The 60,274-nt window shown below is 48.3% G+C and overlaps 3 protein-coding genes across 3 annotated transcripts; all 3 read right to left on the bottom strand.

Moving 5' to 3' along the window:
- Positions 1-5,041: 5,041 nt before the first annotated feature.
- LOC133358554 (interferon-induced transmembrane protein 3-like) lies at positions 5,042-6,658 on the bottom strand. The gene is made up of 2 exons (XM_061576923.1): positions 5,999-6,658; positions 5,042-5,414 (listed from the first exon to the last, which is right to left on the bottom strand). Exons 1-2 carry the CDS (start codon positions 6,266-6,268, stop codon positions 5,139-5,141), a joined length of 546 nt encoding a protein of 181 aa, XP_061432907.1. The 5' UTR covers positions 6,269-6,658; the 3' UTR covers positions 5,042-5,138.
- Positions 6,659-30,219: 23,561 nt separating this feature from the next.
- On the bottom strand, positions 30,220-55,353 carry LRRC63 (leucine rich repeat containing 63). Its single transcript, XM_061572884.1, has 10 exons — positions 55,320-55,353; positions 53,625-53,780; positions 52,825-53,028; positions 52,545-52,694; positions 50,928-51,073; positions 49,815-49,913; positions 47,604-47,740; positions 36,581-36,664; positions 35,790-36,032; positions 30,220-31,724 (listed from the first exon to the last, which is right to left on the bottom strand). The coding sequence occupies exons 3-10, from the start codon at positions 52,955-52,957 to the stop codon at positions 31,520-31,522; spliced, it is 1,197 nt and encodes a 398-aa protein (XP_061428868.1). The 5' UTR covers positions 52,958-53,028; positions 53,625-53,780; positions 55,320-55,353; the 3' UTR covers positions 30,220-31,519.
- A 74-nt stretch (positions 55,354-55,427) lies between these two features.
- LOC133358746 (histidine-rich glycoprotein-like) lies at positions 55,428-59,800 on the bottom strand. The gene is made up of 4 exons (XM_061577194.1): positions 59,759-59,800; positions 58,300-59,181; positions 57,309-57,423; positions 55,428-55,551 (listed from the first exon to the last, which is right to left on the bottom strand). Exons 1-3 carry the CDS (start codon positions 59,798-59,800, stop codon positions 57,316-57,318), a joined length of 1,032 nt encoding a protein of 343 aa, XP_061433178.1. The 3' UTR covers positions 55,428-55,551; positions 57,309-57,315.
- Between the last annotated feature and the right edge of the window lie 474 nt (positions 59,801-60,274).

Genomic DNA, 60,274 nt, shown 5'->3' on the forward strand with positions numbered 1-60,274 from the left:
TTGGTTAAAAAGGATGGCAGGATGAGGTTTTCTGTTGACTTTCACTGATTGAATAAAATATCCGTGGCAGATGCATACTCCCTGCCACGGATGGACGATTCGTTGGACGCCTTGTCGGGGGCAAATTTTTTTTCTACTCTCGACCTGTCATCAGGTTTTTGGCAGCTCCCCCTCGATGACGGGTCCAGACTGAAAACGGCGTTCCGCACGCTGCAAGGCTTGTTTGAATTGAACCACCTACCCATGGGCTTGAATGCCGCACCGGCGACGTTCCAACGTCTGATGGAACTGATACTAGCAGGGCTGCAGTGGGAAACGTGCCTCATATATTTGGACGATATCATTGTAATCAGTCGCACCTTCGAAGAACACCTTCAACGGCTGGAGGTTGTCTTTCAGAGGATGCGATCGGCTGACCTCAAATTTAAACCAAAAAAATGCCATCTATTGCAAAGTTCTGTCCGTTACCTCGGATACATCGTCAGCTCTGACAGTGTGTCGACTGACCCTCACAAAACGTCATGTGTTCGTGAGTGGCCGACGCCCACTTCAGTGGGCGACGTGCGGCGGTTCACAGGCTTCGCATCCTACTATCGCCGGTTTGTTAAGAATTTCGCGACACTGGCAAAGCCTCTGCATGTCCTGACGGGAAAGAATCAAAGATTTAAATGGGGCCCGGAAGAAGAACGTGATTTTCAGTCTCTCCGGAATCGCTTGGCCACCGCTCCAACACTCGACTACCCAGATTTTTCCCAGCCATTCATCCTGGACACGGATGCTAGCGACATCAGCATCGGGGCCGTTTTGTCGCAACGGAAAGACGGGGTTGAGCGAGTGGTGGCGTACGGCAGCAGGGTTTTCTCTCCTGCCGTAACGCGCTATTGCGTGACTCGCCGGGAATAGCTGGCGTTCGTCCATTTTGTTCGCCAGTACCGGCCGTTCCTGTATGGGAGTAAATTCCTTGTGCGCACTGACCATGCTGCCTTGCAATACTCATTAAAATTGGAACAACCGTCCAGTCAATTGACTCGATGGTTGGAATTGTTGCAGGAATTTTCCTTCGATATCACATACCGCAAAGGTACTCACCACGGCAATGCAGACGCTCTTTCCAGATTGCCCTTGACCCCTCCCTGTGCCTGTCTGACGGGTACGCACTGCTGTGCAGCGCTGCCTACCCCGCCCTGTCCAGTTATGGGTGCGATGTCGAAGGATGACGTCCGGTATACACCCGTTGGGGCCGACGGCACGCTGCATTTGCCACACTCGGTGTGGCTGCGCGAACAAAGGGCTGATGCCTCTTTGGCTCCACTGCGGGATCTGGTTGGGAAACCGAGATCTCACTTGTCGGGGTGGAAATGGCAGTTGTTTACTGACCAGGCAGGGTTGCTGATGTGTACGGATGGGTTGTTCAGACCGTTCATGCCTGGTTGTGCCGTCATGCCTTCGCCATGATCTGATCCACACGCTGCACGCCGACAAGCTGATGCATCTCGGCGTGCAGAAGACATTGCTCGCGATGCAGCAAGATTTCTTTTGGCTGGGCATGACGGCAGATATCACCAGCTTTATCCTGTCATGCCAAGATTGTGCGAGGCAGAAACCACCACGCCAAAATGACGTTCTGCCCTTGCGATCGATCGAGGTATCTCGTATTAATGAGCTAGTTGCTCTAGATATCCTCGGCCCGTTCCCTCCGTCGGCTAGGGGCAATAAGTACCTCTTGGTCGGGGTCGAATATTTTTCTCGTTGGCCTATGGCCTGGCCTCTATCCGACCAATCGGTCTCATCCATCACCGAGGCTTTCCTAAATGGATATGTGATGGATAAGGGAGCACCTGAGAAGTTGCTCACAGATCAAGGATGTAACTTCTCCTCTAAAAAGCTCCGAGACGTGTGCGCTGCTTTGGGTATGAAGAAAAGCCGCACTTACCCTTACCACCCACAGACGGATGGCATGGTGGAATGATTTAACCGCACCCTTTTGGCCATGCTTTGTCACACGATGAGCGAAAAGCAGACCGATTGGGACTTGCACATACCTGGCGTCTTATGGTCCCGCACGCGTCCATTTTTTCTTATGTATGGCCGGGAAAACGTGCCCCCGATTGATGTGCAACTTGGTGCGACGGGAAAAGAACCGTCCCCTTCCTTGCCCGACCACGTGTGGGACTCGCTTCGACGGGTTACGGAGGCGCGGGAGGCCGCCAGGAGTGCAACGGCCCGTACGCAGGCACGGAACGAGAGGTACACGCGTCGATCGCGACGTGACATGCCTTGGTTGGTGGGCGATGTAGCGTGGCTCCATTGCCCTCAGGTGCCTGTGGGTACGTCCCCTAAACTGCACAGGCCTTGGCGGGGGGGCCTGTGAGGTTAATGGAAGTTCGGAATCCCCAGAGTGTTCGCATCCAGTACGGACGTCTTTGGTATGTTCACTCGTCGCGTCTCAAACCTTATTTTGATCCACACACTGGCCCTTCATCCCCACTTGTTGACCTGCCGGGGTCTGACATGCCGGATGTGCCGGATGTGCCACTTGCCTCGCCAATTGATCCCCAGCGGGGTCGTGTTCTACCCCCCGCAGACACACAGGTCCTAAAGAACATCGAGGCCCCGGACGACCAACCTCCAGCGGGGCCTGTTCCATCTACGGAGGACACTAAAAACCACTCCTTCTCCGCTGCAACAGTCGGCGAGGCAACCACGCTCAATGGAGGGAAAGGGACCGGCGTCGCGTACGCGATCAAAGTCCCTCCCGTTTCGCTAACACTGTTGCCATTGCTGTCTGTCGCCCTGTTGTTACCGCACTACAGGGGCACCTTAATGTTATGTCGTTCTTTCATCACACATCGTTTCGTGCCCTAAGATGTTTTAATTCAACTGCGCATTGTTTAGCGCCCTACTCCCCTTACCTTGTTACGCGTCATGGACGCCCTAAACATTATGCACAGGAAGTTGCCCATCACCCTTTTTCCCAGCCGAGACGTCTGGCTTTTTACACGGGGGGGGGGGGGGGGGTGATGTAATGTGAGGGTACACCTGGGTGATTAAGTGGTCACACCTCATTGAACAGGACCCTGCGGGGTGGGCTGGTAGGAACAAATAACCAAAGAATATAAGCATAATGTATTATTACACTTGTTTAGCCAGGAAAGCCCCACTGAGTCTAAAGGTTTTTGTAGGGTCCTGCCAAGTGTTTGCAGTAGGGGGCGATGTTGCTACACCGAATCCGACGATACGAAAGGAGAGTGTGAGGTCTAGGCTTTAGGCCTAGCAGTAGGCGTTATGCCGCTGTGAGTTAATTGTTAATTTAAATGTTTTAATTAAAAGCTATCTCAGGGAATTATAAGGGAATGTTGCACTTGTTTCGCCAGGAAAGCCTCATTAATTTAAATGAATTAAAAGCTATCTGAGGGAATTATAAGGGAATGTTACACTTGTTTAGCCAGGAAAGCGTCACTGAGTCTAAAGGTTTTTGTAGGGTCATGCCAAGTGTTTGCAGTAGGGGGCGATGTTGCTACATGGACGGACGGACATCGGACGGACGGACGGACGATATAATCTATTGTAGGCTGGTCCACTTCGTTCCTACCAGTATAATGATTGACTCTACCGGTCCAGGCCCATAACCAATGGGGAGAGGAGTAGGGGTGTGGCCCTGACGTAATGTGAAGGTTACACCTGAAAGGAGATGATTGGCTCTGCTGGCTTCAGCCACAGCCAATGGGGGGACGAGTTAGAGGCATGGTCCTGGGACCGTAGGATGGGATCTGTAAGATTCCAGGGAGGTTACCCAGGACTGGCTGAGAGGCACCACGTGACCCAGAGATTAAAAGGGGTGGAGACGGGCAACACGTGGTGAGAGCTGGAACGAATGAAGGGGGAAGCCACGCGGGAGCTCGGGGTCCAGAGCCTGCCACGTGGCCGTGACAGTCATCTCTCTCACTCTCTATCCCTCCCTCTCACGCTGTCTGCCAACAGCGTGAAGGAGCCAGATAGCAGAGGAGCCCGTACGATGAGAGCTGTGGAAGAAAACTAATAAACAACACTGATTCCAGAAGTTGCCTCCGTGACCATTATTACACTAGTACAGTACACTACACTACTATTCACTACACTACTATACACTACACTACTATACACTACACTACTATACACTACACGATTATACACTACTATACTATACATTACACTACTCTCGGCTACACCGCATCGTCATCATCATCGTGCGGCGCATTCAGATGCGCTGCTTCGGTGGCCATCTGAAACGCTCTTCCCTTCCGAAGCCACTGGAATCTGTGCCAGAGTATGGCTGCAACTTGACGAGAACCCATGGGTAGCAGGGAGTGAGATGGAACAGATGGAGATTACTCCAGACGGGTATGAGGGAGTGAGATGGAACAGATGGAGATTAGTCCACTCACGGGTAACAGGGAGTGAGATGGAACAGATGGAGATTAGTCCACACATGGGCAACAGGGAGTGAGATGGAACAGATGGAAATTAGTCCACACACATTTGTAGCAGGGAGTGAGATGGAACAGATGGAGTTTAGTCCACACATGGGAAGGAGGGAGTGAGATGGAACAGATGGAGATTAGTCCACCCACTCTGCTGTACCGCCATATGCTGGCAGAGCCAGCTGGGATGTTGCAATTTCCCCATGATCTCACTTCTGAATCCGCCACTTCCCAAAACCAACCACTTCCTCTGTCACTCGACCTGGCCCTCCAGTCCAGCGAAGGGCATTCGGCATGACTCATGAGAAGATTGCCTCTGTGAATTTCCACTCGGTTGAGCTATTGTTTTGCAATGGCCAGGTCGCTTGTCTGGGTCTCTGTGTCGTGTTGAGTCTATGGATCTCTGTATGGTGAGTCTGTGGGTCTTTGTGTGATGAGTATGTGGGTCTCTGTGTGATGAGTTTTTCGGTCTTTGTGTGGTAATGAGACATCACTCATGAGCGCTGCACAGATGGGTCGGACAAACCACTGACACCTCTCAATGCAATTCACAACATTCGTTTCAGTCACCAGCAGTTTAATCAGGAGGTTCACATTCGTAACAATTTAATCTTTAAAGAGCGGATTAGAGGTTTTGTGCGTGTGTCTCTCTCTCTGCGGCTGCCTCCTCCACGTAACTCACTGCTTGCCTGGATATATCAGCTGCTCATCACGGTCCCACAGACCTGGAGGCAGGGAACTAGTCCCGACACTCCCGCTGCCATTGCTTCCACTACGTGAGGCCCAGGCCGTGTCACGTGACCGCGCGATGACCACGACGATGAAGGCCACGTAGAAGCCCACAATGCACAGCACCACGGCGCCTGCGAGCCACGCGGTGGCGTTGAAAATGGCGGCGGCGCGTGCCACCCGGTGCGCACCGCGGGTGTCGCCCACGTGACGTCGATCCCTCGCCTGGGGGAGGGGCGGAGGGGTTGGGGTCATGACGTGGTTAGATCCCGTGACTTTATTCTCTGCACCCCGAGAGTGCACACACCACGCACACACACCCACACCACACACACATCCAAACCACACACACCCCTCACACACCCCTAACACACCACACCCCTCACGCACACTCCACACACACACTCCCACACACTACACACACCGCACACACACCGCACACACACAACACACACTCCACACACCTTACACACACACACCCCACACGCACACCACATACCCCCCTCACACACACCTCACACACTCCACACAAACCTCACACGCACCCCACACACGCACACCCCACACGCACACCCCACAACCACACACCCCACACAGACACCCCTCACACACACCCCACATACCTCTCACACAGACCCCACACACCCCTCACACACCACAGACACACACCCCACACACCGCCACACTACACACACTCCACACACGCACACCACACACACCACACACACCCCACACACACCATACACCCCACACACACCCCCCACACAACCCCCCCACACCTCACACACCCCACAACACGTGCCCGTCACCTTGATTGAAAGCACCGTGGCTACGACTCCCAGGCAGAGGCAGTTGCAGTAGACGAGGCTGAAGAGAGACACCGCCAGCAGGTCCCTGACTCGCTCCGTCCCCAACGTCGCCGCTTCGACGTCCGTGTCACCCCCACCCCCCCCTTTGTCGGCGGCGACTCGCGAGTTAAGGGGCCCCTCGGAGGGGGGGGCGGAGGGGGTGGAGGGGGAGCCCCCCACCACTCTCGACTTGGGCGGTCGCGATGTGGGGCGAGAGACGTCGAGACCCATGGCGGCGTCTTCTCCAGCAGTAGTGTACTAGTGTATTGTAGAGTAGTCGTGTTCGTGTATAGTGTGGTAGTATAGTGTATAGTGTAAAGTAGGCGTGTGCAGTGTAGTGTCTAGTGTAATTTTTAGTGTATTGTATAATGTAGTGTAGAGTAGCGGTGTATTGTAGAGTAGTGGCGTAGTGTAGAGTTGTGATGTATAGTGTGGTGTATATTGTGAGGTGTATAATGTGTAGCAGTGTGGTGTGTAGTGTGGTGTATGTTGCGCAGTGTATGGTAGTGTAGTGTATCGTGTATTGTATGAACTTCTAATGGCACCGGACGTATCCAACCGTGCTGATCAGAGGTGCGGGCGTAGGACGACGGCACTGACGTGGATGGTGAGCCAGGTACTGACACGGGACGATGCGAGAGAGATGTGGTGAGCGTGGGTGGTAGTTAGCGTGCTGAAATGGGGAACTCTGTTTCTTAACGGACATGCGTGCGCACGTTTAGGTCGACTCGGCCTGAAATCGCGAGCCGGTGCGCCGGTGGGTGGAAGAAACGACAAAAAGTCGCCACTCGGGGAGAGAAAAAGGCGGCCGGGCGGGCGTGGTGGTGCCGGGCGGGCGTGGTGGTGCTGGGCACCCACCTGCCTGTGTGTGTGCCACAGTGGCGGCCGTCATCGGCGGTGCTGCTGCTGCTATTCGCAGCTTACAGCACTTACCCCGACATCCCTTTTACAGGCTACACGGGGGACCTTTGATGTTGTGGGTGAGTGGGTGAGTGAGTGGGTGGGTGATTGAGTAAGTGGGTGGGTGATTGAGCAAGTGGGTGGGTTGGTGGGTGATTGAGTGAGTGGTTGATTAAGTGAGTGCGTGACTGGATGAGTAATTGGGTGAGTGAGTGGATGAGTTGTTGATTAAGTGGGTGAGTGACTGGGTGAGTGAGTGGGTGAGTGAGTGGGTGATTGAGTGGGTGAGCGGGTGGATGAGTGGTTGATTAGGAGGGTGAGTGAGTGACTGGGTGAGTGGGTGATTGAGTGAGTGAATGGGTGGTTGCATCAGTGAGTAGTTGATTAAGTTAGTGAGTGACTGGATGAGTGAGTTAGTGGGTGAGTGAGTTAGTGGGTGAGTGAGTGACTGGATGAAGGAGTGGCAGGGTGAGTGGGTGAGTGACTGGGTTAGTGAGTGGGTGGATGAGCGAGTGAGTTAGTAGGTGAGTGGGTGAGTGAGTGAGTAATTGAGTGGTTGGGTGGATGAGTGGTTGATTAAGTGGGTGAGTGAATGGGTGAGTGAGTGGGTGAGTGAGTGAGGGGATGAGTGGTTGATTAAGTGGGTGGGTGAGTGAGTGACTGGTTGAGTGAGTGGGTAATTGAGTGTTTAAGTGGGTGAGTGAGTGGTTGGGTGGATGAGTGGATGATTAAGCGAGTGAGTGAATGGGTCGTTGGATCAGTGAGTCGTTGATTAAGTTTGTGAGTGAGTAACTGGATGAGTGAGTGAGTGGGTGAGTGGGTGGATGAGTGAGTGAGTGGGTGAGTGGGTGAGTGGGTGAGTGAGGGAGTGAGTGAGTGGTTGAGTAAGTAAGAGGGTGGGTGAGTGAGTGAGTGCATGATTGAGTGGGTAGGTGCGTGGGTGAGTGAGTGAGTGGGACAGTGAGGGAGTGAGAAAGTGAGTGGGTGGATCGATGAGTTAATACATGTGTAAGTGAGCGGGTGAGTGGCGGAGTGAGTGATTTATTAAGTGGGTGGGTGAGTGAGTGACTGGTTGAGTGAGTGCGTGATTGAGTTTTTAAGTGGGTGAGTGAGTGAGTGGTTGGGTGGATGATTAAGTGGGTGAGTGAGTGACTGGATGAGTAATTGGGTGATTGAGTGAGTGAGTGAGTGGAGGAGTTGTTTATTAAGTGGGTGAGTGACTGGGTTAGTGAGGTGGGTGAGCGGGTGGATGAGTGGTTGATTAGGAGGGTGAATGAGTGACTGGGTGAGTGATTGAGTGAATCGGTGGTTGCATCAGTGAGTAGTTGATTAAGTTAGTGAGTGACTGGATGAGTGAGTTAGTGGGTGAATGAGTTAGTGGGTGAGTGAGTGGTTGGGTGGATGATTAAGTGGGTGAGTGAGTGAGTGCCTGGGTGAGTAAGTGACTGGGTTAGTGAGTGGGTGATGAGTGGTGAGTGGGTGGTTGGATCAGTGAGAAGTTGATCAAGTTTGTGAGTGAGTGACTGGATGAGTGAGTGAGTGGGTGATGAGTGAGGGAGTGAGTGGTTGAGTAAGTCAGAGGGTGGGTGAGTGAGTGGGTAAGCGGGGGAGTGAGTGATTTATTAAGTGAGTGGATGAGTGAGTGACTGGTTGAGTGAGTACGTGATTGAGTTTTTTAAGTGGGTGAGTGAGTGAGTGGTTGGGTGGATGATTAAGTGGGTGAGTGAGTGACTGGGTGAGTGAGTGAGTGAATGGGTGGTTGGATCAGTGAGAAGTTGATTACGTTTGTGAGTGAGTGACTGGATGAGTGAGTGAGTGGGTGATGAGTGAGTGAGTGGGTGAGTGGGAGAGTGAGGGAGTGAGAAAGTGAGTGGGTGGGTAGATGAGTGAGTAAGTGGATGAGTGAGTGAGTGGGTGAGTGAATTAGTGGCTGAGTGAGTGACTGCCTGAGTCAGTGGCTGAGTGGCTACGTCACGTGCCGCTGGCACTCGGAGATACGAGTCTGTGGCACACACGCAAAAGAAGAGACATGGGGATGCATTAGGGCGACCTCGGTATATAGCAGGTTGTAGGTTCGATCCTGATCCTGATGCCCGTTGTATATTTGGAGTTTGTATGTTTATCTCACTCTCTCCTTCGTCATGTAGATTTTTTCCGGCCCCTCCTGTTTATACTCCACACTTGGAAATAGGCATTTAGAGTTATTGGCTGCTATAGATTTGCACGTAATAATACACTTAATTGGGCTATCATTTGTGGCCAGGTCATTTCTGAAAAAGAGCTATATATCTCAGTGGGCATTATCTGGTAAAGTAAATGTGATGCCACCGCCACGAAGCCGCTCGGCGGGCGCCCCATCCCCGACCTCGCCACCACCAAGTGACGGAGCCGACCCCGGCGTCTCCCCACCTCACCTCACATGAACACACCCGCACGCATTTCCCCCCCCCCCCCCCCCCCCCATAGAGCTCCGAGGGGAAGTCACCTGGCCGACCGGTTTTAATCCGAGAAGCCCTTATCGGGATAACTTTCACGGTTTCCGGTGACCAGGGAATTGGACGACCTCCCCCGATGCTACTTCGCGGCGCTGCGACCAGCATTAAGATTGCAAGGTCGCAGCGAGGGGCCACTCGGCCACTGCGGTTGAAACGCACCCCCCACACCCACACACGCATCGACGAGGCAGGCAGGGAAGGGACGGGACGGCATAATTAGCATGACAACAGGGGCTCTTGCACGTAGTCGCTGATGGTTAGGATAATTACGCTCGAGCGCGTAGGCGCCATTATTAAGGAAATTAGGAAAATTAAAGGGTAAAGCTGGAATTGCAAATAATCAAAGAGGCGACTCGGGCGCATAGTGCGCAATTGATGGGGCAAGTGGTGGAGACATGCGGAGGCTCCGCGCTTAACTTCCACAGCAGGCCTTGGTGATGGACGCCGCCGCATAATTTGCATAACCAAGGCACCATGCATGAGAAAGGGATTAATTAGAATAAACGCCGCAACACGCAGCGCATCTGATTAACATAGCAAAGGCGCCCGGAACCGTCGCACGCGCCCTAATGGGCGCGCACCCATTGTTAAAAAAAAACTGGGAGGGGACCACCACAGGCGGAGCAGCATCCCTTTGATGTAGGGACGATATAAAGGGGGTGAAAACGGGAGATCCCTGTCTTGCTCCAGCATGAGGCCACGAGACGCTCTCTAGCCCAGCGACCCGGACGTCCGTGCGACGCATCGAGGTACGCTGCGAGCACGGTATCAACGGACCGCCGTGGGCACCTAACCGTGAGTAAGAAGGTGAATTAGGATCATAAGCAGATAAATCGGGAATAGGCATAAAGGTATCAGCGTAGGCCAGCCTCGTCGATTCATACTGACTCAACAACAAGTCCCAGGTAGCAGACAATAAATCATTAATAGCTGATCGTGGCCTCGTGTGATCTCGCTGAGAAGTGTGAATGCGTGTCGTGCTGTGTATACAGCGGCTCGCCACGTGGGAGCGCTGCGCAGAGCGGCGCAAGAGTGGGTGTCGCGTGTGGAGCTGCGTGTGTGCGCGTACGTTCACTACGTAAAGGATACAGGTGCGCGATTGGTAACGTGGTTATTCGGCGTGGAGGCGAGTACTGCTCAGGGCTGTAGACGGGCATACGTATACTCGTAGCGAGTGAGTGCTGCGCGAAGCTGCGTGAGGAGGAGTATAGGGTTTGATTGATGATGCTGTGCGTACGTATGCTCGCAGCGTGGGAGCGTTGCGCAAGGCTGTAACAGTAGGGGCGTCGCGTTCGAATGCCGGCGAAACCCTAGCGGGTATTAGGGCGGTGCGGTAACGCAACCGGAATAGGGGATGCAGGCGGGGGCGACCCCGGGGGCCAACGGCCCCCACATAAACAAATAGCCGAGTGGCTAGGTGAGTTATTGAGTGAGAGAGTAGCTGAAGTATTGAGTGATTGAGTTCGTGGTTCAGTGAGTGACCGAGTGGTTGAGAAAATGAGCGAGCAAGCAAGTGGGTGAGTGGCTGAGTGAGCGGCTGAGTGCGTGGCTGAGTGAGTGGCTGAGTGAGTGAGTGATTTGCTAAGTGAGTGAGTGGTTATATTCTTAGGTTTTTTCCGGTAAAGTCACGTAGGTAAAACATTAAAATTGATAAAAGTTAAATAAAATTAAAATCACGACGTTTCGGAGGCAACACAAGCCTCCATCTTCAGGTGGAACCGTCACAGCCACGACAGCTGCATCAAGTAAATGAGAGATTACAAGAGCTACCACTCCGTATATATAATGGTTGGAGAGGGGGGAAGGGCCAAGTACGGACACAGCAGCGGATGTGAGTGTGAAAGCGATGGGTATTACCTTGTTATCTCGGCATCTCTTGAGGAAGGCCAGCGTCTCGAGAAGCTGTGACAAATATAGAATGAGTGAGTGGTTGAGTGAGCGGTTGAGTTGCTGAGTGAGTGAGTGGCCAAGTGGTTGAATGGTTGGGTAGTTGAGTGGCTGAGTAAGTGGCAGAGTGAGTAGTTGAGTGAGTGGTTGAGTGAGTGAGAGGTTGCGCGAGTGAGTGAGTGAGTGGCTGAGTGAGTGGCTGAGTGAATGAGTGACTTGAGTGATTGAGTGGCTGAATGAGTGACTGCCCGAGTGACTGCCCGAGTGAGTGCCTGAGTGGCTAAGTGAGTGAGTGATTGAGTGGCTGAGTGAGTGGCTTAGTGAGTGAGTGAGTGGTTGAGTGAGTGAGTGCCTGAGTGAGTTAGTGGATAAGGGAGTAAGTGGCTGAGTGAGTGGGTGGATGAGTGAGTGAGTGGGTGAGTGAGGGAGTGAGTGGTTGAGTAAGTGAGAGGGTGGGTGAGTGAGTGGGTAGGTGTGTGGGTGAGTGAGTGGGTGGATGAGTGAGTGAGTGGGTGATTGAGTGCATGATTGAATTTTTAAGTCGGTGAGTGAGTGGTTGGGTGGATGAGTGGATGATTAAGTGGGTGAGTGAGTGACTGGGTGAAGTGAGTGGGTGGTTGGATCAGTGACCAGGTCTGTCGGGGAGACGCCGTCTCCCCGACAGACCTGGTCTTCACCTGAGGACGGCTGCTTGCGTTGTGGCCGAAACGTCGTGAGAATTATTTTATGTTTTATTTTTATTATTTTATTATTTCCTTTCTACGTGACTTTACCGAAAGAACCAAGAAGATGAATCCCTGCAGTCACGAAAGCTTTAAATCGAAATTTTGTAGCATTCTTCGTGGAGTTCGCCAATCATGTCTTGTTATTACTTTTCACTGCTCGTGAAAATGACCATGTCATCAGCAAATCTGAGCTGGCTAATGCTTTCACCATTCACGTTTAACTTTTTTTTATTCCTTCATTTCTCTATTATGACATTTTGCCACACGCACTTGTGTTATCTCAATAACGTTTGTCTATTAAAACACAACACAGCTCCATGCGTCTTCACGAACCACCGATCACAGCAATCGGCTCCTGAAAATATGTAACTTTTTATTTGTCGTGTAAGCTTTCATTGAACTGGTGGAGCAATATGCGTCAGCTCAGCGGGTGGGCGCCGTGCCCTGCATAGAGAGCGCCCTTGTGCAGGTGGTGACCCTGGCGAACCAGCAGGCCAAAGAGGCGGTGCTAGCGCTCTACCGGGAGGCGATGAGCCCGGTCGTGCGTCCCCCTCTCTCCACGCTGGAGCTCAACGCGTGGCACCAGGAGGGCGTGGAGGCGGCCGTCGCGCTGTTCCACAGCCGCTCCGTGCTCGACAAGGACCACGCTCACGAGAAGGAGCTCATGGTCAGTTTGAGTTTCAGCGCAAGTTATTCTTTCTCTCTGTTCGTCATCTTTTGTTCTGTTTCATAAAAGTATAATAATGATCATAAAGAATTGTTTAAAATGTGTAATGTCACACGGTTTTCGTTCGCCCTGAGAGAAAGAGAATACATTTGTAATAATACTCTTGGAGACGACTTGTGGAATCGGTCCTTTTATTTATTCCAGTTCACAAGTACTCCCCGCTGCTGGCAGGCAACGGGAAGTGGGCAGACAGACCACAAGAGATGCACCGCCACGTGGCACTCGGAGCCCCACTAGCGCGTGGCCCCTCTGTTCCTTCGTTCTTCGTCTGACCACTCGTCGTTCATCTCTCCCCTTATTTAATGCCTGGGTCACGTGGTACGCTCCAGCCAATCCTTGGTAGCCTGCGCCGAATCTTCTAAATTTCCCATCAACTCCCGGGACCACGCCCCTGACTTGTCTTTCCATTGGCTGAGGCCAAGACCAGCAGAACCAATCACCATAGCTGGCACCCCTCGATCACGCCAGGGCCATGCTCCCAGGCTCTCCCCCCATTGGCTGTAAAGCAGGACCGGCAGAGCCGATCACCACGTGAGCCGGACATGGGCTCTTATTACACATTGGAAACCACAGGCAAGCAGTAGGGCAACCTCGAGCTGGTGCCAACAATTTCCTGAGCTCTGTCGTTCAATATTGGGATGTTTGGCCAAATTAATCACCCCTAATCTTAAGCTCAATATAGCTGCTGAGCATATAGTATTATTGTAGAGCTGAAATGAACAGCTGACGCATTCATATAATTAAAAAATATGTTGAATACTTGATTACTCAAAATGCAATTAACAATGCCTGACATTGCACCTCTGCTCCTGATGACATTGATTTAGCTGTTCCTTCTGTAAAAGAGCTTTTTTTAAAATTTGCTTTCGAAGAATAACGACAGCATAGTCCGTACACAACATACGATAAATTTTGATATGGATACCACGTTACACAACTTGTTTTCAATATCTGAATATATATGCTCTGATTTAATTTTAAAAAGCAATCACTGAACTTTACAAGGGGCTGATTATGAAAAATGCAGAAGAGTCACAATGCAAGTGGAAGGAACGCCTTCTGCAGCTGTACCAGCCCATGAAAGTGAAGGTGCAGCAGCGTGAGTGCTATCGACCAGGATGATTCCAGGAGTACCAGCCCTTGATGGAGAATCTCCAGGAATAGTATAACAGCACCCTGGGACTGGGCATTGTGGTAAATTCCTCTTAAAGCCTCACCTGTTACATTTCCACCCCAATTGTCAATCAAGTCATTTTAAATACATGTTTTGAGAAGAAGACCTGCCATGGTGTAATGGTGAGAACAGTGGACTTACAATCGAGAGGTGCATTCAGTGGGCAGAGCGCTTTGGCATGGAGCTATACGGCGGTGGACGTTGGCTCTTATTGAGTGGTGGGTTTAGATGCTAAGTGCAGTGTGGTTGCCTGATGTCACACCACCATTGTGGTGTGACATCAGGCAACCGCTCAACCATTGAGCCCGCGTGTTTCATCTGTGAACCCGAGAGTTCGCAGCAAGGTACGACTCCTTCCATTGGCTGGATTTTGGGATGCCCACCTCACGCTCAGCGAGGGAGCACCTCAGACTGTTTTTGACTGTTATGATGCACCCTGGGCTCACAGGTCGTTGAATAGGAAAGCACTCTAGAGTGCTCTGGAGTGCTCTGCCCATTGAACATACCCCATAAGTCACTGGTTCGATTCCAGAATCAGAATATGTATTTATACTGAAGGAATCTGATGAGCTACTGGTGCAGCATTTAACGAGCAAGATATGTTCCACAAAAAATGCTCGTTAAGCATATGCTCGTTAAACGAGCGTCGTTTTCCCATTGACTTCCATGTTAAAAGCTGAGTTACGTTTCAGCCTCAAAGTTTTCCACTCTTGAACACATTTTTTAGCGTGAGACATACAAATTGCTGGATAGTTGTTTAATTAAGTAATAAAACATCAAATGTAACATTTAGCACACATGAAGAACCACAGTACAAGATCCCCCATATAGTTTGTAATATGACCTCCTCTCTCTCCACTCAATCATATAGCCCTCTCGTGCTCTCGCTCTCTGCATATCTCATACAGGTGTACTGAGAGTGTGCCACCTACAGGACGACCGGGTGGTTAATGCAGATACGTGTTATGTTGTCTCACATCCAATCAGTGAGAGGGATTCCATCTGGTTGAAAGGTAAATGGGCGGAGCTAGCAGGAAGCCTGGAGAGCCCTCTGGAAGGTTCCAAGAGCGGCGTGGCTAGAGGCGGGACTTAGTCCGCCGAGAGGGATATAAGCCGAAGCAACAGATGACTCTGGGTCGTCAGTGCGAAGAGCATGGGTCTGAACGCCGTCACCGCCTGCGCTCCCACCATCAGCCACATGGCGGGCTCCACCAGCAGAGCCTCTCCTCTCTCCGACACGCGGTCAGCCACTAGCGGGGAGGAGAGAGCAGCAGGCCGCGAGAGAGAGAGACGTGTGCTGTACTGCAACTTAAGAATAAATACAACTAAAGTGAACCCTTGTCGGAGATGCTTATTACACAGGTGTTGAGGAGTAGAGTGATGACGGGATGTCACACTCGCCTCGGGAGGAGTGACGTCATGTCTCCTCAGGATATTTGAGGGGGGACCGGTGACATAGACGAGGTCTTCGCCGGGAACCGGGAACGTGAGCGATGGGGAAGTGGGGACCCAGGGTAAGGGAGAAATAGCACTAGGCTAGGGGGGCTACTTTACCCGGCTGGCCGAGTTGGATGAACCGTCGGTCAGCGCTGTGGGAAGAGCCTGTTAGCCTGGAAGGCGTAGGGATTTTCCAGTACCCTTTCCCCTGGCGAAATTTAGCTTAGCCAGTGACTTGTGTTAGCCCTTCCCAGAAAGCTAGGCGGAAGCCCTAATAAACCCCTTAATAAACCGTTTGGCGTCAGCCCCGATAAGATCTGCCTTCGTGTCGTGTTTCACACCGCAACGCATGTGTAGTGAGTCCAACTGAGTCGCAGACGTTTTTTAGAGGCAACACTTTTATTGTAACATCAACCCGTTAACACAAAGGGGTAACTGCCCCTTCACCAAATACAGCCTAGGGTGGTGACCACCCAGCTAACTACTCTATATGTCAGAGTTACAGCCTTGAAGGGACAGACCCTCACTCGGGTCCTCGACCACGTGTTGATGCCTCGTAGAGCGTTCTAGTTCCCTCTCGATCCTTCTTGAGAACTCTCCCCGAATACGTGATCACCCCCTAGCCCCCCTACCTGGGGCCCTCTGTTGGGGCCCTCTGTGGACACTCTGGATCACGTGTCTACGGGGTCAACCAGAGTGCCATGGCCTGGGGAAACCCTGCCTCTGGGCTGACACTCTCCCACTCCCCCTTGTGGGAGCCTGCACTACACCCAGCGCTCACCAAGCCCCGCTATGGCTGGTACTACACCCGCCTACGGGGTGTACACGATGACAGTGCATCGCACGCCACGGCCCTCTCGGGCCGGCACCATACAGTGACATCCCCGATGTCACTACACATGCAGACATACCTCACAAGATGGCGACAGAGCCGCAGCTGGCTGCAGTCCCGGGTCGCTCTCACAGTTTATCAACTGTAACCACACCTCCCACACCTCGTACCTTACCCACGTCCTTCTTCACTCACCACCGCTCTTGTTACTTTCATCTTCCACTACATTTTTCTTATAATTAATTTAGTTTTATTATTTTCATTATTACTTTGGCGTCACCCAAGTTTTGGGTGGTGGCAGATCCCTGCACCCAACCCCGCTTGCCTCCGCATTCACTGCAAACGCCCCATGGCACTACAACAGCTGAACAATGCCAGCTACTGCAGTGTCACACAACCCGGCTTAACTGCTGCATCGCACAGCTGAGGGGCAGTGCTCCGACTCACGAGGCTGGAGGACGCTGGCTGCATTGTTCATGCAGCGCGGCTTAACAGCTGCCCTGGGTACGGTTCCTGCCAGCAACGTCCTCACAAGGCACCTCTTCCGGCACTATCAGTGAGTGGGAGCTTGGTGTGCCCCAGCATCGCCAGAAAGTAGGAGCTCGACGTGCTCCATCCACTGTTCAACACCATCAGCGAGTGGAACGTGAAGCAGACTGTCATCTCCTAAACACGAGAGAGTTGGCTTGCCTGCTGCCCAGCACCACCAGTGAACGGGAGCTCTGCGAGGTTCGTCCACCCTGCTGCTTCACCTGCGAGCTGGAGCACAGAGCGTGGTTAGCTAATCCACTGGACCTCGTGTTCTTCTGGCTGCTCCATTGTACGCCCCGCCTGCGTGGTTTTGTACGCCCGTGTACGCACTCAACGAGTGTTTACACGGGTGTGTACGCATCCGCTACGTACGGGGAAGTGCTTACTGATGGCGTGGAGCTTGGACAACGCTACCTCGACTTGCTGCTCCGGGCACCAGAGCCGCTGATTGGAGTCCACCCGAATCCTGGACCCCTCATCACCACCATCGGTACAGCATGGGCTGATATAATAGGGCTTCGACATGCACCATCTCTTCATCACCTGCAATAGACCCCACTGGGACAGTCATGGGTTAGCTTCCCATTTCTGTAGTTTCCCATGCTTCGCAGTATGTTGGAAACACCCGCTTTAGCTACAGAAAGTCAACATACGAGAATACCCCTAGAGTCTGCGAGAGCGGGGGTGGAAGATGACTCATCGGCTGACAACATGGTAACGACTGGACCGGAAACGACTATGAGTAATGAGAGCACAGTACAAGAGAACACCACAGCAACTGTCACAAGTTCCGCTGCAACAGCGGGCCACAAACAGATGCAGGCATGTGTCTGTGGTTGGAGGAAAGTTACATCACACCATGGGTTGAGGATCCACGAGGGGAAGAAGGGGTGTTTGGGTAAAGAGAGACAGAGGCCTCGCATTGATTCCTTTCTGCGAAAGCGATCAAATCAGTCGAATTAAGCACAGCAACTGGACGCAAACCATAGTTTGCAGTGCATCAGTACCACTGTCATGGAGGACGTAAACTCAAGCACCGAAGTAACAACTGAGGTGGAACCAACAACAGGAGTGGAACTCACCCAGCCTCCCAGACCTGCAGTCGAGAGGAGACTACCAGGGCACAGACCGTATGTGAAGTGGCCTGGCGCCAGTGACAAGAAGTTGTTGGAAACAGTGAATACTGACCTTACCTTGACCCTCGAGAAACTTCGAGGCACAGTGGAGAAGAAGTTGGAGAGGATGGGGGACATCATCTATGAGTACGGGGCAGAAAGCTTTGGAGTGCAAGAGGCAAAAGGCGGGAGAAAGGTTCCAACCCCACCAGTTTCCAGGAGGCAACAAGAAATCAAGCGCCTCGTTCAAGAAAGAAGACAGCTTAAGAAACAGTGGAAGAAGGCCTCGGAAGTGGAAAAGGAGGGCATAGAGGCACTTCAGGCTGACATCAAAACCCGGTGGGCATCCCTCCGTAGAGCAGAGAACCTACGGAAACGCAGAAGGAAGAAAGAACAAACTAGAACTCGATTCTATAAAGATCCCTTCAAGTTCCTTAAAAGTCTCTTCACGAAGGAAAAAAGTGGAGCTCTAAAAACAACAAAGAAAGACATAGAGGAGCACCTCAGAACAACAAACTTTGACTCAAAGCGACATGAACATCTGGCCATCCCATCAGATATCCCACCCATTGAACCCCCGGAACATCATATTGAGACCAGCCCTCCGACATGGAAAGAGGTGGAAAACACAGTTCGACGGGCAAGAACAGCATCAGCCCCGGGGCCAAATGGAGTCCCGTACAAAGTGTATAAGAACGCACCAGACGTCCAGACGTCCTGAGGTTTCTCTGGAGGAGGAACCTCAGGAACCTCAGCTTGGCAAAAGAAGATAATACCCAAAGTGTGGCGTAGGGCAGGCGGGGTCCTGATCCCTAAGGAGAAGGATGCAGTGAACATCAGCCAATTCCGCCCAATCTCCTTACTGAAAGTCGAGGGTAAAATCTTCTTTAGGGTCATTGCCCAGAGGATGGCCGAGTACCTGCAAAGGAATGCGTACGTCGATACATCTGTACAGAAGGCAGGAATATCAGGGTTCTCTGGCTGCTTGGAACATTCCAGCATGATTTGGCACCAGATCCAAATGGCCAAGGTGGAGAAAAGGGACCTCCATGTAGTCTTCCTCGACCTCGCCAATGCATTTGGCTCTGTGCCCCATGAACTCCTGTGGTCTGCCTTCAGATTTTTCCACATACCGGACACCATCACAACCCTGGTGAAGTCGTACTTCCAGAATCTGCAGTTCTGCTTCACCACCTCAGAGTTCACCACCTCATGGCAGTGCCTGAATTTAGGTATAATGGCGGGATGTACTATTTCTCCGTTGGCATTCATAATGGAAATGGTGGTTATCATCAGATCCTCAAAATGGGTTGCTGGTGGACAGCGAGTCGACTCTGGTTTCCGCCTCCCTCCACTCAGAGCCTACATGGACGACATTACAACATTGACCACCACTGTCCCATGCACCAGGAGACTGCTCAGAAAACTCGAGGAGAACATCAGCGGGGCCCATATGAAGATTAAACCATCCAAGTCACGCAGCATCTCGATTGTGAAGGGAATACTCTCTGACCTGAAATTCTTCATCGGAGATGACCAAATCCCAACAGTGTCTGAGCAGCCAGTAAAAAGTCTTGGAAGGTGGTATGATGCAAGCCTGAAGGACAAAGACCAGGTGCAACAGCTGCGCAAAGACATCAGTAGTAGCCTACAGTCCATCGACAACACCCAGCTACCTGGAAAGTTAAAGCCCTGGTGTCTGCAGTTTGGTCTCCTACCCCGGGTATTGTAGCCCCTAGCAGTGTATGAGGTTCCAATCTCAACAGTGGAGAAGATGGAAAGAGGAGTCACAGGCTACTTAAAGAAGTGGCTCGGAGTTCCACGATGCCATACCACCATAGGCCTCTGTGGAGATGGTGTCCTCAAGCTGCCCTTCACCAGTCTAACAGAGGAATTCAAGTGTGCAAAAACCAGGCTCCAGATGACACTGAATGAATCTCGAGACCCAGTGGTGAGCAACAACGCGCCGACCTTGACAACTGGGCGCAAATGGAGGCCAGGGAAAGCAGTCCAGGAGGCAACAGCAGCCCTCAGACATGCTGACATTGTGGGTCATGTTCAGCAAGGGAGAGGAGGCCTTGGGCTAACTAGCCGTGCTGCTTGGAGTAAGGCCACTGCACCAAAGCGGCGGAAGATGGTAGTGCAGGAAGTACGCCATCAGGAGGAGGCTGCAAGGTGGGCCAAGACAGTCTCTCTTGCCAAACAGGGACAGTGGACTCGATGGGACAGTGTGGAGAAGAGGAAGACCAGCTGGAAGGATCTGTGGGCCATGAAAGCGAGGCGGTTGAGCTTTTCCATCAGAGCAACATATGACGTCCTTCCAACACCAGTTAATCTTCACCAATGGTATGGTGAAGATCCGGACTGTGCCCTCTGTTCCATGCCAGCCAACCTCAGGCACATTCTCACAGGGTGTAAAACAAGCCTCACCCAAGGACGCTACACTTGGCGTCACAACCAAGTCCTTAAAAACCTTGCATCCGCCCTGGAGGACAAGCGAGCTGCCACCAACTCCCTACCACCCCCAACAGCATCACACCCCTTACGGACGACCTTTGTCCGCGAAGGGGCTAAACCACCGAAGAGCGGCTCTACACCATTAGAGCGAGACCAGCTGCGCTTGGCCCTTGACTGGAAAATGCGAGCTGACATTGGCCAGCAACTTGTGCTTCCTCCGGAGATCGCAACCACCACCCTAAGACCTGACATGGTGCTCTGGTCCCGTTCGCTCAAGAAGGTCTTCATCATTGAGCTCACAGTACCCTGGGAGGACTCAGTAGATGAGGCTTATGAGCGAAAACATCTGCGCTATGCCGATCTAGCTGCCGAAGCACGGCATCATAGCTGGAATACAGAAGTCCGACCAGTGGAGGTGGGCTGCAGAGGTTTTGTGGCAACATCTACAACCAGACTGCTTAGAGACCTGGGAATTAAGGGCCAGAGCCAGCGTTCGGCAATCAGAGCTGTATCGGAGGCGGCAGAAGGCAGCAGTCAGTGGCTCTAGATGAAGAGGAAAGACCCCAGCTGGGCCCCGAAGTGAGAGGGCCAGGAGGTATGTGGTTAACAATGCTTGACTCAGGGAGGAGGACGCCCCTGCCATGCATAGTCCCATGGGATGTTGGCTATCAACAACAAGGCAACTCTTATGACTAATTGGGAATGGGACGCAAGTGTAGGATTGATCACCCTGTCGCTGGCCGCCTTTGGGGAGGCTGTATAGTATGAAAGGCCGAAACACCCTAGGAACCAAAGGTACACTACTGACGATGCGCTCCCCAAATTTCACCAGGCTCACTGTTCATGAACTCTTGGAAGTGCTTGCACAAAGGATAGTAACATCTCATCCTGTGTTCTTGGAATCTGAATCTGGAACCCGCGCTCCTGAGGATCCTCTCTGGCCTCGGGCTTCTTTAAGGTCAACGTCAGAGATTGCATCGGCACCATGGTTGCAGAAGTGGTAGTGGCTGCCGTTCACAGGTCAACCTTCAACCAGCCATCTCCTCTAATCCCTCGACGCCTCACCTCTACGGATCTTCACATCCACCTTCACACATCCGCCTCGGCCTACTCAACTCACGCTCCATTACCAACAAATCAGCCCTGATTCATGATACCATCTCGGACCACCACATCGACCATTTGCTCATGACTGAGACCTGGTGCATGCAAGACTCCCTGCCAGCCATCTCTCTGGAAGTTGCACCCCCGGGATTCAAGGTTCTTCATAAACCTCGCACAACTAACCACCGGGGTGGTGGCTTAGCGGTTGTTTACAAGGCACACTTGAAAATTAAAGGGCTCTATCTACCGATGGCTCCCGCCACCTTCGAGGTCCAGTCCGTATCCTTCACTACTAACAATGAGTGCTTTTCCATCATTTCCATCTATCGCCTTCCAAATGGCAGCATCAATACCTTCTTAAATGAACTTTCGGAATTCCTTTACCTCATTTCTAACCCATCTCACAGGCTCGTGCTTACATGTGACTTTAATTGCCCCGGCAATACCCCAGCCTCCATCGATAGTCACCTTGAGTCAACCATGGCCTGTCATAACCTGGTCATCACAAACTCAGGCCCCACCAGAGCTTTCTCAACAAATGTTGAGAGCATGCTCGACCTGGTTCTGGAACCTGACCAGCATCGACGCATCACTGCACTGGGAGTTTTCCAAACTGGTTACTCCGACCACCGCCTCATACTTTTTTCCCTCCAAATTCCCAAGCCAATCACCATCAAATTCACCCGCAACTTGCGTAATTTCAAGGGTATCGAGTTTTCTGCTTTACACCACCTCCTTACAAAATTTTCCTTCAATGTTATCCCCATCATCGGATCCAATCGTCTGCGCTCTCCAACTAGAAGCTGACATGAGGGCGGCGCTGGACAAACTGGCTCCATTAAAATCACGAACCGCTAGGCAGTCTTCCCACGACACTGGCTCTCAAGAGACGCCATAATTGCTCAGCGAACCAGGAGCTGCCTTGAAAGTATCGCATCCCGCAGTGGTCTACCTGCTGATCGACTTGCCTACAGAGTTGCCTGCAGGAAAACTAACAAACGTATCCTTGTCTCATGCTCTTCCTACATTGAAGAACGTATCAAAATAGCAACCGGAAAACCGCGATTCTATGGAAAACCCTCAAAGATCTTCTACATCCTGGTAGCACCATGGTCCCTCACCTTAGCGATCCCCTGGCCTCAATAAAACTTGCCACCTCTTTTAATACTTACTTCACCAACAAGCTGATCACCATCGCAAACTCTTGCACGTCTACCCACACATCGCACCATTGTACCCCGCTCAAGTTACCTGAAATTGTAAGCACTCACCCAGACACCTTTCTAACTACGCTCAAGCCGGTGTCTACAAAAGACGTTTTCTCTTTAATTGAATCACTTCAATTGAAGTCATCTCCACTCGACGTGCTCCCAGGTTCCTTGTTCAAGCAATGTGCTCCGGAACTCGCCATCATGATCAGGAACATCGCAAATGCCTCATTCTCTATGGGGTATTTTCTGTCCAACCTCAAATCTGGCCTGGTTTCTCCCTTGTTAAAGAAACCAAGTCTCGACCCGGATGACCCATCTAGTTATCGTCCCATCACTAATCTCTTGAACCTCTCTAAACTCTTTGAACGACTAGCCCTTGCCCAGCTAAAACCACACATCACCACTTCTGCAAACTACTGCTGCTTCCAATCAGATTACCGTCAAAACTACTCCACAGAAACAGCACTCACTAGAGTGCTCGATGACATTTTAACGATCATTGATTACGGCTCCATTGTTGCACTTGTAAGTCTGGACATTTCGTCAGCCTTTGACACCATCACCCACTCGCTCCTTTCTTCCCTCCTGAATGTGGCTCAGCACTCAAGTGGATAGTTTCGTACCTTTCTGACTGGCAATCTTCAGTCAGGGTGGGCACGTCCACATCGCCGGAAACAAACGCATTATGCGGGGTTCCCCAGGGCTTCGTCCTAGGTTCCCTGCTCTTCACAGCCTACGCTTCCCCGATTGGCCGGCTCATCGCAAGCTTCGGTGTTAAGCACCACTCATACACGGATGACACTATTCTATTCACCGCCATCGTTTCTAACAATGCATTTTGATTCGAGAAGCTCTCGGAATCTACCACCACCTTGCAACAGTGGTTCACTACACACAACCTAGCCCTTAATCCGAAAAAGTCAGTGGCTATCATGTTAGGTACCAAGCAACGTCTCAACTCATCAGCACTCCCAACACACACACATCTTCGGTCACAGCATCAGGTTCACCGATAACTTCAGCTACCTCGGTGTCATCCTAGATTCAACTTTATCCTTCGACCGTCAAACCAATCATATCATCAGTTCATGTAACTTTCACCTGAAGGCTCTCAGACACCTACGTCCTCTCATCTCCACTGAAATTGCCAACACATTGGCATGTTGCATAGTTGGGTCTCGCCTTGACTATTGCAACTCCTTCCTAGTCCGGACCTCCACTGGCAACTCAAAAAAACTTCAAAGACTACAAAACAACCTAGCACGCGTCATCATTGGCCACACTCATCCCCATCTAGACTCACTTGCCTGTCTCCGTGCCCTCAACTGGCTACCCATCGCCAGTAGGGTCATATACAAGAATGCCTGTTAAATTTAGATTTAAAGCTTTCGTGACTGCAGGGATTCATCTTCTTGGTTCTTTTGGTAAAGTCACGTAGAAGGAAAATAATAAAATAATAAAAATAAAACATAATAAAATAATTCTCACGACGTTTCGGCCACAACGCAAGCAGCCGTCTTCAGGTGGAGAACAGGTCTGTCAAGTAGACAGAGTCTGAATGGCACGCTCCAGGATTGGAGCGACTATTTATGCTGGGATGGAGGGGCGAAGAGCGTCTTGACAAAATAATTTGCATATCAAGAGGAATTTAGCATATTTATGGGAAATGCATATATGCGATTAGTACTACTTGTGAAATGCGTAGGAGGTTTGGCGAGGGGTTTAAAGTCATTATGCCCATGCATTATGCAGGATTAGCAGTATCAAAGGGAGGGAGTAAGGTTAGAATTAATAAAGGGAAGGAATGTTAATAATATGGCGCCGCAGCAACTAATATGCTTATTGACTATACCTTGTCATATTACACTGTTTTATTCTACCCACTCAACTGTATAGCACACTGCTATATATTCACTATAAAATTACGATACTATATATTACCTTATACATTGTACTAAACATTACACTTTAATACTATTTATTATTATATAATATGCTATACACTATACCATTAACCGTCGCGTGAAAGGTACTAAGAGGAAGCAACGAAATATGTCAATGGGAGAGTGGTGGTAGGAAGCTTGCAGCGGAGCAAAGAATCCATTCCCTGTGGAGAATACAAGATATATAGTCAATGCCAGTGAGTGGACTGTGGTATGAAGGTCACCGTAAACGTGAATACAATCAGTTAAGATCCGAAATGGTTTATTACGTCCTTCCAATGATTGCTGAGTCAGAATCCATCTTCTCAGGTTGAAATTGTCTCTGTGTTTGTATATGTGGATCGCCTCATGAACGAATCTCTCATGGTAGCCAGATGGCTTGCAGAGAACCTCTGTCTTGGAGAAGTCAATATCATGTGAGCCCACTGAATTGTAACAGTGATCTGCCACGACTGAGGTGTTTGTCCTACCGTGTTTTAAGTCTGCTTTATGTTCACGGATGTGGTCAGAGACATGTCGTTTGGTTTCTCCAATGTAACTGCTACCACAGAGGAAACTTAGTTTGTAGACGCCAGGGTACTGTATGTCTGGAACCACATCTTTTACAGAAGGGACCAGATCACGTATTTTATGTACTGTGTTGAATCGGACCTGGAGCTTGTGTTTAATCATGATTTTGGAGATCTTTTTTGTGACCCCAGCAATGTAGGGTAAGGTGATGGTTTTGAAAGGCTCCTCAACAGGATCCTTCTTAATGGTAGGAGTGATGGCTTTGCGGATTGTGTAGTCGGAGTAACCAATAGCCTTAAGAGCTTGGCGTACGTGTTTGAGTTCACTGGCAATGTGTTCCTGGTCGGAGATGCATTGGGCTCTATGGTATAGAGTCTTGATGAGGGAATTCTTCTGGGATGGATGGTGGTGGGAATCCGGTTTTAGGTAAGCATCTGCTGTCTGCGACATCTGCGACATTTGTAGACAGAAAAAAAGGGAAAACCTATTCTCATATTTGTAGAGAAGTTCAACAATGACACCGCATAGTTGAGGTGCTGTAAATGCTTCTTCATAAAGGTTGCAACTTTCTGTAACCAAACTTTTGTGATCATCTAGACCAGGGGTGGGCAACGTCCGGCCCGCGGGCCCGTATAAAGCCCGCAAAATCATTTGGTCTGGCCCTGCCAAGGCAACTGCAGGCGGGACTCGAAATTAAATAAATCTAGGAGCAAACCTGGAAAAGCAGTTGCAAGTAGCAACATCATCAATACCAGCTAACATCACACGCCTCACCAAAGAGAAAGCAGTTCCAGCCATCACATTAGCGGTGATTTAATTAAATGTTTGACCAAATATAATAGGCAAAATTTTAAGTAGATAATTTTGTATGTTATAAATATCCAAATGGCCCTTGGCAGAAAAAAGGTTCCCCACCCCTGATCTAGACCAACTAGACAGAGTTTGATAAGGTCAAACGCATGAAGGAGCAAACAATTATCGACTCCCGAGGACATGGACATTGAAGATGACAATATGGACATGACATGTTTTAGAACGTATTGGGTTTTGGATTAAAGTTGCATTCACCGTTTTTTGCATTATTTGAGATTCCAAATTGACAGTCAACCTCTATACACTATATAATACACCTCGTGCCCTGCCACCACGGTCGCATCGGGCACGTCGTGGTGATGTTGATGATGACGTGGCCCGGTCTGCAGCCCTGGCGAGGTCCTCTGGGGTGCGTGACTCCTCCAGGAGCCGACAGACCAAGAGATGCTCCATGGTCTGTGCCTCACCGCCATCTCACACGAGTCACAATACTCAGACCTTCCGATGCACTTTCACACAGTGATTTATTGTGGCCCTTCTTCTCCTCGATTATAACTATGTTCTATCCACTGCTGGATGGAGGCCACACTGGAAATCTCTGAAAAAGAGCTCCATAGGTCGTCAGATTCCTCCAGTTTTAAATAAATATTATTTTGATGGACGAGTCCCTCTAATAAAGCAATGAAAATAAATTTAGGAAATGATTGAAGAACTTCGCAAAGCCTTGAGATGAATATGACCAAAAGTTAAGTACAACAATTTTGCCGAACATAATAATTACTGGCGGTATACCACGAGGAAACATAGCAGAATATGTATGATTTCCTCGATCACAAATAATGGTCCTTTGAGTACGATGCTGCCTCACCTAGGATTGGTTTGATGTTTGCAAGCCCTACCTTCATTGGATTTCGGAAAACGTGGGGTAACAAACTACTTAAATGTGCCCCATGCAGTTTTAGTTTTTATACATAATCCGCTTTACCTTCGTTAATCCGTGTTCTATGTGCTGCTAAGAAAATGTGTAAACGTGAACGTGCATTTGGTCATGCCCAAATGTGAAACATGTATATTCCATATCTAGGGGAACTTTTTGTCAGTATCCAAAATGATGAAGATAAGAATAGGTGTTTGGAGTTCTCTGGTCTCACACTGGTGAGACAAGGCCATAAAAAAGGCAGTTTCTGGTGTAGGCCAATCAGTTTCAAAGACAATGCATATATTCTTTGGTTCTTTCGGTAAAGTCACGTAGATAGAAAATAATAAAAAGGTAAAAAACCACGACGTAACACGAGCGATCGTCCTCAGGTGAACAAATACAGCTGGCGGACCGTTGAGAGAAATATAGCGAGAGAGCTGCTTGAGCCAAATGCAGAGCCACTGCAACCAAAGGTTATATATGCTTGGAGTAGGCAGGGCTAGAGATGGAATTTGCAAGTAAATGCAAGACCTCAGAACTAGGAATACCTCGGCTAATTATGTCTCTATTAACCACAATATTTACTTGTAAATAGAAATGTGCTGTTAAACTCGCCACCACCCGACACAGACAATTAGTAACGGTTGTCCCGAAAACAAAACATGCCAATTCATTACTAGTTCAGCACATCGGTGTGTTGGAGAGTAAACCCATTTACAATTCGAGACGTTTCGCCGGTAATTACAACCAGCATCATCAGGCGACAGAGTTGTGGCTTTACGCGACATAACCCAAAAACCTCTTATGGATATTGGTCGTGAAAGCCTACGACGTGTCAAAACTGATCCTGATATTCTTGAGAGCTTCTCAAATCCTTTTCAAACTAGCCATGGAATGCATCACAAATGTGGTTTCTGCAAATTATGGTTTCATTGGCCACTATATAACATAATGTAATGTGCCAGTAACACTTAAAAAGTTTACTTCCAATACAAATTAGTTTATTTAGTAATGGATTTTTCATTATTTCAGGGCTTGTCTGTCACGCAAGAGCCACTAATAGGTAAAGGATTCATATGCCAATAAAATAACATAAATCAGTAAACATTGTACATTTCTTATCAGGCCCCAAGGTGTCAAGTGCAGTCTCCAACTATTATCCACCATTACTCTGGTAACTCTGTGTTATGAAGGGCGATTGCCTGAAACGTCTCCGATTATATACTGATAAGGCAGTGTTACTGACAAATGTTTTGAGGTTTTTTTGTTATTTATATTTTGAGCGTTCATAGCATTCTAGATTAATGTGTAATTATTAACTAACTTTTGTAATTGTTTTGTATTTCGAACCTTACTGCCAAGTCTCTCGGTAGGATGGATGATATACACTTATTGCAAAATTAGATAAAATGTTTAAACATGTGTTGTGGGCATAAACTTCGAGGAGACGTCTTCTTAGAGGCAACGCGTTTATTTCAGATAAACAATAACAATAGCTGTAACACTAAGGGGTATGGCCCCCGTAACACTAAGGGGTACGGCCCCTTCATCCGATAGCCTAAGGGAGTTACAGCCTCCATTCTAGCGGGCCCTACAGACTCCAGACTATGCTCTCATGAGTCCTCCGTTACGGGAGCTAGGGGAGGCTAGACTGACCCGACCTAGCCAGGGTACGGGTCTCACCGCTGGTCCGCTGCAACCCGGCTCTTACAAGAGCCTCGGTTGAGGCTCCTAGGGTGCTGGTCTAGTCTTCCGATGTCTTCGGGTCTTGAGGGGACGAACACTGCCAGTCCCATTGAGAGGACCGGCTTTATACACAAATTGGGGCTTACCCCGCCCCGTAACCACGGCTCCCCTCTCGAACTTTCCAGAGGGTTCTGGAAGGGTCGGGAATGAACCGTTAGCCCCCAGCCCCCACCCCTTGGGGGTCTGGGGTCTCCACCTCCGGTCATGAGATACCCAGGGGGTTACGTTAGGTTTACCACTACACATCCCGCTCAATCTTCCGGCTGCCCCCTATCGGCCTGTGAGGGTGGTGACGAGTAAAGTAACAGCGCCCTGGTAACGGCGCAACACATGTATTATACTCTTTGGTTCTTCCGGTAAAGTCACGTAGGTATAAAATAAATCACGACGTTTTGGGCGCAACACAAGCGTCCATCATCAGGTGGGAAAGCATGGTCTGCTGCTGAGGCTGACTGTCAAAAACAGTCTGCCTCAGAAAAACAGTCTGCCTCAGCAGCAGACCATGCTTTCTCACCTGATGACGGATGCTTGTGTTGCGCCCGAAACGTCGTGATTTATTTTATTTTATACCTACATGACTTTACCGAAAGAACCAAAGAGTATGGATTCCTGCAATCACGAAAGCTTCAAATCAAGACATGTATTATCCTTTGTTTTTTTAAATCACAATACAGTGAAACCTTGGATTGCGAGTAACTTGGTCTTCGAGTGTTTTGCAAGACGAGCATTTTTTTAAAATAAATATTAATTTGATAAACGAGCGATGTCTTGCAATACGATCAGTACGTACAGTATACGCTTTGTCTGCCGAGCGTCACGTGATCACAACTGAGCCAATGGTTCTTCTCTCTCTCACGCTGAGGGGTTGTGGGTAATCATCTCTCAGTCGGCATGCCTCACTTGTATAGTCAACATCCATGCGAGCGTATACTGTTTACTACAGTACTGTATAGTGTTGTGACCACGTGTGAGTGCGTAAAGCATTTTTTAAATTTTGTGTCCAAGTGTAGTGACTGTTCTTTAGTAACTGTACTCCAACAATGCCCCCCATGAAGAAAAAGGTTGAAAAGGAAGGCGGTAAGAAGAAGGAGATGATTACGGTGGAAGTTAAGAAGGAAATCATCGAGAAGCACGAACGAGGTTCCTTGTTAAAGTCGCACAAAAAGAAAAAGATTCCAGTGAGCCAAAAGATAGCAATGATTCCGTTAGTGACAGGGAAAGTCGTCCTACACAATAACCCTCCTCCTCCTCTCCTCTCGTCTCCCTCACACTAGCCATGATTAAATTTAATTAATATGTAGTGGTTTAACGCGCGCCAAGGGGGGTAAGTGTAAACACGTGTGGGCTGGGAACAGTGGGGTCATACCGGGACAGGCTGGTATTGCTGGGGGACAACGGAGGAGTCAGAGACGGCCCGTTAGGCAATTAGGAATGCGGGGCAGTGATTGGCCGGTTGTTGTTGTCAGGGGCAGGGTGGCGCCGCTAAGTCTGGGAACTAATTAATTGGGAATTAATGAAGAGGGGGATACATCTTCTTGGTTCTTTCGGTAAAGTCACGTAGAAGGAAAGTAATAAAATAATAAAAATAAAACATAATAAAATTATTGTGAGAATAATTTTATTATGTTTTATTTTTATTATTTTATTACTTCCCTTGTACGTGACTTTACCGAAAGAACCAAGAAGATGAATCCCTGCAGTCACGAAAGCTTTAAATCGAAAAAAGAGGGGGATAAATAGGGGACCGTCAGAGCAAGATGGGGAGTTGTGCTGGGAGCTGGACGGAGTCGGTCGGAGCGGAAGAAGAAGCGCAGAATAGCAGTGGAGAAAAAGAAGTGTAGGGTAAAGTGACGACAGAAAAGGAAATTCCTTTGTCAAGGCGCCCTTCCTCCTCTAACCCAGCTTAAATATACGCTGCCAAGCTTAGTGGTGTTCATTCAGACGCTGTCTTTCCGACAGACCTGTTCCTCACCTGAGGACGGCTGCTTGCATTGTGGCCGAAACGTCATGAGAATTGTATTTTATTGTTTTATTTTTATTATTTTATTATTTCCCTTCTACGTGACTTTACCGAAAGAACCAAGAAGATGAATCCCTGCAGTCACGAAAGCTTTAAATCGAAATTTAAGTGTAGGGTAGCAGTAGAGTAGAAGAAGAAGTGTAGGGTAGCAGTGGAGTAGAAGAAGAAGTGTAGAGTAGCAGTGGAGTAGAAGAAGTGTAGGGTAGCAGTGGAGTAGAAGAAAAAGTATAAAGTAGCAGTGGAGAAGTGTAGGGTAGTAGTGGAGTTGAAGAAGTGTAGAGTAGCAGTGGAGTGGAAGAAGAAGTATAGGGTAGCAGTAGAGACGGAGAAGCTGAACGAGAGTAACAGTCGGAGTGAGATGGAGAAGCCGAGAGAGAGCGACGGCTGGAGTGGGACGGGGAAGCAGAGAAGAGAGTCGGGAGAGACGGAGAGAGGGAGGAACGGAGTGAGCGAGGCCTGCGGAGCGCGGTGAGCGAGCGGAGAACGCGCTAAAGGATGGTGGCGAAATGTGCTGTGTTGGACAAAATAAAGTGACGACAGAAAAGGAAGAAGTTGTCCGCGTAAAGTTCAGCACTACAAATACATTTGATTACTTTATATTAAATTTAAATAAAAATATAAAAAGGTACAGTATTTTGTATTAATAATTTTTTCTGAATATTTTTGGGTTGTGGAACAATTAATCTGAATATCCATTATTTCTTATGGGGAAATTCGCTTTGATATAGAGTGCTTTAGATTACGAGCACGTTTCCGGAACTAATTATGCTCGCAATCCAAGGTTTCACTGTATATTAATCCTTTGAAGGTTGACAAGCTCCAGTTATGGATGCATGTTGAACTTATTTCGCACCGTACATAGCCAATCGTGCTAATTGGAGGTGGAGCTAACAGACTTATGTGCAGATGGAACTCGGTTTCCTATTGTGGAGAATCTTACTGTGGGTCAGAGTTCCTGTGCGTCAGGCACACAGGAAACGTCACAGCACTGCGCTGTGCCAGCAGCCAGTGCTGACACATCGTGGAGCAGCAGCAGAAGGAGAAGATGAGGCCTCGAACGCCGAACACTTGAGAAACGGACCGCAGAACACGCAGGCCTGCACCAAAACGTGGACCGCAGCAGACGTCGCACTCGCCGGCTCTATGGGAAAACAACCAGGGACATAGGTTCCTATGAGAATGCTGAAAACAGTAACAGCGTTTTCACGCTGCATAAACAAGAAGGCCTTGTAAACATGGAAAATCTGAATTCAGAGAAAATCATCAGCTCATGCTTCCACCTGAAATACAATTGATTAGTTTTTTTTAATAATTTTAATTAACATCTGTCTCTGATGTGTATCCCCATTGTACTATCGGTGTCACGTTATGAGTTATATATGGATGATCTCTCGGACGGATGAAAAAGAGCCCTCTGTGCTGGAGAACGGCCCGTGGAAGCGGATACCACAGAACTACCTCTGAGATCACATCATGTGTCACGATCGTCCACACACACGAGCACTTTATGATCAGCTTTGCATAGGAGAGTAATGGTCGTTGTGTAACGACTCTGACGACGAAGTAAGAAGAGCCACGTTATTGGGACACAGCCACAATACGGGACCCTAGGCTTCGATCTTGTGCTCTGCCCTTTTATATCGTTCCAGTCCCCTTTCTGGAATGTTCCCTCACTGTATTTCCCTTAGCCAATCCCTCTCCTTCCCCTCTAACGGATCCTGGGTTCCACTTTGTTTGCCGCCTCCTTTAAACCCTTTTCTCCAATCACTTTAAAAGCCTTCCTCCCGACCAATCCCTGTGGATGCCTCTTTCGGCCAATGGGAGACCTTGGTTGATTTTCGAATAGCCGTTAGGCTGCACATTGGCTTGGAGTCATTTTTCGGTCATTACAGTTGCATGACAGTAAGACCTATATTTTATTTATTCGAGCTGGAATTTAACCAAATAATGTTCTGAACTATATCTAATGCGTTTTTACATGCTTTCTTTTAACTCACTATGTTGTTGTCGTTGTTGTATCCTCAAATCTTGTAACTCAATTTTAACCCACTTTCCAATGTGGTATCGACTGCAAACTTGGTATACTTATGTGATACTATATTCTATCATAAAAAATAAAATAACTATATTTTTTTACATTATTTTTTATATGTTATGTTTCGACTTGGGTATAATTGTCCACGGTCAACTGACTTTGGCTGTAATTGGCCACGGTCCCTTACGTTATGGTAAGCTTCGGGGCCACTTACTGGAGTCATGGAGTTCTGTCATTACTAGTACATTTCATAAAAGCATGTTTAAAAAAGTTTTTAAAAATATTGCTTATTTTGTGTGCAGTCAGTAACCAGGCTGAAACGAACAACTCATTGAATTCGAGAACCCGGTTTAATTACATGCAGCGGCTGCCTGTATGTATGAACTTCTTTTGGACCATACGTAGCCAACCGTGCTATATGGAGGTGCCAGGGTGGATTTGGATCCAGGATCTCTGCTATGTAAATCCATCGCTTTGACATCTGAGCTTCCCGTCCCATCTCCACATCATATTACAGTGAGGGAAAAAAGTATTTGATCCCTTGCTGATTTTGTAAGTTTGCCCACTGACAAAGAAATTATCAGTCTATCATTTTAATGGTAGGTTTATTTGAACAGCGAGAGACAGAATAACAACAACAAAATCCAGAAAAACGCATGTCAAAAATGTTATAAATTGATTTGCATTTTAATGAGGGAAATAAATACTTGACCCCTCTGCAAAACATGACTTAGTACTTGGTGGCAAAACCCTTGTTGGCAATCACAGAGGTCAGACGTTTCTTGTAGTTGGCCACCAGGTTTGCAAACATCTCAGGAGGGATTTTGTCCCACTCCTCTTTGCAGATCTTCTCCAAGTCATTAAGGTTTCAAGGCTGCCGTTTGGCAACTCGAACCTTCAGCTCCCTCCACAGATTTTCTATGGGATTAAGGTCTGGAAACTGGCTAGGCCACTCCAAGACCTTAATGTGCTTCTTCTTGAGCCACTCCTTTGTTGCCTTGGTTGTATGTTTTGGGTCATTGTCATGCTGGAATACCCATCCATGACCCATTTTCAATGCCCTGGCTGAGGGAAGGAGCTTCTCACCCAAGATTTGACGGTACATGGCCCCGTCCATCGTCCCTTTGATGCGGTGAAGTTTTCCTGTCCCTTTAGCAGAAAAACACCCCCAAAGCATAATGTTTCCACCTCCATGTTTGACGGTGGGGATGGTGTTCTTGGGGTCATAGGCAACATTCCTCCTCCAAACACGGCGAGTTGAGTTGATGCCAAAGAGCTCCATTTTGGTCTCATCTGACCACAACACTTTCACCCAGTTGTCCTCCAAATCATTCAGATGTTCATTGGCAAACTTCAGACGGGCATGTATATGTGCTTTCTTGAGCAGGGGGACCTTGCGGGCACTGCAGGATTTCAGTCCTTCACGGCGTAGTGTGTTACCAACTGTTTTCTTGGTGACTATGGTCCCAGCTGCCTTGAGATCATTGACAAGATCCTCCCGTGTAGTTCTGGGCTGATTCCACACCGTTCTCATGATCATTGCAACTCCACGAGGTGAGATCTTGCATGGAGCCCCAGGCCAAGGGAGATTGACAGTTATTTTGTGTTTCTTCCATTTGCGAATAATCGCACCATCTGTTGTCACCTTCTCACCAAGCTGCTTGGCGATGGTCTTGTAGCCCATTCCAGCCTTGTGTAGGTCTACAATCTTGTCCCTGACATCCTTGGAGAGCTCTTTGGTCTTGGCCATGGTGGAGAGTTTGGAATCTGATTGATTGATTGCTTCTGTGAACAGGTGTCTTTTATACAGGTAACAAGCTGAGATTAGGAGCCCTCCCTTTAAGAGTGTGCTCCTAATCTCAGCTCATTACCTGTGTAGTGACATAAGAAGGGAGGGGCTGCTGTAGGCTCTGGGTTCCCAGGTGGGTCCAGACGCGTAAGCCTCTGGGTACCAGGCACTGGGTTCCCAGGGGGTACACACGCTTTTAAGCCTTTGGGCGCCAGGCGTTGGGTTCCCAGGCGCTTAAGCCTTTTTGGCGCCGCCAACGGGGGGGGGGGGGGCTGTGTGTGCTCTGTGGGATGTCTGGTGGCGCACACGGCCCCACCCCTCGTCGGACCAGGCATAAAAGGAGAGCTCCCTGGACGATCGGGGCCCAGTTGTAACTCAAGACCCAAGACCCACGACCAGCCATCGGAAGACCCTGGGATGCTGTGAGAGCCAGCGCTGGGACTCTGGAACTCCCGACTCTACGGCCTTGTGAGGGCGAGTTCCGGAGCGTAGCCAGAGTAGAGTATCTAGGCTGTGTATCTAGGCTGTGTAGCTAGGCTGTGTACCTAGGCTGTAACAGAGTATCAGGACTGTTGGAGAGTTGGAGTACTGTTGGAGTGTTGTATTGTAATAAAGAGGTACATCTAGAAGTGTCTCCGGAACCCGTTACACCTGTATAAAATACACCTGGGAGCCAGAAATCGTTCTGATTGAGAGGGGGTCAAATACTTATTTCCTTCATTAAAATGCTAATCAATTTATAACATTTTTGACATGCGTTTTTCTGGATTTTGTTGTTGTCATTCTGTCTCTCACTGTTCAAATAAACCTACCATTAAAATTATAGACTGATTATTTCTTTGTCAGTGGGCAAACATACAAAATCAGCAGGGGATCAAATACTTTTTTCCCTCACTGTATGTGCCAATCAGACAGGGGAGGGGTAGGTAGTGTGCGGATGGCTGCGGCGTGGGTGGGGGAGCCCGTGCGTCAGGGGGTGGACGTGGGTGATGGCAGCTCGGGAAGGGCGTGAGGAGGGTGGGAGGCTGTGTGTGGGAGGGAGCCACCTTAGAGAGGGGATGCTGGGGAGGTCCGTTGTTATATAAACAATTCGACCAAACAAGGGCCATGGAACCTTTATATATCTATGGGCTAATACAAAGGATAAGAGTTCTGTACTAAACACATACTTTTATCCGTGGTAACTTGGATGAATGCTCATGGATACAATACATTAACCACAGAAACAGGATGAAAGCTCCGTTTATCTGTGAGTTTGCTTATCCAAGACACAGCCCACCCCCCATATCATTGAAAACAACAATTGTGTTGCACTGAAGATTTGGCAGCATGAAATTTGGGTCAGTCAGAGAAGAGCTGCAGTTGGCGACGAAGACATTCACCTGCGTTGAGCGAGTGCTGCAGCCTGCGGCAGGGTGTGAACATGGACCCTCTGCATGCAAGACACTGCAGTGGCTGCCAGGTCAGCCAGACGCTGGGGTATTATTCCATCTGCCAGGCCTTCTTTGGACAAACCGGCAAACAAGAAGGTGTTGTTTGCTTGGAACTCGCGCAAATGGAGCGAGAGGAAGCTGGCTGGGAGCTCTGTCAAGTGATTCCCTTCTATGTTTAGGCACTCAAGAAACCTGGCCCACATTCAACAAGAACCAGGAGGTTAGGGTAACGTTTCAACTCCATTCCCATTCTGAAACTTTGTAGAGAAAAGAACGAATTTATAGTTACAAAATATTCACCACATTAATCTGCATCACGCCTTGTATGTATAAAATTACATGGCAGGGTGATATTTTGGGCAATGGCCCATCTTCAGAGCAAAAGGGAAAGGGCAGAAAGATTGATTATATAGTTGAGATCGCACATTATTCAGTGGTGCCCTGAGATGACTGGGAATTTTTCATTGCCAAATTAAGTTTGAATTCACATAAGAGCACTTTTCTGCTCGTCGACATTCAGTATCAAACATATACTTTGAAAGTGAAAATGTGCACATACATTGATTTTTTAAGTTAAAGCAATGCGGGCGAGCTTCAAAGAGGCATCTTTCTGTAGCACAGTGTGGGGAGGCCCTTCATCCAGCAGTGGCTTGAGAAAGGCTGCACTGTAATTGGAACAAATTATTTGGGTGACTGAAATCATTATGTGAACTGCACGTTAATTCAAATTAGACACTTACCTTAATTTTTTTATATCCTCACTGAGAGAAGTGATGCTGTTATATGATACGTCCAACATTCTTAAGTTGGGCAGGTTGTAGACACTACAAGAAACAAAAGTCAAAATACATCGTGAAATCATTATCTGAATATCGAAATGCCAAATTTACAACTTAGCACCAATGCACATTACACGTACACATCACATATATAATCCGGCCTGGTGGCACAGTAGTAGATTGAACGGCTCACAATGGGAATGTTGCTAATTCAAATCCTAGTTGGCAGTTCACTCGGCCCACCATCCCTCCCTCCGGGGTCGATAACATTTGTGCGAAAGTCAACAGAGGTTGTCCTATGGATAGATTCCCAACCCCGCCAAATGTAGAAATGCGGAACTTCCACCACTGGTTCAGGGCTGTGAATAGAATGAGCACAGCCTCAAATGCTCTGTTGAGCAGGAAATTAATTCACTATTATTATTGGACATGTCCTTAAATCTAACCAGGAACATAAGTAACATTTTAAAGGGGACTTGGTATTTGAACAAGAACATGAGAGAAGCAAACATCCACAAACAAGGATACCACAGGTTTCACTAAAATCATGTTTTATAATATAGTAAAAGCCACACACAATGCATCTATTAGCACACACATCACAGTACTCTACAGCCCACTTAAAAATGATTTACTTAACATTCCAAATCTGTCAAAGATGAGGTGGATCCCATTGAACAAAATAAAGTGGAATGTCTCTGTATGACCAATAACAGCCGACACACACGCACACACGCAAATGCAACCCTTCAGAAACCAACATGGACATTTGAAAAATATTAACTTTACGCTTTGGACAGTGTATATCTGTCTTTCCAATAAGTATCTGTCAATTATTTGAGTATAGTAGTGTAGTAAGTATTCAGGAGGCTTTGACGACGGAGTCGGAGGCACACTTATTTATTAACAACAACTTGTGCACAGTAACGGGTACACACAGCACTTAGGGGGGTATCGTCCCCTTCACTCTTCTAACAGGGAGACACAACATCTCACCCCGCTAACCTACGCCCGAGTCCTCCACTACGGAGCTAGGGGAGGCTACCTATCCCAGCCCTGGTCAAGCTGGGATCCCGGCACCCTGAGTCTCCAGACCGGCTCTTATAAGAACGTCAGTCTGGGCTCTCGGGGCCACGCCACCGGCTTGACTTGGTCGGTCCTGACAAGGACAGCGAGCCAGGGGAGCTCCGGGGCCTTATTCTAGCTGGTCTTCGCTCTTCGCTGGTTTAAGCTAATACTCGACCTCGAGCCCTCCAGCTCACCACCTTTTATAGCACTCGGCCCCCAGGAGGGGCCCGTGGGGGATGCAGGTGCGGACGTCGGTGTGAGCACCTCCTCTGTGTACGGCCCTAACCACGCCCCTTGTGTTTGTTAGCCATCCGTGCCCATATACAATTACACCTCTACAGTAGTCAAAAAAGTTGTACGCCTTCTGGTGTCATCTGGTCCAACACCAATGGGGACTAGGCTCTAAAGAAAGCCGTCTCGGGTGTGGACCAATCAACTTCAAGGGCAGTGCATATTATTATTATTATCAGAGTTGCTTCTTTTTGTTTGCTTTTTTGACTACTTGTGTTGTGGTTATGGCAAACATGATGCCTTGAATAAAGGTGTCAGTTTTGTACCAGTTTAAAAGGGTAAAACCCTACTACTATATTTTGCCACTGGTAACAGAGATCTCATAGTGTAACTGCTTACCCCGAGCTCTCAATACTCTGATATTGCACTGTGTTTGAGTTGTACGCCTTCTGGTGTCATCTGGTCCAACACCAATGGGGACTAGGCTCTAAAGAAAGCCATCTCGGGTGTGGACCAATCAACTTCAAGGACAGTGCATATTATTATCATTATCAGAGTTGCTTCTTTTTGTTTGCTTTTTTGACTACTTGTGTTGTGGTAATGGAAAACATGATGCCTTGAATAAAGGTGTCAGTTTTGTACCAGTTTAAAAGGGTAAAAACCTACTACTATATTTTGCCACTGGTAAAAGAGATCTCATAGTGTAAATGCTTACCCCGAGCTCTCAATACTCTGATATTGCACTGTGTTTGAGTTGTACGCCTTCTCGTGTCATCTGGTCCAACACCAATGGGGACTAGGCTCTAAAGAAAGCCGTCTCGGGTTTGGACCAATCAACTTCAAGGACAATGCATATTATTATCATTATCATAGTTGCTTCTTTTTTGTTTGCTTTTTTGACTACTTGTGTTGTGGTTATGGCAAACATGATGCCTTGAATAAAGGTGTCAGTTTTGTACCAGTTTAAAAGGGTAAAAACCTACTACTATATTTTGCCATTTGTAAAAGAGATCTCATAGTGAATTATTTGAGTGTTTCGTTGTCTGGGGAATGATAGAATAATGACAGTAACCCATGGAAAACATATTTGTTTGATATCGCCGCATGCAATGGAATGGTTGAACACACAAGTGTAATAAAGTATTTCCACGACGGAGCTTGTTGAGTGCTTCTTTATTCAGAACGGTACAGTACAGTTTCACTTCCCTCCTGATGATTCCACTCTCCCAACCCATGGACGAAGTGCCTCTTTCTCTCTCCACGTTCCCGCGGGGCTCCACTCTCCGGCCTCGCCGCTGGCTGACGGCACGCTGGAACTGGAGGCGAGCTCCGAGGGAAGACCCGCCACGTGGCCCGTGGCGAAGAGGAGAAGGCAGCGCCGCCGTCCGGAACCCAGGGTTCCACACTGACCCCGAACCTTCCCCCCGCTCTCCCTTATATCCCCCTTGGTGGAGCGAAGCCCCGCCTCTGGTCACACCCCCTCGGGAAAACTTCTCGAGGGTGCCCGAATGCCTCACCGGCCCGATCATATCCCCCCTCTCGGATTGGATCCCGATGACATCATCATGCCCGTACTCGTTACCCCCTGGTATCCCCTGGATGGCGCTCCCTCATTACATCACCCCCCCCCCCCCCCGATGATAAAAAAAGACTAGCCGTCCCGGCTAGAGGTAAAACCCAATACGAGTAATGAGGAGATGCAACGTGGGCGCATGTGGCGCGCGTGCAGAGGGTAGCACTGAATAGGCCGAGGCCAACACAACATAGAACATTAACAAGAGAACAAAATCGAATGTTAATAAGAGAACGGCGCGTGGCGAATCAACAGAAACGCAGCATCTTGGAGCGAGTCCGTGATGCCGGCCCTTAGACGGCACGAGTGGCAGGATGAGCGAGTGGCAGGATGAGCGACGGCGGAGCAGAGGCTCCATCGCAGCAGGGCCTGGTCATCGACATTGGCAGTTATGGGCTCGGACACTGTGGAAGGCAAAACAGAGCCCTTCAGGCGGTCATCACGTAACAGCGCCGTTCCCGGTCCGTCAAACACGTCAGACTTCGGCAGGCTAATTGGTGGAGATGAAGGGGTAAGTGGAGGAGGAACAAACGGCTTCAGCCACGAGGGGTAAACAAACCAATGTCGGCGACCAGCCTGGATACGCACACATTGTGGCTGAAGGATTCGGATCACCTTGACTGGTCCCCGCCAGGGCTTATGCAACTTAGGAGAGGTGCCAATGGGACTCTTGAGGCAATGCAACAAAGCCCTGTCCAAAACAGACCACGGCACCTGACGGTCAGACCTGCGAGTAAGACGTTCATTTCGCCCCTGTGTCTTAGCGGTATTGACTTTGGCAGCCTCTCGTGTGTCAGAAAGACGTCGCAAGGAATCATGGACATGTTCAGGCAGTTTACACTTAGAATCAGCCATCGGTACTCCCAATTGGGTATCAATAGGTGCCACGTTTTCTCGGCCATACATAAGGAAGAATGGCGAAAACCCCGTAGAAGCATGAGGAGGCATCCGATATGCAGTGAGTACACTAGACACCTGCAGATCCCAATCAGTCTGCTTGGTGTCCACCATCTGATACAGCATGGCAGACAGGGTCCTGTTTAGGCATTCGACCGCAACAACTTAGAGGAAAAATTCCGGCCTTGGTCCGTAAGTATTTGTTCGGGAGCACCCTTATCCATAACATACCCATTCAAAAATGCGTCAGCAATGGAGGCCGCCGACTGGTCCGGGAGCGGCCAAGCCATCAGCCAGTGGGTAAAATATTCAACACCCACCAAGAGGAACTTATTCCCCATAGCTGTGAGCGGCAGGGGCCCCAAAATGTCGAGCGCCACCAGCTCGAGACTGAAATAGACTGCAGCGGCGGGTGGCCTTTCTGTTGCAGCAGTTTCCTTTGAGCATAATCAGTTCAAGCTCGGATCCATTTGGAGACATCGGCCGTCATACCCGGCCAATAATAATCCCGCTGCAATGTCAACAGAGATTTTTGCACTCCCAGGTGTAACAACTTTTCCCCGTGCAGAGCGCAGACCAACCTGCACCGAAGAGGAAGAGGAACGACAATGCGGCAACGATCCAACGCGTCCTCCCTCCACATCAAAAGGCCATCATGCAAAATCACCTGGCCATCCCCAGCCGAATCGTACGCCCCTGCCTGTGCTCAGACCGACGCCGCAGATCCCCTAATGAGACGTCAAGGAGCTGCTCGTATATCCATATGGAGCGGGGAAGTTGCAAAACACTGTCAATCGGCACGGTCGCGTCCAAAGGCTGGGAAGCATCAACCGCCGACATAGCCGTACTAGCCTGTGATGGGATGGGTCCACAATGACTCGTACCCAACAGACACGGGCAACGAGGCGATTGTGGCAGCCGCGACAAAGCATCCGCATTGCAGTGGCGAAAACCTTTACGGTAAACAACGTTGAAAGATAATTCCTGCAGAATCTCTAGCCAACGAGAGAGCTGGCCAGCTGGCTGTTCAATTTTCAAGGAGTACTGAAGAGCTGTATGATCGGTGTGGACAACAAATTCCCTGCCATAGAGGTACGGCCTGTTTTTAAGGACAAAGTAAACAATGGCCAAAAGTTCCGTCCGGGTTCATACTCTTAGGTTTTTTCGGTAAAGTCACGTAGGTAAAAAATAATAATAAAATAATAAATTAAATAACTCAATTAAATCACGACGTTTCGGAGGCAACACAAGTCTCCGTCTTCAGGTGGGACCGTCACAGCTAAATTTACTGTATCAAGTGAAGAAAAATCCAAGAGACAAGATCTTAAATACTGGTTAAGGGGAGGGGGGAGGAGCTTATCTAAATGTGGCAGTCAGGGACTGGGAGGGTGGGGGGGCGGGGCTAGAAGGGAAGGTCCAAGTAAAAAACCTCCACAGGGGCTACGGCCGTTGTTGGCTGCCAACACCAAAATAGCAGCACTGTTAAACGCTGGGGATGTCAACAACTTGGTAAAATAGACTAGTACCTTTCAAATAAGATGGTACAAATATGCGTAGTTAAATCCTTTTTAATGGTTAATAACATCTTTCCAATGATTGCTCAATTTGTACCCATCATCACGGTTGAAGTTATGTCTATATTTGTACATCTGGATGGCTTCGTGGACAAACCTTTGATGGTAGCCAGAAGATTTGCAGAGCACCTTGGTCTCGGAAAAGACAATATCATGAGAGCCCACAGCGTTGTAACAATGATCTCAGTTTTGCCGTGTTTCAGATCTGACTTGTGCTCGTGGACACGATCAGAGACATGACGTTTCGTTTCCCCAATGTAACAATCACCACAGTTGCAACTCAGTTGATAAGACTCCAGGGTATTGCAAGTCAGGAATGACATCTTTCACAGATGGGATTAGATCATGGATTTTATGTACTGTACTGAATCGGACTTGGATCTTATGTTTGTTTCGAATTTTCGAGATATTTTTGGTCACGCCTGCTATGTATGGCAACGTGATGGTTTTGATTGGAGTTTCAAGTGGTTGTTTCTGTATGGTGGGAGAAACAGTTTGGCGTATCGTACGGTCAGAGTATCCGTTCATCTTGAGGGCCAGATGTATATGTTTTAATTCACTGGCCAGGTGGTGTTGGTCAGAGATGTAATGAGCTCTGTGGTATAGTGTTTTGATGAGAGAATTCTTTTGAGCTGGGTGGTGGTGGTAATCAGGTTTCAAGTAGGAATATGTGTGGGTGGCCTTCCTGTAAACAGAATGTCCCAAGGAGCCATCAGGTCTCCTCTCAAATAGAACATCCAAGAATGGTAGTTTGCCATCTTTCTCCACTTCCATGGTGAATCTGATGGATGGGTGTCTGGAATTGATGTGGTCCAGGACGGTTCCACCTGGGAGGCCATGTGGCCGCATGACAAAAGTGTCATCCACATATCTCTTCCACAGGGAAGGACGCAGGGTGGATGTCTGGATGGCGTCTGATTCAAACTTTTCCATGAAAACATTGGCTATCACTGGTGACAAGGGGGAGCCCATAGGGGTACCCTCATTCTTTCTTGATTTGAAGCTTTCGTGACTGCAAGGATTCATATTATTGGGTTTTTTCGGTAAAGTCACGTAGGTAAAGAATTAAAATAAAAATAAAATAAAAGTAAAAATAAAATAAAATAAAAATCACGACATTTCGGAGGCAACACAAGCTTCCGTCTTCAGGTGGAACCGTCACAGCACGCTTGCTGTATTAACAATGTGACCAAAGTAAACGCACCAAAGTCTGCAGCAAATTACATTTAGCCGGCTAAAACTTCAAGCTAGTGGAACGCATTCTATCAAAAACGGAGCATAGCCACTGCAGATGTGCGACTGAAAACAATCACGTCATCTAAGTAAATGAGACAAGTGTCCCACTGTAACCCGGCTAACACGAGCTCCATCAACTGCTGGAGGTGACCAGAGCCGAATTCAAGCCCATGGGAAGGCAATTTAACTGAAAGAGACTCTGAGACGTGCGAAATGCAGTTTTGGGCTTGAACGACTCGTCCACGGGTAGCTGCCAAAACCCCGAAAACAGATCAAGGGTGGAAACATATTTAGCACCGGACAAGGTGTCTAGAGAGTCGTCTATCCGAAGAAGCGGATAGGCATCGGCCACGAAAACCCTGAGGCCACCGTCTATCTTTTTGACGAGGACAACCGGCGTGCCCCAAGGGCTAGTAGAAGGGGAGGTAATATCGGTGGCCAGCATATCACTGACCACTTGTTGCACACGCTCCTTCTCCACGTCAACAAGGGCCTGGACTGCCACACCCTGTGTCGAACGCATCAATGGGGAGGGCAAGAAGGGAAATTTGTGACCCGAAGGCATCTCCAAACAACCCTGATCGACGAGACTCTTAACGGGCATGCGACGAAGAAAATCAGTACTCAACAAACAGGGCACAGCTAACGACCTCGAGATCAAAACAAGCCCCAATACGGCAACATCCCCCATGACAACGAGGGCATCCACCTGGCCAATTATGCCCATGCTGCCCCCATTAGTCGCGACACAAGAATCAATGACAGGTCGTATTTGAGTAACAGGAATAGACAGGAATTTAAAAATGACATCAGAAATAATAGTAGCAGAAGCTCCCGTGTTGATCAAGATACGAACGCGGACCCCTTGTATCGAACCCGGCACCGACTAGGATCCCTCAGCCGCAGCAACCACACGATGCGCTAATTTCCTCTATTGAGTGAGTGAATCGGGACCGACCCGGAATGACGGTTGCCAACAATCAAATCCGTTGTGAGCGAACAGGCACCGCGGATCGAGATGCATGAGGTTGCAAAATGTGCCGTGAGTCCGACGTGTACAGACTCGCCTGCAGATTCGGAGGATGATCCATCGAAGGTCCCGCAGGAGCCGGAGCAGCAGACGAAGATGGAGAGTGAGGACGACTCCGACATTCCCTCGCGAAGTGACCCAGCCGACCGCAGTGGAAACAAGTGACGGACAGTCTCTGGGTCCCCCGGTCGTCACGAAGATGGGGTCCTTCGGTCCCCCGGCGACGAGAAGCCACGGTCCATCTCTGATCCCACTGATAGGCCGCAGCGGCCAGATCACCGTCCGAGGAATCCTCCTAAGGCGGACTATTCACAACTTTAGACGGGGACCAACCCCTGGGTTCCCCATCATGCTTAGGGTCCCCCGTCCACGCCGCCATTTGTGACCAGTGCTGCAAATTTTTGTGTGCGTGCAAGCACCTGACAGCCCACCAGGATGATTGCGTTCCGTAGCCGCATGAAGGAAGGACAACCCCCATGTCCATGGCCAGCGCCAACATCCGATCCATAACGAGCAAGTTGAGCGCTTCCTGCTTCACATCAGGGTAGGCAGCCACAGCCAGTGCCATCAAGGCACTACTATAGGCCAGGGGAGATTCTGAACTGACCCGCTTATGTTGCGTACATTTTTTCCGCGTGTCTGAAGGTGACTCAAAACTTCCGCCATATCGGCGTATGCACCTTGTAACATTGCCCGCTTCCTCCTCCGACCAATGGACCGACCGGAACGCCGCCTCAAATTTCCCGATGAAGGTGCTCCAGTCACCACCCGCTGCAATTAATTATTTAACGTGGGGAAGACGATGTCCACAATCAATGCCGCTGCATGTGACAGCAGTGGCAGCAGCGGCAGCTGCCCCTTTCTCAGCACGCTGCTCGTCGGAAATGGCGGCCACCGTATCCGCCTTCGCCGCACTGTCCAATATGGCGGTGTCCAGCCGCGTAGGCGACTCCGGTCGCGTAATGGCGGACGTCCCATCCGCGCGAACAATGGCGGATAACTGTTCCTCGCGCACAATGGCGGACGCCGACTCCGCGTGCGCAATGATGGCCGTCACCCCAGCTGAGGAGCTCGCTTCCTGGAGGCGATGGGAGTGGACGTCCCACCACCGAGACGAGCTGGAGAAGAACGCCCCCTAGCGACTCAAGCTGCTCTTCCATCCTCTTCCACCCGTCGTCGGGCCTTACGCATGGAGGTGCCGCAACCACGGCGCCTGCCCCCGGAGCAGTAACTTCCTCGGCCGAGGCGCTTGTAACCGGGACCACGGGTCCCGGGGTCGGCTGGTCCAGGGTCTCCGTTTCATCGTCGTCTGAAGATTACACAGGTGGGTTCTTCTTTCTGAGGTTTTTAGACATTTTTCTCCTTCATGATCGTCTTGTCTTGAAAGGCCACTTCTGGCACCAGTATTTCCACGACGGAGCTTGTTGAGTGCTTCTTTATTCAGAACGGTACAACACAGCTTCACTTCCCTCCCGATGGTTCCACTCTCCCAACCTGTGGACAACGTGCCTCTCTCTCTCTCCGCATTCCCGCGGGGCTCCACTCTCCGGCCTCGCGGCTGGCTGACGGCACGCTGGAACTGGAGGCGAGCTCCGAGGGAAGACCCGCCACGTGGCCCGTGGCGAGGAGGAGAAGGCAGCACCGCCGTCCGGAACCCAGGCTTCCACACCGACCCCGAACCTTCCCCCCACTCTCCCTTATATCCCCCTTGGCGGAGCTAAGCCCCGCCTCTCGCCACACCCAAACGCCTCACCGGCCCGATCATATCCCCCCCTCTCGGATTAGATCCCGATGGCATCATCATGCCTGTACTCGTTACCTCCTGGTATCCCCTGGATGGCGCTCCCTCATTACACAAGCAAGTATTTTATTTATTAAAATCTAGAATACCGGTCATTAATTTGCAACCGGTGTTCGGTACAAGTTATAATACTGTTACAAAAGTGGTATTAAAAAGCAAAGCAGGTAATGCTCTGCAAAAGAATCAACATAAAAAAACGCAATATCAAAAGTAGTAAATGTTCTAATTGTTACAATGCTCTCAAGTCAAGATCAGAATCTTTTAGAAACTTTATAGACTAAAAATAACTGATGAGCTAAAAAGCTTTTTTTCACAGATGTCTAGTATTTCACAGATGTCCAGTAATGTAGATAGTTCCTATCTGTGGTGCCAAGTTCATTTTAATGAAAACACTTATATATAAGAAACAAAACATTATGCAACCACAACACGTAATGCAATATTACTAAACTAATTTGTTAAATGGTTTACCCACGGCATAGTGGTAGCAATATACATTTATTGTAACGTTGCAATGGATGCAAAAGCAACGTTGAAAAATAATAGTTTTTCAATTACCTGAATAAACATGAATAGTCCTATATATCAAATCAACAAAGGGATCTATAATATTCGCATCACGTCATTGTGGAGAACATTAGTTGCAATATAAACACGCTTTAACTGGCTGACATCTTCGAGAAGACTGCAGAGCTTGGCCAATTGTTGGTAGTATGAATGTCTGTTGAACTTCTTTTGCACCGTACGTAGCTAACCGTACTTATCGGAAGTGTGCGGGAAAGGACAACAAACTATGGGTCACTACTGTGTGAGTCTATGGGTCTCTGTGTGAGTATATACGTCGAACTTCTTTCGCACCGCACGTAGCCAACTGTGCTAATCAGAGATGCGGCCTCACCGCCTGGCTGCTTCCCTTCAGCTTTGTCTGTGGCTCCACGGTGACTGTGAGATGCAATTTGCATGAACGATGCTACTAAATTAAACTAAAATTTACAACCTTAAAAAAAATAAGAAGACAATATGCCGAGCGCACATATGTCCCTCCACACAAAATAATTACATCGTTTATTTATTTACACATATCAGCCACACGTCCATCTGGAAGTAATTCTTTTCAGCAGCATTGGTTTAATTCAGGCGAACTGTGGACTTATTTGACATTCAGTCAGACATGGGAAGGTGTATTTTATGCTTATTGATTTCGTTATTTAACATAACTTATAATCCTTTACAATATCACCACCACTGTTTATTATGTACTTATTTATTGCCATATTTTGTTAACAGTGCTTTTAGATGCTGTTGTTCCTGTGTTTAAAGTTTCTGTATTTATAGTGAGATTATAAACCCTTTAAAACTAATCATTTGCATTTTTAAGGAAAATGTATCATCTTATGTTCAGTTTCTTTGAAAGTTGATTTGTAAGTGACTATTGTTGAATAATTATATTTCATTATGTATCTATGTAGCACTTTTAGAATATCTTATTGTAAAAGTGCCTATTGATATAAAAACAAGATTAATGAAGTGATGAAAAACCGTTCATTGTCTAAACAGACGGACACGTCACTCACCTCTGGGGCAGTGAGGTGAACAGGCAAAAGGAGAGCACCAGTGTGTGTAGATGCGACAGGCCGGCCAGCTGTTGGGGCAGCCCGCTCAGCGGGTTGTTCCGCAGCTTCAGCACTTCCAGTCCACCAAGTTCAAGCAGCTGCTTTCCACCAACGAAAAATGAAAGAATCACCGAAATGCGACTGTGACACACCAAAACAGTGGAAAACATTGTAAACAGTGGAAAACATTGTTTCTGTGTAAGTCGATGTGTAGCTGTGTGACTGATGCATTGCTCTGTGATCCTACGGATCTCTCTCTGCGAGTCTTTCGGTGTCTGTATACGTCTATTGTTCTCTTTGTGAGTCTATGTGCTTCTGTGTGAGTTTGCATGTCTCTTTATGAGTCTATGTATTTCTGTGTGACCCTGTAGGTCTGTGTGTGAGTCTATAGATCTCTATCTGGGTCAATGGGTCTCTGTGTGATGAGTCTATAGATCTCTGTGGGAGTCTATGTTTCTCTGTGTGAGTCTGTGTTTCTGTGAATCTATGGGTCACTCTGTGTGTTCGTGTCCACTACAAGTGTTCTGACAGCAGGAGTGGTCTTAACACTCACGACGCTCTGAAGCCGGCAGCTGGATGCATAACGTAGACATGGATTTATAGTTACTACTAAGTCGATATCCATATGAAAGCAGAACCGCCAGTCCGATAGGCACCACTAATACTCACCGTTAATAACATAATTCCCACTAATACACACTGATCACTATTGTCATATTACAACTATTCTCATGTATTGCCAATATAAGCACCATTATCATTCCCATTTACTATTAAAATACACCAAACTATATCCATGTTAAGACAAGCACCCCGCCAACACTTACACAGAGTTTAAAATGTAACAACATGAAATGTTTGGCTCTCCATTGCTTTGAGCTGGGTAGAATGCGGGCAAATGATAACAAATTAAACGTGCATTTGAGATCTCTAAAATCACGCACAAATGACAAAAATTTAGATTGTACATACAGTCGCACTCGTACCCCCGTACTGGCAGACTATTTCCTACTGGCAGTCAGGTGCTGTCACCTTGTACTTTACAGGGACAGCTAACTCTGGGAGTGCCCGTTCGAATGGGCAGCACCAGTAGGGGGGTGAAGAGACGTCATGTAAGGTGCATTGAGTTGTAACTTAGGTGAGTTCCATTGAGCTAAGAAGCTCGTTTTCAATGACTACCCAGCAAAATGGCTGATAGGATGATAGCAAGCAAGCATGTTACATGGGAAGGGATTAGTTTACTGGAATGTTACATTGGAAGGGAGGGTTTACGGGGGCTGCATGTGTAGCACTTGCGAACTGTAGTTCAGTTCATTGGCTGCACATTTCATTTTTGAAAGGTAGTATGACAGTGGACCCGGGTGTTGGTATGCACACAACAATATACGTGGAGACTTCGTCAAGGTTTGTTTTGTTTCATTCTCAAACTCCAACTCCAAATCTGAACGCAAGAAGCATCACACTCGGCCTCTCAGTCAACACTGCAGAAGTGCGGGCTTGGCTCCATGGCTCCAAACTTGGTTCTGACTGGTTTAAGCTGCCACAGAGGGGAGAGGGGAAACTCTAGGACACACATGTACAGGGATGGACGAAGCCTCAGTGTTGAACTGCTTGCGTACATAATGTGCTGAGTCTTAACCAGAAATATTGGCTCGGGATGTAATTAATGACACCATGATGTGGAGTTTTAATGGTGGGGGGTGGGGGGGTGCTTCTTTCAGATCCCTTCCTGACACCCTGCGCAACACAGAATGGCCGATACGACGGCAGCAAGCATGTCACATAGGGAGGGAGGGTTTACAGGCGCCACAGAGGCGAGATGTTAACTACTTCACCTAGAATACGGGAGGTGATGGGTTCAATCCCGACCCTTAAGCCTGTATATTCGGAGTTTGCACGTTCCCCCCGTGGCCGCGTGGATTTTTCTCTCCACATTTAGAAACATGCATTTAGAGTATTTGGCTGCTATAAATGTCCACATGATAAGCCACGTCGTTGAGTTATCATTCGTGGCCAGGAAGCATTTGAAAAAGAGCTACATAGCTCAGGGGGCCTTACCTGGTAAAATAAAAATAGTTTTGGTCAGGTTTACTGGGGTTGCGTTAAACAAAAGCGGGGACCTTTTATCTGCATCAAATAATGCAAATATCATTATGATGACATTTTGTGTACCTCGTGTGGTAAGCTTCGCAGATTATTATAGGACAGGTTGAGGTAAACCAAAGTGTCCATCAGCGGTGACAGGCCTGGTAAGCTGTCGATGAAATGTGCCTTGAAGAAATAAAACAGATTTTGCACTTTAATCTCTGAACATTATTGTAATGATACCGTCGCGTATACCCAAACACCAAATATGCACTCCTCTTCATTATACCGCAAGTGATAAATGCCATAAGTGAAAATGCCAAATATAGAAAACATTGGAAATGCATGGACATTTACAACATATCAAGGAGATTACAATCGTTTTATCTGAGTAACAACAATAAACATTCACAATAAATTGAAATAAAAGATCAACAAATACAAAATTAGTTATTATGAATGCTTACTTCATCAGTCACTGTGAATCAGTACACCACTGCAATGTATCGATTTGTTTCCTCTTTCTAATTTTGCCTTTTGCCCAAACAAGCCTCAATGCACCTTCCATAAATTCCATAAAACATTAAACTAAAATATTCCAAGACACACACCTATTGGCCAAACCCTTAGGCGAACAGAAAACTCTGCATTGGTTTACTAACACCCAGAAAAGTACAAGATGTATCTCAACCAGGAGGGATGCAACCCCGGCCCCTTTAAGGCGATGTCCTGGATAGATATGAGTTCCAACCCACAGTTTTTGGATATAATTAACCCTTTCCCATTCCGATGACGTCTGCTATTCGCATGGTGGATCCCGTTCACTGCTGAATCTCGGAACGTGCAAGCAGTCAACATTACTTTTAATTACAGAGGTGTAGCGCCATTGTTTTATAAGATGCTGTACTCACCACAGATAACGGTAGAGACACGACTGCACTGTATATGATAGCTGGCACCAAACTTCCACACACCCTTCCGCACAGCCTTGTGGGAGCCTCGGTACCGATACAATTATTTTATTTTAGTTTCACTTCCGGTTTCGTCATCGGAACGGGAAAGGGTTAAACAGTGGCTGGCGAGCACTTCTGTGTTCTATATGTAATTTTTTACGGATAAAATAACTCGGTATTTATTTGAATTCCAGTTAAGCTTTGGGCAGACGGCATCTTAATGAACCAAACGAAGTGTGGCACGTGCCTTGAGGCTGAGCGTGGTGCCGCCCTGCAGTAAGCAGTGCAGCACGGCGAGCTCAGCAGGGCTGATGACGGTGCTGAAGGGCGAGCGGCTGCGCGCCTCGCCCTGGAAGCTGCCTGCTGGCACAGCGTGCAGCACAAGCCCGACGGCTGCGCTCACACGGCACAGAACACGGACGCTGCGCTCACGACAATTTCAGCTGTAGTGTTGAAAATTCAACGATGCACTTATCTACGTGTGCGTAATGCCGGATGGCTAGGTCTAAGAACACTGCAGTGGAACAATCACAAATGTATGCATACAGACTGTGCTGCATTTGATCTGTTGATTCCTTCCTGTGTGTTTAATTCTCAACGGGTGGAACGATGAGATTAGTGTGTTGAGCTATGAACCCAGTCACCTGAGTTCGATTCGTGGCCACTGTTAACTTCAGAACCAGTCCTTCTCTTCCCCACATCAAGTCGCACTGACCAGCATGGTGAAGTATGGTCAGAAATCCCCCATGATAATTTTGGCATACTTGGTACTATTCATTCCGATGGCTCCAGTGTTGAAAAGTGGGCTCCCATTTGTCTTGGAAAGCAGCCAATGTGGCGCACTCAAATCTGCCTCAGGGTAATGGATTGCCCCATGTGAGGAGTTAACGTGGGGTCTGTGGCTAAAACTACTTAGCTGACCAGGACCTCCTTTCTTGCCTGAGCACCATACAGAGGTCCACGCATCCTGTCCTTTCACAATTCCACAGATCCGACAATGCTGCTCGCAAACTTATTCGATTCTAAGAAGTCAAAATCATAATTTGTATTTATCCTGGAGAAATCCGATGAGCTATGAAGCCCTTTTTCACAGATGTCCAATACTAATAGTGATTCCAGGCTCCATAATTTCCCAGCTCTCATCAAGAATGAAGTGTGTAGTCTCTCTGCATTGTCAAACCTACCTAACTTATTTTCAGCAATTTCTTACACATATGAGTTTATTTTCTCCAACACTGCTGTCTGACACACAACCTTGAGCTTTAGAGACATTCACCCTGTCGACATTGACAGCTGTAGTAGCTGGAAACATTTTAAAGGACTCACTGTGTTCCATCCTGGGTTTACCCAGACTAAGTTGTGTTATATCTGACACAATACACTGAGACTTGGAAGTTGACTTGTTACTAACTGGTATCTGCATCGTCAATATTGGCCTTTGTGAAGAAAACGCAAGACTTGTGTCTCTAGACAAGGATATAGATTTCCAAAAAGAAAAGGTGCCGAATGATAATTAGACTGGTCACATGTAAAAACATATCCAACCGACCCCACACTCACTGCTACATTATAGTAGACTGAAGCACGCAGGTTAATACTGGTGAAACTTTCAAGTCATAGTCCATGTATATTATTTCCCTTTTCATAGCAATGTAGAATTTACACAACTGGCTCAGGGCTGTCAATGTGAAATAAGTGTCGCCGCAGTGCTCATTTAAGCAAGAAATCACTTCGACTTTGACTTGAAAATTTCAAACCATCAACACTAACTCTTCATAAAGAGAAGTACATTTGAAAATGTCTTACAAACAGTCGTTGTTTTAGGCCCGACACCACTGGGGCTGCTCACGCCTTTATGTTGTACCTGGCTGAATTGGTGATTCCTTGACGTGTGGTTCCCATTTTGATTGAAGATGCTGAGATTTCTCTGTATTCCATTTCTCCCTAAGTTCATCATCATCAAGGGTGCCAATGGTCAGAGCTGCCATATGTTCCTGGATAAAGGCCCTTATTTCTGTTGGGAAAGCACAGAAGACAGGTGTCATGTGATTCACATCAAATATTAGATTCAACATATTCAGCTGTGGTAGACATGTAGATGTGGACTATGCACAATATGAAACGTGTCTTTGAGTGGAGCTGACCCAGAAGGAGCTGAAGTTTAGGGACACGTGCAGGTGGCGCGGCTGGGATGCCCTGCACGGAAATAACAACGTCCGTGACCTCCCTGTGCTTGCTGTGTCCGCAATGGCCCTTCTCCAGCGTGGATGCCAGCATGCGCACAAGATTACCATAGTTGCAGCGTGAGAGCACAGCTTGCCTCAGCCACTTTATCTGGGAAACGGGGTCTATGCGGAGAGAACACATAGATCATCTGAATGTAATGCTGTCTACGTTAACCCTTGCATTTATTTTTAATGTTTTATATCGACAAGCATCCCATGTTAATTTACTCATTACATTGTAGGTACAACAAATCATCCCAAGGTGAATATTTTATAGCTTTCATATATTTAAGTTATGTTTTAAATGCACATTTTTACATTTATAATATATTGCTGAATAAAATGTGTCAGTGTTTTGAGTCTACTAATTTGAAAGCACTTTATAAAACTGATTTTATTATTTTAACCACCTTTCGGCAACTGATAATGCTTTAACTCACGGTAGCGTGGCCGAGTGGTCTAAGTAATGGGCTTGAATACTGTCGCTGCCACCAATACTTTGTCATTTTGCAAATAAGACAATTCTGTTCTCACCTGGTTAAACAAAATAAACTGGAAACCGGAATAAGCAACAGATATGTCAGTTCAAATTTCGTTCAAGCGAACATTCATAAATTGGGAGTTAGATAATTGAGGAATTCCTGTATGCCTGTTGATTGCTTGTGTCCAAGTGGTAAATGTAATAATTTGTAAATGTAAGTACAGTATGTGAACCACACCAAAGGGCGGGAAGGCCAAGAAGTCATCGAGTGTGAATATGGGTGGATTCCCATGGCAGTGTTTGCCAGTAGCCACGGCCCTCAAGCCCGGCAGTCTGAATGGTCTAGAAGGCGGGAGGGGAGCTGGGCCGCAGGACCACTCCGGGCGGCTCCAGTCTGCTGGTCACACATACATACAACGCAAAAGACTGAAGAAGCAGCCACGCACAAACTGTTCACTGCAAATGTCTAATAATCAAGATGACCAACGTGAATAATCAGTAACCGATAATTAATTTGGCCACTTTCTGTGGATTTTTGTGTCATACGCCATAATCAATTATTATTACGTGAATTATATGGTTCAATGAAAATGTGGATAGTATATTATTAAGTGTTTAGCATAAGGGTTAATATAATGTAGAACTTTAACCCCAGGACTTCAGCTGGGGTTTTTGGTCTTTGAGAAAAATGTACCCTCCAATATCGAGACTACGGACATAACTACAATAAAACAGCAGCCTCTATTCGCTATTAAGTGACAGTGATGTTATCACAGCACTTGTGTCAGGTTAAGTGCCCTTTGAGGCCATGTGAAGTGTTAGAAGGCATTTGCGGACACGAGGTCACAGGACAGACCCCGATGTTATGGGCTGACTGAGATGACTGACAGATCATGTGAATGACTTGGTCCAATGACAATGACAGCCTCACCAACCGCACGTGTCACAGATCCCGCACCATCAACGTCTGTCCCAGGTATGCTACCAACATCGCCAACCGTATGTGTCACACTACAGTACAATGCAGTAGATAACACACAATAAATGGAATCAGAACGAGTTTTTGGTCTGTATGCTAATTTCCATACACAGAATTAGAATATTTCATTCTACTGGAGGAATCCAATGAGCTATAAAGCTCTTTTTCACTTATGTCCATTAGGGGCAGGTAAGAACGCTACAACAACAAATACAAAAACATGATAGGAGTGCAACGTACAAGAAAGGTAAACAAATCACCAAAACACATACAAACAAAACTAAACTATCCCCATCCTACCAGACAAAGCCCGTTTAATTTTCAAAAGCCACCAACAAAACGGCTGATCATTTGGACATTTATAGCAGTAAAATAATCTAAATAGTCTAAACACATGTTTTTAAATGTGGAGGGAAAACCCGGAGAACCTGGAGAAAAACTCCACGCGACCACAGGGAGAACATGCAAACTCCAAATATACAGGCATCAGGGTCAGGATCGAACCCCTGACCTCCTGCATACCAGTCGAGGAGATAACATCACATGAACGTGGCGCCCCTTAAATAAATAAAATACGTTCAAATTGCATAATCAATTCCTAAACGCACTCAAGCACATTTTGAAATAACACTGGCCTTAAAATGAAATATATAAAATCTACCTTCACATCTTCATGTCTGACAGCAAAGTATAAAGGGGAGAGGGGAATCATACACACAATGCAAATAGGGCAGTGGACCTCGGGTGGCATAGATGGTGTAGTTGGTGAGGTTGGTAGCACACCTAGGGCAGGTGTAGATGGTGTGGGGTGTGTAGCGAGTGGGGTTGGTCACACACCTGGGACAGGTGTAGATGGTGTGGGGTGTGTGGCGCGTGGGGTTCGTGAGGTTGGTCACACACCTGGGACAGGTGTAGATCGTGTGGGGTACGTAGCATGTGGGGTTGGTCACACACCTGAGGCAGGTGAAGATGGTGTGGGGTGTGTGGCGCGAGGGGTTGGTCACACACCTGAGGCAGGTGAAGATGGTGTGGGGTGTGTGGCACGAGGGGTTGGTGACACACCTGAGGCAGGTGAAGATGGTGTGGGGTGTGTGGCGCGAGGGGTTGGTGAGGTTGGCAGAGTTGGAGGTGCTGGCGGCAGGGGGCGGCGGAGCAGTCGTGTTGAGTCGGTCATGGTTTTGGCCAACTGGAGTCAAACACAGACTCATGCATACATATGCAAACATGTGCATGCATAAATTAACCCTATTTTAAAGGAAGATGCAGAAAAAACAGGGAATTACTCTATTTCGAAGAGACATATCAAGGCTGTTGTTACGAGGCAAACACAAGGATACAGGAGGAACCACGGATAAAACACATGGGCAAATGGCCGAGTGGGTTTAGTCTGAGTCAAGAGAATGACTCCCCCGAGGATTGGGGGTTCGTACAACACGCAACATCACCTGCAACGTGTGGGGGCTTCCGCACACACCACGACACGGCTCATGACAGTGCCAAGGGCCTCGAAAAGGGGTCTGGAATAGGGCTAAGGGAAGGAGTGGGGCCAGTGAAATCTCGCGTAAAGCTGCAGAGGCAGCGGAGGGCAGGGGGTGTGTCGTGTGGTCGTACCTGTGCGTGGTTCTTGCACGGGTGAAACTGGTGTGAGATTTCCCCTTGGTGTAAGAAAGCTATTGGTTGTGCCTTAAAACTATTTGCACCCCTACCGTCTGGTTCTTATTGCGTGAATTTACCGTGGTCTATAGTTGCACCACCAATCACCCTTTGGTGCAGAGGCAGACACTGTACCGGGTGTGTCTAGAGTTATGCAGTGCCACACAATGCTCCCCTCTTCCAAATATATGTATCCCATTATATTTTTGGAAGTAATCTTTCCTTGAATACTTTATTTTTAAAATAATTTTCCAAATTTACGTGTGAAAAGGTTGCTCAATTTGCTTTGAGTGTATAGTTATATTTTTTACAAGGTTTTTCGTGGGTTAGATTCCATAAATATAAATGTGTCATTAAATCCGCCACCACCCAACGCAGTCAATTAGTATGGTTTGTCATGGAAACAAAAACTTCCAATTCGTTAGTAGTTCACCACACCGGTGTGTTGGAGAGTAAACCCACAACATGTACAATTGGAGTTCGATATTTTGTCGGTAATTACAATACATTTATATTGACGCGATCTAACCCAAAAAAAACCTCTATTATGGATAATATTGGTTGCGAAAGCAATAGAGCACTTGTGATCCATAACCATGACACAGGGGTACAAAGTAGGATTATTCTTCCATGGGCCAGAGCAGAAATTGATGCCACCTAGGAGTACAAAATAATTTCTCAGGCTAATAATTCTACGTAACTATGCATTATTTGATAACCCACTCATTTAAATTAAACATCACATAATTACTGTTATCACATATATAAATTGTAACCACTAAAGTTACGTCACCTTAGGTGGTGCCGACAAGTGGTGGTGAGATGTTAACTCCCTCGCCTGGTGTGCAGGAGGTCGTGGGTTTGCATGTTCTTCCCGTGGTCGTGTGGATTTTTCTCCGGTTCTTCTGGTTTACCCCCCCCCCAAATGTGATTAGAGTATTTAGCTGCTATAAATTTCCACATGAGCCACTTCATTGAACTATCATTTGTGGCCAGGTTGCTTCTGAAAAAGAGCGGTGGGCCTTGCCTGGTAAATTTTTTAATTTTTTGTCTGGGCTCACGAACTAGCTACAGTATTGGTGAAAGCGTGGCATAATGGTGACACTTGTGACTTATAGCATCAACTGTCTGGGTTCGACTCCTAACTAGGGTGGCTTTCTGTGTGAAGTGTGTTCCCCCCCTGTTCTGCATGAGGGTTTCATCGTGGTTTGCCGGTTTCCTCCCACAGCTATAAAAAAACACATGCGATGTAACCGATATCGGTCCAATAAAACATTGCTAAATAATTACCTGCAAATTACTCAATTGGGAGTACGGTGCACACAGTAGCATCAACGTCGCCCCCTCCTCCAACAACTTGGCAGGACCCTCCTACCAAAGAGCCTTGAGAGTCGGTGAGGATTACCTGAGCAAACGTAAAAGTGTAACAAGAAAGTTTGGCGCTGAACGCAATTATCTGTCTCAAACAGTGACTGCGGTTAAGGACATTATCAGCTCAGGGGGTGCGGCAATGGGTCAGGTGGGGGCCCAATGGTGTGATTTGTCTCGCATGGTTGTTAAACGTTACTGCTCTAATTAAATTAAGACAAAACGTGGAACGTAAATGAAAGAATTTTGATACAAAAATAAATGTAAACCGCGTTTTCAAGAACGTTACATTGTTGTTATAAACGTATGTCATGGTGGTGGTCAAAGGGGGCCCATAATAGAGGTTGTTGGGTTTGATTGCATAAATATAAACGTGTCGTAAACAAAACGTGCCAATTCGTTACTAGTTCAGCACGCCGGTGTGTTGGAGAGTAAACCCACAACATTTACAATTTTGAGTACGAGTAAGGTTTATATACTGGTAGGAACCTCCTGGTTACACCAGCCCACAGGGGATTGTGTCCGTCCGTCCGTCGTGAATCCAAAAATGGGAGGGGTGGGGCTGGGTGGAGAGGGGAGGGTGGGGAGGGGCTGGGTGGGGAGGGGCTGGGTGGGGCTGGGTGGGGGATGGGAGGAGTGGGGCTGGGTGGGGAGAGGCTGGTCACCCCGTGGTGCCCTTATAAAACTCAACATTTAACCTACTCACGCCGGATTGTGCCCACCCTCACAGTCGGACATATTTGCGGAATACACCACGCCGCCGTTGACCCTGGCCATTGACCGATCAACACAACGTTCCTACCAGCTCCCTCCGCGGGAATGTGTTTTAAACAGAAATGAACATGGAAAGGAAAAAAACATTAGGAGTCAATTAATTGGGGGTCACAAGACATCTGGACCAGCCTGTACATACCACTGCATCGGATTTCGCGGTGTCCGAAGTTTCGCTCCACGTGCCGGGAGCTCCCTGAGAAGGAAGTGCGAGGCCGTGGAACGCGGGCGCTGCTGCTGCTGCTGCGGAGTGGGGGTCGTGAAGAGTGGCCGTGTGTGCGTGGTGTGTGTGCGTGGTGTGAGTGCGTGGTGTGTGTTCGTGGTGTGTGTGCGTGGAGTGTGTGCGTGGTGTGTGTGCGTGGTGTGTGTGCGTGGTGTGAGTGCGTGGTGTGAGTGCGTGGTGTGTGTGCGTGGTGTGAGTGCGTGGTGTGTGTGCGTGGTGTGAGTGCGTAGTGTGTGTGCGTGGTGTGAGTGCGTAGTGTGTGTGCGTGGTGTGTGTGCGTGGGGTGTGTGCGTGGTGTGAGTGCGTAGTGTGTGTGCGTGGTGTGAGTGCGTAGTGTGTGTGCGTGGTGTGTGTGCGTGGTGTGAGTGCGTGGTGTGAGTTCGTGGTGCGAGTGCGTGGTGCGTGTGCGAGTTGCGTGTGCGTGGTGTGAGTGCGTGGTGTGTGTGCGAGGTGTGCGTAATGTGAGTGCGTGGTGTGAGTGCGTGGTGTGTGTGCGAGGTGTGCGTAATGTGAGTGCGTGGTGTGAGTGCGTGGTGTGTGTGCGTGGTGTGAGTGCGTGGTGTGTGTGCGTGGTGTGAGTGCGTGGTGTGTGTGCGAGGTGTGTGTGCGTGGTGTGAGTGCGTGGTGTGTGTGCGTGGTGTGTGTGCGTGGTGTGAGTGCGTGGTGTGTGTGCGTGGTGTGAGTGCGTGGTGTGTGTGCGTGGTGTGTGTGCGTGGTGTGTGTGCGTGGTGTGAGTGCGTGGTGTGTGTGCGTGGTGTGAGTGCGAGGTGTGTGTGCGAGGTGTAACACTTGGAGCGTTTGCTATACGGGGTGGGGGTCTTTTAGCGTGCAGGTGGGGCTGAAGAGTGTGCGCAGCGGTACGTGTGGTGTGGTGAGGGTTGTGTGGTCGGGGTAAATGTGTATCGTGTTTGTACACTGCTAGAGCGATGTATGCGGTGTGTCGTGTACTGGTGGGGTAGAATGTCGGCGATTGTAGACGTAGAGTGGCGTAGCGGCGTTACTCTACACTGGTGTTGTAGTGGACTGGTCCTATGGAGGTGTATCGTGTATGCCGTCAAGCGTTGTGTAATAGCGGCGTTCACTATCGTGTCGAGTATGTCTGTTGAACTTATTTCGCACCGTACGTAGCCATCCGCGCTAATCTCAGGTGATGCTACAGCGTGGTAAGTGTAAGTGCATCGGTGTTACTGTGTACGCGTCCTTACAGCTTTGTATCGTGTGTACACCATCGCAGTGTACGGGACAGTGTCTTGGCCAATGTATGTAGTGGTGGGTGTCGTTATAGTTCGTATAAGTTAGTATAAGTTCGTATAAGTTGGTATACGCAGTCGGAAGGGTGGCAACAGCGTGTGGAGCCGGAGTGGAGTTGACGCGGCGCCTTGGAGACGGTGACGTCACGCAGCCGCTTTCCTCCCTCCATCCGCACTGCTCAGACAAAGACCCCCCCCCCACCACCGCCACCACCCCCACACATTGCTCTAACCACTGTGCCACTCTTCGCTGCCACCCCAAGACCACTCTGGGCCTTTCTGCGACTGGCAAAGGGAGTGGTGGATACAGGGTTTTGTGCTTTCGTGCATAACTGGGGAGATTTTCCCCAAAATTATATGAAGACGGCCACCGTGCTGCCCAAATGTGTCGGAATGATGGCCAAAGTGGCTGCAGGAATCTGACGCACTGAAGTTTTTTTTACCATAAAATGTGTGTATCCTATGCTCCAACATCATAAACGGTCCCCATGAACCGAAAAATATTAACACCATGACCACTGATAGTTGCATATTCAGCTATACTCGCTGCTCAAATATCTTTTCTTGGTATTCATCAAAGTTTTATTCTGTACATTCGAGTCCGATTTGTGTAAAATGTATTTGTGTGTTGCGACGCTGTGCCA

The sequence above is a fragment of the Lethenteron reissneri genome, chromosome 7 (genome assembly GCF_015708825.2).
Source record: "Lethenteron reissneri isolate LAM-NWPU_2019-01 chromosome 7, ASM1570882v1, whole genome shotgun sequence".
Classification (NCBI taxonomy): domain Eukaryota; kingdom Metazoa; phylum Chordata; class Hyperoartia; order Petromyzontiformes; family Petromyzontidae; genus Lethenteron; species Lethenteron reissneri.

Coding starts and splice junctions, on each gene's coding strand:
- LOC133358554 (XM_061576923.1), bottom strand. CDS start 6,268: ATGGGTCTCGACGTCTCTCGCCCCACATCGCGACCGCCCAAGTCGAGA. Junction 5,415..5,998: donor CCACGGTGCTTTCAATCAAG/GTGACGGGCACG, acceptor CCCCTCCCCCAG/GCGAGGGATCGACGTCACGT.
- LRRC63 (XM_061572884.1), bottom strand. CDS start 52,957: ATGCTGGCATCCACGCTGGAGAAGGGCCATTGCGGACACAGCAAGCAC. Junction 51,074..52,544: donor GGAATCACCAATTCAGCCAG/GTACAACATAAA, acceptor GTGTGAGCGCAG/CCGTCGGGCTTGTGCTGCAC. Junction 36,665..47,603: donor TTCACCTCACTGCCCCAGAG/GTGAGTGACGTG, acceptor TGTTTCTTGTAG/TGTCTACAACCTGCCCAACT.
- LOC133358746 (XM_061577194.1), bottom strand. CDS start 59,800: ATGGAGGGAGGAAAGCGGCTGCGTGACGTCACCGTCTCCAAG. Junction 59,182..59,758: donor GTGACGTCACCGTCTCCAAG/GCGCCGCGTCAA, acceptor CACCCCGTATAG/CAAACGCTCCAAGTGTTACA. Junction 57,424..58,299: donor CCGCGAAATCCGATGCAGTG/GTATGTACAGGC, acceptor ACGTTTGCTCAG/GTAATCCTCACCGACTCTCA.